The 70,519-nt window shown below is 33.4% G+C and overlaps 6 protein-coding genes and 1 long non-coding RNA gene across 12 annotated transcripts in view; 1 reads left to right on the forward strand and 6 right to left on the reverse strand.

Moving 5' to 3' along the window:
- The window catches only part of LOC148176826 (uncharacterized), a 1,348-nt gene extending 132 nt beyond the window's left edge, over nt 1-1,216 (reverse strand). Inside the window, exons 1-4 of one of the 2 annotated variants that reach the window (XR_015769839.1) lie at nt 967-1,192; nt 741-894; nt 368-669; nt 142-321 (exon numbers count right to left, since the gene is read on the reverse strand). This is a non-coding gene — a long non-coding RNA (uncharacterized LOC148176826). Of the gene's footprint in view, nt 1-8; nt 322-367; nt 670-740 lie in introns of those variants that run through there. The other variant, XR_015769840.1, reaches the window with a different exon arrangement.
- Nucleotides 1,217-10,295: 9,079 nt separating this feature from the next.
- On the reverse strand, nt 10,296-11,938 carry LOC148176827 (telomerase reverse transcriptase-like). The gene is made up of 2 exons (XM_088033198.1): nt 11,074-11,938; nt 10,296-11,008 (listed from the first exon to the last, which is right to left on the reverse strand). The coding sequence occupies exons 1-2, from the start codon at nt 11,936-11,938 to the stop codon at nt 10,296-10,298; spliced, it is 1,578 nt and encodes a 525-aa protein (XP_087889324.1).
- Nucleotides 11,939-36,547: 24,609 nt separating this feature from the next.
- LOC148176828 (telomerase reverse transcriptase-like) lies at nt 36,548-46,566 on the reverse strand. 2 transcript variants are annotated; one of them, XM_088033057.1, is made up of 3 exons: nt 46,420-46,566; nt 38,927-39,031; nt 36,548-38,878 (listed from the first exon to the last, which is right to left on the reverse strand). In XM_088033057.1, exon 3 carries the CDS (start codon nt 38,869-38,871, stop codon nt 37,051-37,053), a length of 1,821 nt encoding a protein of 606 aa, XP_087889183.1. In that variant the 5' UTR covers nt 38,872-38,878; nt 38,927-39,031; nt 46,420-46,566; the 3' UTR covers nt 36,548-37,050. The 2 variants fall into 2 exon arrangements, with proteins under 2 accessions (XP_087889183.1, XP_087889182.1); XM_088033056.1 differs by having other exon boundaries at nt 46,409-46,566.
- A 2,364-nt stretch (nt 46,567-48,930) lies between these two features.
- LOC148176829 (uncharacterized) lies at nt 48,931-50,713 on the forward strand. The gene is made up of 3 exons (XM_088033063.1): nt 48,931-49,115; nt 49,165-49,307; nt 49,353-50,713. The coding sequence occupies exons 1-3, from the start codon at nt 49,035-49,037 to the stop codon at nt 50,665-50,667; spliced, it is 1,539 nt and encodes a 512-aa protein (XP_087889189.1). The 5' UTR covers nt 48,931-49,034; the 3' UTR covers nt 50,668-50,713.
- Nucleotides 50,714-53,509: 2,796 nt separating this feature from the next.
- LOC148176830 (uncharacterized) lies at nt 53,510-56,625 on the reverse strand. 2 transcript variants are annotated; one of them, XM_088033106.1, is made up of 4 exons: nt 56,429-56,625; nt 56,225-56,384; nt 56,001-56,176; nt 53,510-55,956 (listed from the first exon to the last, which is right to left on the reverse strand). In XM_088033106.1, exons 1-4 carry the CDS (start codon nt 56,562-56,564, stop codon nt 55,934-55,936), a joined length of 495 nt encoding a protein of 164 aa, XP_087889232.1. In that variant the 5' UTR covers nt 56,565-56,625; the 3' UTR covers nt 53,510-55,933. The 2 variants fall into 2 exon arrangements, with proteins under 2 accessions (XP_087889232.1, XP_087889231.1); XM_088033105.1 differs by having other exon boundaries at nt 53,510-56,176.
- Nucleotides 56,626-61,144: 4,519 nt separating this feature from the next.
- Nucleotides 61,145-62,401, reverse strand: LOC148176831 (alpha-tocopherol transfer protein-like). 2 transcript variants are annotated; one of them, XM_088033097.1, is made up of 6 exons: nt 62,204-62,401; nt 62,000-62,159; nt 61,699-61,951; nt 61,543-61,653; nt 61,396-61,498; nt 61,145-61,352 (listed from the first exon to the last, which is right to left on the reverse strand). In XM_088033097.1, exons 1-6 carry the CDS (start codon nt 62,337-62,339, stop codon nt 61,207-61,209), a joined length of 909 nt encoding a protein of 302 aa, XP_087889223.1. In that variant the 5' UTR covers nt 62,340-62,401; the 3' UTR covers nt 61,145-61,206. The 2 variants fall into 2 exon arrangements, with proteins under 2 accessions (XP_087889223.1, XP_087889224.1); XM_088033098.1 differs by having other exon boundaries at nt 62,000-62,116; nt 62,204-62,338.
- A 4,989-nt stretch (nt 62,402-67,390) lies between these two features.
- LOC148176832 (retinaldehyde-binding protein 1-like) lies at nt 67,391-69,017 on the reverse strand. 2 transcript variants are annotated; one of them, XM_088033118.1, is made up of 4 exons: nt 68,051-69,017; nt 67,895-68,005; nt 67,748-67,850; nt 67,391-67,704 (listed from the first exon to the last, which is right to left on the reverse strand). In XM_088033118.1, exons 1-4 carry the CDS (start codon nt 68,123-68,125, stop codon nt 67,559-67,561), a joined length of 435 nt encoding a protein of 144 aa, XP_087889244.1. In that variant the 5' UTR covers nt 68,126-69,017; the 3' UTR covers nt 67,391-67,558. The 2 variants fall into 2 exon arrangements, with proteins under 2 accessions (XP_087889244.1, XP_087889243.1); XM_088033117.1 differs by having other exon boundaries at nt 67,895-69,017.
- Nucleotides 69,018-70,519: the final 1,502 nt, after the last annotated feature.

Here is a 70,519-nt window from a genome sequence, read left to right on the forward strand (position 1 = left end):
GTCATTACCTTCCTTGTTAAATTTGACAGCGGTAGGTGTTGCGATGTTTGTCGAGCGCTTCATTATTACCATCTTATATAAAAAAGGAAATTTTGTTTGATGTTGAAACTTAATGTTTATAACCTTGTGAATAAAGTAGCATAAATGTCATTAATTTTTATTTGTAGCGTTGTAACGTTTCTAAAATGAGAACAAGGTCATTTATTAAGATTTTTATGAATTAGGGGATAAACGCGAGACACCGCTGGTATGGGAGGCGATTTAGGAGTCCCATAAATGCCTGGGTACTTTTCCACCGTTGACACGACATCAGTGTTCAACCTAAAATGAATAATAGTCTAGTAAGTCTCCACAGTTCAAAACTTACTATTATCGCGTTTATCTTCTTTATCTTTTCTTCGGCTCCAATCCTAGGGGAAGTTGGATCAAGCCTTTGCCCCAAAAATTTCGTGTGTTCGCCAGGAAGGGGTTGGTGAGGCGCAGACCACCCCTGAGCGTTTCAGACTGTCCCTCCGGAAGGTGTTGGCACCCTTCCGGTGAATTTCAGAGCCCACGTTCCTTCTTGTATCGTCGCACCGAACCCAGGGCGACTCGTTGTGGTTTAAAGCCCCTTTATGTGGTCCAGTCCAGGAATTCGTCATGACTGGTTCCCTACCTTTCTCTAAATCCCTACAACAACCGTTTTAGTTTTCAAGATCAACCCCCTCGCGACTACTATGTTAAATAACAGTACCACTTACCAACTTACGTTTATTGCGGATGTCCGCCAACAATAACAAACAAACATAACCTGTCAATCACGACCCTTTGACAAGTGCGACATTGAGAACGCCCGCGGTACTCGCGCAGAGGTCGGAATCTTCTTATCATCCCCGAAAACGCAGGTAGTGCCACCTACGATTCCTCGTGGCCTTTCAACTCGCTTTTCCGTTTTGGGCTTCGAAGGAAGCAGACGTATTATCTTACCTTTTACCGTCTAAGCACTTCCTAGTACTATTTGAAGTCCCGTATTTGCGGTTAAGAACCCCAGAACCGCATTAAGTATCGTCCACCCTCAGAGAGGGTCGCACGGACGCCTACAACTCTCGCACGCACGCCTACGACTCTCGCACAAACGACTACCCGAATCTCGCCGGTACGCCCGTAACACCCTTGCCCGTCGCCTTGAGTCCCCGATCGACCTCGTGGAGTAACCGAGACTTTCTCGCCCGATAATAACCATCCCGAGCGGCCACATCCAGCCCGGACCAGACGACAGGGGGCACCTGGAGCGTTCCCGACGGCGATAAGTACCTTTTTTTGCGATATTATTGTTTAATTGCGTCACCGCCTGAGTCGTACTATCGACGTCACCGACAGCGTGTTATCTAGACTCCATCGAGAGTCTCGCTGGCCTGTAACCTGATTTTATTAACTTCCTCTTGAGTTCAATTCAATTAATCATCATTATTTTTAATATTTAACCCTTTTTTTTTATAGTCTTTCTGTAAACCAATCACAGCTGTGACACGGTAACGAACCTGTCATTTAAACTTAAGTAACCAACATCACCTAAAATTTCACCAATTGTTAAGTTCATATTTTTTATTAAAACCAAATTTTTTAAAAACCATTTATTTTACTTCTGAGTAGCATTGAGCGACTTGGCTACTTTAAAATCAACTAAGTTCTTGGCGCCCATTCTCTCTGGCCCACGACACCAGCTCACCAAAGGCTATAAGAGCACCGGTGCGGTGTCACCTACCGGCCTATTTTTGAAAGGTGTGACAGCGTTAAGGATCAAATTGAGTCCGACTCATTACTACATATTAATGTGTAAAAGCAAGTTCTAATATTGTGTGATTAATTGATTTCCACTTAAAGTACGAAGAATCTGACGCTTTCAAAAACTCTAAGATCATTTTAAAAGTCCTTTTTCGCACCTTCACTCTCTTCGAATTTTTTAACCTTTTGAGTAATCAATGGGAGTTTTAACACTACAGCCAATGTCTTACTTTAATTTTTCAATTGTACCAAGTTTCAATTTCGTAGAGAAATAAACACAAATTTTAGGAAATGTTGTTTCTTGAATGTGCTAAAAATTTTAATATCTAATTTAGCTTGTAATTTCAATAGTTTACACGCTACAAGCATAAATTTTGGGCAGTTTTCAAATTTTTAGTTAATTTTTTACAGAAGCAAATCACAGCTTCACAAAGGTAAAGGCACAATTTTTAGAATTTTTTTTTCAAAGCCCACAGAAATTTCAAATTTTTTCTTGTTTACTCAGTAATTCGGGTAGCTTAACCGCCACAGCAATTAAATTTGGAGAAATTACTACTTTAGATTTACCTTTTAACTGCACCAAATTAAACGTGCTAAAAATTCAGCCAGTAATTTAACTAATTTTCACGCTACATGTGTTAAATTTGACCAGTTTACAACATTTTAGTTCATTCTTTACAGAACAAAATTACAGCTTCATAGAGAAAAAAAAACAAAATTTTTAAAAGTTTTTTTCTTTAGGACCAAAAAAAAAACTCTACAGCACTTTTAACTGCCTCAAATTCCAACTTTATAGTTCAAAAGGCATAAATTTTAGAATTTTTTATTTTCAAGATGTACCAAAATTTTCTAATTCAACCAGTAATTTCACCAAATTTCCGCCTACAAACATGAAATTTGGGCATGTTGCAATTTTTAAGTTGATTTTTTACTGAAATAAACCCTAGCACACATAGGAAAACGACATTTTTAGAAATATTATTTTTTCAGGACCAACAAAATTTTCAAAATTTTTCTTGTACTTTCCTCTGGTAGTATAAACGGTACAGCAATGGAATTCAGAAAAATTGCTATTATCGATTCACTTTTTATCTGTACCACATTCCAACTTCATAGCGCAAAATTAATAAATTTTAGGAATTTTCGTTTACAGAACGTACCAAAAATTTCGAGAATTTTCTAATTCAGCCTATAATTTCACTAATTTGCCCGCTATAGGACTTAAATATGATCAGTTTACAATTTTTGAGATTGCTTTTTCTGAACAAAATCACAGATTCATAAAGAAAAAAGCACAATTTAAAAAAAAAAATTTTTCAAAGAACATAAAAATTTCAAAATGTTTTTTGTACTTTCCGAATTCTGGTAGTTTAAACGCTGCAGCAATAATTTTTTTTCAAATAACTACGAGAAGTTTTAACATTATAGCAAAAAAGGCATAAATTGTAGCAAATTTTGATTTTAGAGTGCACCAGAACTTTTTGTTTTGTAATATTTTTGGGAATTTTAAGACTACCGCAATTAAACCAAGGGAAATTCATACCTTAGATTCACTTTTTAACTGCACAAAGTTTCAACTTCATAGCGCAAAAGGTTTACATTTTAGAAATTTTCATTTTCAAAACGAACTAAAAATTTCGAGAATTTTCTAATTCAGCCTGTAATTTCACTAATTTGCCCGCTACAGGCATGAAATTTGGGCAAGTTACAATTTTTGAGTTTATTTTTCACAGAACAAAATCACTGCTTCGTAGAGAGAAAGATACAATTTTTAGAAATTTTCTTGTTTCAGGGTCCACAAAAATTTTCTTGCACACTCCGTAATTCGGGTAGTTTAAACGCAATTGCACAGCAATAAAATTTGAACAAATAACCACTAAAAAATTCACTTTTTAACTGCACCAAGTTTCAAGTTCCTAACGCAAAACGCAAAAATATTAGATTTTTTTTCGGACGTACCAATTCGGCCTGCATTTCACTAATTTATACACTACTGGCATAAAACTTAAATTTCACTTTAATAACAGCTACTTATGGTATAAGTGACTCAATACAAATTTTATCCACGTAAAAATTACTTTATGTTTTTCAGTATTTTTTTACTTTATTGCATAAATGGAAAGCCACAAAGAGCATGAAGAAACTTTTTAAAAGTGTACTTTACAACATTTTATATTACGATTGTTCTCAATTTCTAATTTATAAAAACAAATAATTAAATATCATCTGTCATCAAGTGACAAAATAACAACTGATTTGTCGTATTTAAGCAAAAAAAACTTATATCGTCCAGTGTAATAAGCTAATAAGCGTTTACTTTTTGAACAAAAAACCTGCAAACAGTGCCCACTTTCTTAATGATCGTAGATAAATTTGTTTATTCACGTGTATCATATCTCTCTAATTACAGCAGTGTTACAGCAATTTGTTAATACTCAAGCCACCATTGACAGTTACTCCTCTCACCCCCTCATCGGCGTTACGGCTATATTGTTGATTATGATTAGGCAGAGGTAATATTCTTATAAATTGTCATTGCCGTCTAGACTTCAACTGTTAAAAAAAAATTCACTCACTTTTACTGATCGTAAGATTTTTACGGAGTTTATTAAAACATTTAGAACTTCATCAGAATTTCAGATCTTTGAAAATTATTATAGTATGACATATCTCTGTTTGGAAATAACAAGCAGTGTTGACGTTTCAGTGATTTTCTTGTCGGAGGTTAATTTTGGTATCAGTGCTAAGGAAATCTCTCTTTCAAACTTTGCAGGCACTGCTTCAAGGAGACTCCTCTTTCACGCCAAGTCATATGAATTTTGCACTTGACATCGCGTCTTTCTGTGCAAATTCGTACTGGTCGATTGGAAGGCAGGGCTTAGATAGTCCACCGCTTTCTGGTCAGATGGGACAGCGCAAAAATCGACGAATATGCTCTTCTTCTATTTCTATTACCAAAACAGACTGTGAAATTTAATTAAACATTTTTTCGGATTCTGCAGGAGTGCCCAGTTAGCCTCCTTCAAAATGATCGCGAGTTTTCGGTAATAAGTTTTATTGTACAATAGTAAGTATTTTACTTATAGATATACATACATATATTATAAAATATAACTGCTAAAGAATAAATTCTAGCAAATTTGCCAAAACTAAAAATTTGTAAATTTACCAACGTGCGTTGACATTTTTCGAGCACAAAATAAAAGAAATGCTTGTTGGCAAAATTATTTTCATAAAATCAAATACAGAAATCACAGTTTTTATTTCAAAACTGCCTACTCTTTCAATCGGCAATGTGTAGTTTTGCGCACAAATGGCTACTTTAGAACTAACTACGTAGCTGGTTCAATTGCTGTGTGTGACATTTGGCTTAATACAGAAACCATTGAATATATCCGTTTCAGAATCTAGAAAGCCCTTTTGTAAGTGTAATTTTGTTATATTGAATACCCACCGCAACCCCTAAGTCATAATTTATTGTCATAGATCTTGAAAACGTCAGTTGAAGAATTTTCTGTGCATTCATTACAAAGATAAAATAATTCTTTTTATTTTCTGCATTCCAGTTGTACCAATTTGTTGTTGACAGCAGTGACCACAGTTCGTTCGACTACAAAAACCACTAAAAGAAATGAATAAAAAAAGCCGAAATCTTACGACATCGTCCACCATCTGTCCTGACGATATAATGAGAATGAAACACAGTGTTGCTGGTAAAACAAGGAAGTAGATTCTTGGGTACTCTTTCACCAAGGAGTCTGGATACTTTTGAGAAAGTTAAGAAGTTAGATACAGATGTACTTACAGTGTAGCAAAAAATTAAGATACAGATGCCCAAAATAGCACCGGTGATGCTGTATAGAACTATCAGCGGATTCAGTGTACGTACGACGTTCGTTGCGATACTAAAAAGATAATAAAAAGAAAAAGAAACAGAAGAAAACACATACGAATGTAGATAGATGTGTCTCTGAATGGCAGCTCTCAATTTTCGGTTAACTGCTTCTTGATACTCTATATGATAAAACAACGTTTTGTCGTGTTGAAAGCCATCATCAATCCCTCTTAAAAAATCAAACAGTAAATAAAAGTCAAAGCGGAAACGTCCTATGACGTAACAAGTCATGTAAAACACAGCCGGCGTCATTAAAAAAATCGGAATAAAACTCAATCTAACAATCAAAGATAAAACTTTCTTCTCTTTTGGACAAAACTGCTCAATGCTAGCCAATGGAAAGAAAATATCGCTGTCACCGTCTATTGGCTGCATGAATGTAAATGCACCGCATAGGGCCAAAACTGTGTTCACCATAGCAAAAATGTTGAAATAGAGGGCTTGCAAACGAATTCTTCTTCTGGTGGCAACACTGGCCATGGTCATACTCCAGTATTCTAATTTGCTAATTAGGTCTTGATACATCGTTACCATCAGTGGTATTGTCGAAACAGCACAAAAAATCTAGGAAAATATGTAGTGAAAATCAAACCCGATTCGTACTTACAAAAAACAAAACGCCATAAAATGGAAAATATTTGATAAAGTACCGAAAATCAAACCTTTGCAAAAAGAGGACAGTTTGAAAAAGTAACAATAGTGCGGTGGTGATGGAGATGATTTTAATTAAGGATTTTACGAAAACGTTTTGGAAAGAATCGAGGTAGAGGACGCGAAGAATCCAGAGAGGATCATCTGGAAACAACTTATAGAAATCATTTTTATCAAAAAAGAGTTGTCATTACCTTCCTTGTTAAATTTGACAGCGGTAGGTGTTGCGATGTTTGTCGAGCGCTTCATTATTACCTTCTGATATAAAAAAGGAAATTTTGTTTGATGTTGAAACTTAATGTTTATAGACTTGTGAATAAAGTAGCATAAATGTCATTAATTTTTATTTGTAACGTTAAGGATCAAATTGAGTCGGACTCATTACTACATATTAATGTGTGAAAGCAAGAAACAGTTCTAATTTTCTGTGATTAATTGATTTCCACTTAAAGTACGAAGAATCTGATGCTTTCAAAACCTCTAAACATCATTCTAAAAGTCTTTTTTCGCACCTTACTTGTCTTACTTTCATTTTTCAACTGTACCAAGTTTCAACTTCATAGAGCAATAAACACAAATTTTAGAAAATGTTATTTCTTGAATGTGCTAAAAATTTCAAAATCTAATTTAGCCTGTAATTTCAATAGTTTACACGCTACAAGCATGAATTTTGGGCAGTTTTCAAATTTTTAGTTATTTTTTAACAGAAGCAAATCACAGCTTCACAAAAGTAAAGGCATAATTTATAGAATTTTTTTTTCAAAGCCCACAAAAAATTCAATTTTTTTTATTTTTTACTCCGTAATTCGGGTAACTTAAACGGTACAGCAATGAAATTTGGAGAAATTACTACCTTAGATTAAATTATTACCTTTTAATTGCACCAAATTAAGCGTGCTGAAAATTCAGCCAGTAATTTCACTAATTTACACGCTTCATATGTTAAATTTGAGCACTTTATAACTTTTTAGTTCATTCTTCACAGAACAAAATTACAGCTTCATAGAGAAAAAAGCAAAATTTTTTATTCTTTAGGACCCAAAAAACTCTACAGCACTTTTAACTACCCCAAATTCCAACCTCATAGCCCAAAAGGCACACATTTTAGAAATTTGCAATTTCTGAGTTATTTTTTTACTGAAATAAATCCTAGCACACATAGGAAAAGAACATTTTTAGAAATATTATTTTTTCAGGACCAACAAAATTTTCAAAATTTTTCTTTTACTCTCCGTAATTCTGGTAGTGTAAACGCTACAGCAATGAAATTCAGAAAAATTGCTATTATGAATTTACTTTTTATCTGTACCACATTCCAACTTCATAGCGCAAAATTAATAAATTTTAGAAATTTTCCAGAATTTTCTAATTCAGCCTATAATTTCACTAATTTGCCCGCTATAGGAATTAAATATGGGCAGTTTACAATTTTTGAGATCGTTTTTCACTGAACGAAATCACAGATTCGTAGAGAAAAAAGCACAATTTTTAAAAATTTTCTTTTTTCATAGAACATAAAAATTTTAAAATGTTTCTTGTACTTTCCGAATTCTGGTAGTTTTAGTAGTATGCCAGGCATAATATTTGAACTTTTATTTTTAAAATATAATTGGGGTCTTCCCCGACAAACTTACCTATCCCGAGGCTATAAATAAACCTTACCACTTTTGCATCCACAGAACTCCGTGTAAAGAGAACAACGTCGTTTGGTTGAAAGTACAAATTGATACTTCTAACATCAAATAAGTCAGTGATGTTATTGAGAAGACCCCAAGAAGTGGTCTTAATATTTCAACTTAACATATCTTGAGTCTTCAATATTAGAAATTTGATAGGTCGCTTCTTGTAGTTCGAAATTCCAAAATTTCTATTAAATTGTGTAACGCTGACTGTTTTAAAGGCAAAGCAATGTAATTTCCTTCCAAGGCACTCAAAAAGCGTTTAAAATTACATGACTTTAGCACAAAAAGTGAGAATTTTCCAATTTTTTATTTCACCATCCAACTTAAAATGCAAAATTTTCGCGCAGTTCAGTGTGCAAAATTACAGAATTATATGCAGCGCACAAAGTAAAAAAAATAATAATTTTTTGGTAGTCAGTTTCTATTAAATTTAATGGTGATTTAGATCACAAGGCCAGAAAAAGTCTGAGTAAAAATTTCAATAGTGACAGCGCCGTTTAGCAGACTATGACATGACAGTGCGATACCAATCGTTAAACAAAAACATAATAGTTTCTTTTTTGGAGGCTTAGGCCGCCAAATGCCGTTGTCTGGCATATTTACATGTCGCCAAAAACGTTAAAAAAAGACGGCGACCTAAAAATGTCTAAATTACAAGATTTTTGAACAAAAAGTGAGGATTTTTTAATAGCAAGAACTCTAAATCCAAAATTTTGAATTGTAAGATGAAAGATCTATTGTGTCAAATAATGAAATTTGTAATTGGCCCTATTTAAGCATTTTTGGGATTTAAATAAGATTGTGATGTTATGATTCTCCTTTGGACTTTTTGAACTTTGGAAGTTAAATAATCGAAAAACTGCACTCAGATATTAATTCTGAAAACTGATGTCTCTACTTCTAATTGGCAAACTGGAACATTTTCGAAATTAAGAACTGCAGAATATGCGTTTCAGAAAAAAATCTGTATTTTGAAAAATAAGAACTTGAAAATCAAAGCATTATAGCATTTTTACTTATATTTGAAGCAAAATGACAATTTCAGCTATAGGTAAACGGTTTTGAAAGCCATATTTGCCATATTTGCAAAGTAGAGGTCGAACGAAATGTGCATGAAACTCACCAAAAAAAAATACCTATACTTGAAAATAAATGACGATTTCTGGCTATCGATAGACGGTTTTGAAGGCTATACAGGTCTCCCAGAACTCGTGACCCAGAGAAAAAAGGCTTATGAATTCAAAACCAAAATTTCGAAACAAAATTTTTTTAGTTCAAAAATATTCGAGTTAAGATGAAAAAACGGTAGCTAATCCGGAAGCTACTATCGTCCATTGGTCAGACTCTCGTTGCCTAGGAAATTGGGATAGCCTTTTACTACACATCTGGAATAAGCTTTCGGGATTGGTTGTTAATTTTTTATCCTCTCTTGAATACTATTAAACTTAAGCAATTTTTGTTTTAAAATTTAGCATTTGTATTGCTGTCGGCACCCTCCCTTGCTCTGTGGATCACGAGTTCTGGGACACCCTGTATTTCCAAGGTAGAGGTCTAAATACATAAAATGGTAAATTTTTATCAAGATCCAACGGTTAATTATAGAAAAATTGGCAGAAATGTGGAAGCAATGCACAAAACTCGTCAAAAAATCACTTATATTTGAAACTAAATGACGATTTCTGGTACAGACAGACGGTTTTGGAGGATATGAAATAGTAAATTTTTATCAAATTCCAACGTTTAATTCAAAAAAATTGACACAAATGTGCATGAAGTCCTCAGAATTCGTCGCAAAATCACTCGTATTTGAAGCTTAATGAGGATTTCTGCAATAGACAGATGTTTCTACAAAATTCTCTAATATCCCCTATGATTATTACGGATTTTCTGAATTTTTTTATAAACTTTAGCGTTCTTCTACATATTTTTTTTATCTTTTTTGAATTCACCTTTCTAGATTCTTCTAAGATTGATTAAGAATTGTTTTACTTTCTCTCCGGTTGAAAACCATCTATCTAAACTACCAAAACCAAAAGAAAATTAAGAGGCAATACGAAAAAATCTACAAAGTTTAAAAAACACAACAGAGGCTTTAAAACAACAGAGGCTTTAAATAGAACGTAAAAAATCCAAAGAAATTAAAATGTTTAGAGAAATCGTACTGTTTCGTTTTCTAGATATCTCAACGAAACTTTCAAATTCGATTATCTCCAAGAGAAATAAAAAAGCACAACAGGTAGAAAAAACGTGTAATAAAACTATAATAAACAATGAACATTAAAACGCATAAAAACACAAAAAAATTATATTCCAGCTTTCCTGCTAATCTTAACCTTCCGGAAACTTGCAGGTAAGTGTTGGAAATACGTCACATCAATATCAAAATGTGTAAAATCCATTCTCAGGTAGTTCTCACTTTCGATCTTAAAAATTAAGCCCTTATAAATACATTTCCGTAGTCTCAAAACTACCAGAAACGCCTTTAAAGCGATGATTTTCAGCAGTCTGAAGGATATTTTCTTCTTCCAAAGCGACCCTTTGTTTAAAAGCATCACTTTGCGTGCTTTAAAAGCACATTGTTTTATGTATTTCATCACAACGACGTAAACGTAGTCAAAGTCTTCTTCGGTACGGCGAAGCGCTATGATCGTCGCGTCGCACTTGTATGCCACGTAAACCATAGCATCAAAGAAGTTTTCAAGGACAGTCCTCTGTGAGTTGAAGATTGTGTTCAATTGCATTTTACTCAAACAAGTGCTGATGAGACTAAATGTGAGAGACTTGGTGAAAAACTCTCTCGCCTTGCTTTGAGGGATCGGCCGCCGCACGTTCCACAGTTTGAATTTGTGTCTGATTTCGAAGCCGTCTTTGAAGTTGTACAAGTTTCTGACTTCTTTAGTTTTGAAGTTGAAGATTTTACCACAATATGGGACCTCATGGTGATGGTACAAAGTAGATACTGTTTTCTTGGTGTTGATTGTATGGACTTTTTGAAGGTTGTTTTCAAATTCTCGGACTTTGGACGGTCAATTGAACAGAAGAAGTAGTCATCAACAGTTCGATGGAAGAAGGAGTCGTCGCCCCAATTCCCTAAGTACTGTGTGTCATAGTATGTCATGTAGAGTTCGCACAACGCAGCCGAGAGGACGTCGCCTTGAAGGAGTCCGCGGTTACACTGATATAATTTTCTCTGGAAAAAAACAATCTGGTTTTGAACGTAGTTCACAAGGAACTTTTTTTCGCGATTACTCAGGAACCGCGTCGAAGTCCTCTCAATTAGTTTAACGAGACCGTTAATTTCCACGTTTCCAAAAGCGTCCTCCACGTCCATTTTAACACCGTGGATTTCCTTGCCGGCCGCTCTTTCCAAGAAAGAAACCCATTGTTCATACAGAGATGAAGAATTATTCTTCATGTCTCGAGCTGCTGCGTAAATTTTCTTCACTAAATATTTCAGAAAGCGGCGGTTGTCTCTGTGAAGACTACTGGCGATTGGACGGAATTTCAACTCACTGAGGGGACCTTTTGGAACTGCATTCATATATCCTCTAGCTTCGTCCCCCCTGGATTCTTCAGCCTCAACCAGCGCACCGGACTTCTTCAGGTATGTTAAAGCTCTAGCTTGAAAGGAACACCAGTCGCTTAACCAAACAAATTTTAGTTCGTGGCCGTTGCAAGTTTTGAGAGGCTTGTAGTAAAAACTGATCAGAGGTTTGACCACAGCGTCGAGAACCCAAATGTTGGCCTCCCCAAGCAGCATTTCACAATGTGAATTACTGATATTACGGAGCCAAGGCACTGCATTACACGAATATCCTTTGGTCAAAAGTGATGTGTAAACACATTCGCCGACAGACTGGGTTAGAATCAGTTTTACAACCTTGTAGAAACGTTTGCGGTAATGACCATTTCCAAAGTACTCATCCGGAATTACTTTATCTAACATTTTTAAAATTTTAATCGACCTATTCCGCTTGTAAGACTTAATCAATCGTGCGTTTTTGAGCATCTGGTATCGATTTTACAGAGAGGTGGAAGTAAACTTGATCCATTTTCTGACTACAAAGGGAGTATTTAAAAAAGAAATTTGATTTTTGGAGTACTCACATGTTAGTTTGAATATGTTACATTAAAATTGGCAGTCTCCGACCAGTTGGTGGTAAACCCTTCCTTCTACCCTTTACCCAAGGTGCCAATACGAAGCTGTGATCTCTATAATGAGAATCGAAGTTAAGGCTAAGAACATTTTTGGAGTTCGCTTGTTTACTTCGCAAATTGCGACAAGTAAAGATGTAATTACATTTTTCTCTCAAATACCTTGGCAAAAACTGACTCTACCAACGACTTTCAGAGTTCGTTGGAAAGGTTATTAAATTACTTTTTTAGTGACGTTTAATGGCACATTCACACCAAAGCAACATAGAAGAACTTTTGGTAAATGAAGTAGCAACTCACCGAAATTTTTAGAAACATTTTTAAACACTTCAAAAAACACAAAACTTGCGTTGTGCTGCTTTAGTGTGGACGCTCCTTTACAAAATCATGATTTTATCTCCAAAACGTGACACATACTGAAGAGTTAATGATTCAAATATTTAAAAAAATAGATTTTTTTATTCGTTTGACGAATAACAACACTAGTCAAGAAAATTTGAACAAAACTTGTACTGCGGAAAGTCATTTCTTAAGTAGGATTGTCTTCTGATTCTAAATCCGAAGCCCGTTTTGCTCCATCAGGTCAGGACTCAGAGATATTTGTAAAATATTTTTTTTTATTACCCTACGTTCACTTTTATTATTTTCAAACACCTTGCAAAGTCATAAAAATTCAATAATATATCAATGGAATGGTAAATAAAGACGCTTCGCAACGAACTCTTAGAGCAGTCAGAGAGAGTTAGTTTCTGCCAAATTATTTGAGAAAAACTTATGCTAATTTCGAAAAACGAACGGATTTTAAAACTGTTTGACCCTTTTTGCATAAATTGATTCTTTGATTTTTTTCTTGTAATACGTCTTATAAAGGTTAAGCTTTCGATGTAATAATTCTTTGAGTTATAATAAAAATTGCATATGAAATTCACTAAAAATAGTTTTTATTGCAACGTGAGACCAGTTTTTTAAAAATATTATGGAAAATACTGACGATGAGTTTTATAGTTCGTTGGAAAGCTTATTAAATTAGCATTCCAAAACCGTGTTGAGCAATTCCATACCTCTGCAAGGTTTCAAAAAAAAGGGCAGAAAATAAATATTTCTACAGTAGAAGCTTAAAAATAATTGTTCAAGAATCTCTCTAAATCCGGACTTTAGTTTAGGAAACAGGAAGCGATTCCACTTTAAAAATGACTTTCCACTTCTCCAGCACAATTTTTTTCACTGTTGACTGCTGTAATTTGTAGTAAATTTTTGTAATTTGGCACTTGATAAATGTCTCAAATGCAGTAAAGTCTGCAAATTTCATTGTTGTAATGTCAAAATTGCCAGAGTTTGCTCTAACAGAAAATACCTACACTACAGGTGTCCCAAAATGACCGCAGAACAATGACAAAAACTGATAAAATGTGTACAAGTTAACCATAAACACGTAAAAGAAAACATGGATATTTTTAAATGAAACTTGTAAGCGATAATTTTAAAACACCCCTTGAAAATTTTTAGTTGGTGGTAAGATGTTTCAATTTTCCAAAATTTTAAATATTTTTATTGTTTTTTTTTCATCATTTTTCAAAAATTTTGTTTGAATATTTCGGTATTTTTACAATTTCCGGAAAAATTCTATACAAAAGTCGTCAGTAAAATGTCGTACTTGACTCGGAGCTTCAAAATCCGCGGCACAAAATGACTTGTATTTCAATTAACTCCTCTATGGTAATGTCTCGTTTTGCTGATTTATAAGTAAATGACCATTGTTTCAACTGTTGCGCAAAGAAATTAGCTATATTGGTGCCCGTTTTATCATTTTGTGGTTCTTGTGTAAGCAGTGTTTGCTTACTTTTTTCTTAGTTGGTAAGTTGATTTGCTCAACACCTGTGGACAGTTTTTCAAGTTTATGAAATCGGATTTTTATTACTTTGGTACCCGACAGTTATTTGCGACATCCTCAATTTATTACAATTTAAAGCGATTTGTCTCTAATCTAATGAAAATTATGTACTCCTATTTAGTTAACCCTTTGACTGTTGTAAACGTATATGTACGTTTTGCCATTTTTCTCAGAAAATGCAAATGATAAGAATTTAAAATTTTAGGGGCAAAAGTAAGCAGATAAGACGAATTGAATAGATTCTCATTTACGTGACACTAACGGAAATGGCAGTTAACGTGCTTATTTTAAATAGAACATCCTATATTTTATTGCATTTTTAATTTATTTATGCAAATTAAAAATCGCTTTCTACATACCGTGCTATACCTAAATTGTATCATATCTGAAATATCCCCGATTTTTCAATAAAAATAAATTAACTTTGCATTTATAAAACAAAAATATTTCCACAAACATTTTTGAGATTTTTTTATTACTTTTAGACCACCAAATTTCTTTATAAAAGATCCACATAAAATTAAATTGTCACCACTCCAAAGCATGCTTAAAAAAATTGGAAACAAAAGAGTAAAAACACTTCTTTTTTCCATATTATTAGTAAGAAATAGGTGTCCTATACATACAGTTAATGCAAAATTTTATTGTACGTTTGTATTGTGCTTATTTTTCAATTAACGTAGCGATTTTGAAATAGACTATAAGTTACTTATTTCGGAAAGAAAATTTCGCTTCTGTTGTGCAATTTTTTTTACAAAAATCAAGATATCTCTGAAATGGTTCAATTAAAATATAGCACATTATACATAAAGTGAGCCTTAATTTTAATGTAGAATCTGAAAATGCAATAATATATGGGGTGTTCCATTTTAAATAAACCAGTTGACTAGTACTTCCAGCATAACCGAAAGTATCACGAATATATGAATATTGTCATTCGCGTATTTTGGTTCCCAAAATTACAAACAAAATCTCATTTTTTGTAGTTTATGAGAAAAATGACAAAACATATACAGGGTGTCCCAGAACTCATGACCCAAAGAACAAGGGGAGGTGCCGACAGCAATACAGATGGTAAATTTTAAAACAAAAAATGATTAAGTTTAATAGTATTCGAGAAAAGATTAAAAATTAAAAATCAATCCCGGCAGCTTTTCCTAGAGGTGGAATAAAAAGCTCTCCCAATTTCCTAGGCAACGAGAGTCTGACCAATGAACGATAGCACAGCTCAACAAAAAAAATTATTTTTTTTTGCCCTGAATATCTCTGCGAATTTCTGTTTTCAAAACCATAGTTTTCGAATATATTCTTGAAAGTACTGAATTGGCTCTGGTTTTTATGAGTTTGGCGTATTTTATATTTTTAATAATTTTGACTTTGAGTCGGCTCTTCAGAACACGAATTATAATAATGTGTTTATTATTATATTAAAATTCGCTTTTGTGCACGCCACGTGACCAACAAAAGTTGAATTGCTTCAAGATTTTCAGTAAATAGGGGCATAAAAAATTAAAAAATAAAAGACGCGCTTATAAAATGCCTTTTTTTAAAGTTTAACATAGTTTTATGATTTTTTTTCTTTTTCAACTTCTATGTACATTAATTAACCATTCAAACGAAACAATTTGTAATAATTTCCAAAAAAAAAGATATTTGAGAATATACTTGCTATTTCTTTCTCAATTTTACAGATTTTTAGTAAAATATAAAAATCAAGATTGAAAAAAAATCAGAGCCAATTTTCTAAAACCATTCATAGTTTCATAGTATTCGAAACCACTTATACATCAAGGGCAACAAAATCACTGTTGACTGTAGTTTGTGTCCATAGTTATATATTACATTGGTCTTAAACTTTGATACAAAGTATAAACCACTCGTTAGAGCTCTTCTGATCCTATTGTCGGTGGATCACTCCGTTCCCTGTTTTATTTGACCCTCTTCAGAGGTTGGCGTGTTTCTTCGCTGCGACTGTTACTGCCCTTCATTCATCCCTGTTTTTTATCTTCTCCCTCCAGTTAACGATGTTCATTTTCTGAATGTCATCTAACACTTGGTCTTCCCATCTGGCCTTTGGTCTCTCCCTTGGTCTTTTACTTGGTGGTCTCCAATGTAATAATTTCTTTATTGGTTCCTCGGGTTCCCTTCTATGTATGTGGCCAAACCATTTCAGTCTTTGTGCTCTGATGTGCTTTACTATGTCTTCCCCATCCATTTGTTCTGTAATTTCATAATTCATGAAAGCTCGGTATTCTCCATCTTGTGTTTTCTTTGTCCCCAGTAATCTTCTCAGAATTTGGCGTTCTAGTATTCTCAGTTTCTCTCCGTCTTTCTGAGTAAGGCATAATGTTTCCGCTGCATAGGTTATTACCGGTCTTATAAGTGTTTTGTATACCTTTATTTTGGTGTGTTTACTGCGATTCTTATCCTTTATCAGGTGCTGGTATTTCCAGAAGAGTTTTGTTCTTTCGTTTACTTCCAGACTTCTCTCGTTTTTTCCGCTGACTGTGACTCCTAGGTATTTGCATGTGTTAACTTTTTTGAAACTGTTTCTTCCCATCTTCATTTCTGTTGTGTTGTATTTGTCTTGTCGTGAACTGAACATGTATTTTGTTTTGTCTATGTTAATTCTTAGTCCTCTTGTTTCTGCTTCTTTTGTTATTTTCATTAGTGATAGTTCACTTTTAATAACCCTCTTCTAATTGTAACCATTTTATTATCCTCTGTGCGAAACAGGCAGGTAAAAATTTTAGAAGAAATCCCTTGATTTACAACTTCCAAGTACTTCCGGTCAAGAAACCGCAAATGAGGGTACGCTTATAAATCAGCCTAGTCGTAAATTATCTGCATAGTTCAGAGCTTCGATTGAAAATTTTTTAGTTTATCTCTCTCATAACTAGACCAATTTTAATGATATCGATTTAAACTTAGCGGGAAAGTGTTTTTGAAAGTGTTCTTTACTAATTCTAGTTAAACTAACTTAAACTAGTTTAAAAATTCACAAAAATCGGACATAAACTTCTATTCGTAAAACTACCCCTAAATTATGGAATTTTCAAGTCATTTAACTTTTAAATTAAATGTTTTTTCCAATGTTTGATACTTAGTTTTAGAAGAAAATGTGAATACAAGCAGGTGAGAATAGGAACGAAATTTATACATTAAAAACTAAGCGAAATATTTAGACGATACTTTACATGGGATTCTCCATAAGAAAAATGTCTTGGCACTCGCCTTAAACCGTAGTGCTTGTCATGGGTTTCAACAGAGCCAACTATAGCTTACGAGCCTACGCCTAGGAATCGTGACGTCACATCAGTGGCCGTACCGCGCTTCAAAAAATGCATTGGTTTAAAGGGAAAGACGCCGTCCGTTCTTCATAAAAAGGCCTCTAAAAACTTCCCACTTGTAAAACTTTTGTAAAATTTTATAAATTATGTTGTGATTTATAATGACAACAGCAAATTTTAAGAAAACAAGCATTTATTCAATCATACATACAATATATAAACCATATTTAAATGAGAAACCAATACACCAGAGCAGATTTTAACAAATCTTTCATCAAAACGTTTAATACACACAACACTGCTCTTGTTAGGTACAAAGTTTTTTCTATTTATACACTGTATCCACTTATCTTTCAGAAGTTTATTCTTTGGAAATTGAAAAATCGACACTTTTTCATTTTTATTGTAATTACTTCTACAATTAGGTACACAGCAACTATTTGGCATTTTGATTAAAAAGGTATTACACCTATTATATGTATGTAGACAACAGAATAAGTAAATCAGTTAATTTACAACTTTGGTCATACACCTTGTTTGCCCTTTCGAAATGAAGCAAGTACTAAAAACATTTTCATGAACATGGGAGTATTTATAAAACCCAGAGAAAATGATGGAAAGGGGTATTTTGTCATATTCTGGGAAAAACATTGAAGGAAGAAATTCCGAGATCCTTCTCAACCCAAAAGTCAGAAAAAGAGGTAAGTAAATCTTTAATATTATTCCGAGAAGATTTAATGTAAACATGAATGCTGAATACGTTTCCAGAAATAGAGAAAAATCTGGTCACATTTTTTTCCATTTTTTGTAGAACTAGGAAATAAAATTATTAGATAGGCATAAAAAAGCTTTGGGTCGATGGTCGATGTCCTTTTTAAGAAAAATACAATGGTTTTTGTATTTCATGATTGAAAGGGTGCAAAGTACCTAACAATACCTAAATATGGGGCTGTTTGTTCCCCCTTGACCTGCCCTAAATCCGGCACTGCTATATAAATGTCAACTTTCAGCATTTATTACACAAAAAAATTATTTGTAAGGTTTCTAGGAAAATCAAGCTTTTAAAACTATTAACCGTGTCCGCCCCAGTAAAAAGTCACAAAAAAAGAAGTAATTCCGTAATATTTTGAGAAGAACATTTAATGATCAGATTCTAAGAACATCCCAAAAATTGTCATTCCAAGCAAAACGCAATTTACAATGTCTAAGTTTGTTAAAATGAAGAAAAAAGACATCTCATTCCCATATTTCCATAAGCCGCAATGGTGACCGTTCGGCCACTGTGCTGACGTCACATCGGGTCTCCAGCCGCTAGGCGTAGGCTCGTAAGCTATAGTTGGCTCTGGTTTCAAGCATTTATTGCCTAGCGGACCCCACCAACTCGGAAAACTAAGAAATAGCATGCTGCTACATGCTTTGAAAACCTTTCTACATTTTTGTTATAATTCATTGATAAGTGACTACGGCTAGACCCGAAACAGATCGAAATATAACGAACCAACGCAAAGAACTCCACCCATTTAGTGCAAAATTTCTACCGGCCACCACACCCCTGCGCCCCTTAGAAACTAACTCGTCGGGCATGAGGCCTCTTAATAGTGAAAAGACTCGGCACAGCCTGAAAGACCGTTTTGTGTAATCAAATTGTCAATTAGGCAACTAACCTATTTGATTTTGTCACCAAAAGTCACCGTCGACGACGTTGCCGGTTGTAAAGTGCTGGGAAAGTACAGTGTTGGTGGTTTAAAATAATTATTTATGTATTAAGGGCATAATGTCGATGTATATGTTCGAGAGCAACTAGATTACAAGGTCGAGGGCCTTCGAGTTATGCCCGCGGTACATACAACGTTTTATGTCTTACCAATAAATTTTGATTTTTTAAAAATGAATAATTTCTCTACAAATACAAATTTCTGTTCTTGAATCTGCATAAAGACTTTATAAGAAATACTTCAAATGTCGTTTTGTGTTGGTTTAAAGATTTAATCATTTTAATTACTAATGGCTTTATATCCAATTTCTGATTTCTACACTGTTTATTTGCGATAATTAAAACCACAAATTATTATTACAGTTAATTTATAATTTATTAATCATTAGTCAATTCGTTAATTACTAGGAACTATATTATTAGCATTATTTTTATTATTGTTATTAAATTAATCTAGTGTCATATCAATGAAATTAATCTTAGAACGCTTTGCAAAACAATTGAAAGCGTATCAAGATGGCAGGTAAAATTCCATCTAAAATTGTTGAAAACGCTGCAAAAGCCACTGAAAGTTTATTGCCAACAAAATCTAAAGATTTATACGATAAAGAATACGAAAAATTCACAACATGGATGCTACGCAATAGTGTTGATGTAATTAATGAAACTGTGCTGCTGGTATTTTTTTGCCGAAATGGTATATACGTGTTTTCTTAACATTGTCCCTTGTCACAACCACCACCAGGTAGTGACGAACCGGTGGGCAATTTTGCCGAGGCCGGTTATAAATAACAAGATATAAGAGTCAGCTAATGCGGTGGTTTAGTCCCTTTGTGTAGTGAGTACCCCAATTAAGTCATAAAATCACTATTTGGTTGCGGGAACTATAAATATAATGTTTCCGAAGATGTTATTTGAATGCTAATTTGACGTTTACAGTTCATGAGGCCATAAAGTATTTTACTTTATACATATATTATATTGTTAACCCAGTTGACATACACCTAGTAAATTTTATGGTCACATTATGAGAGGACCGGGCAGTCTAATCCTTGCTATATCGTTTAAAGAATTTCAAAACACCATTTCTTCAGTTCCAAATGATAGAACGAAATTCAGATGCCTGCTCTGGAAGAAGGAATTAATTTAAGCAATATGGGCAGGCAAGTCATTCTTAGCCATTTAGGGTCAAAAAATCACAGTAAAGTAGTAAATAATGTCCATACATTGGATAATTTAGATAAATTTTGCATCCAAAAAGCTCAAAATGTAACTTCGAGTAATTCTGCTGAGGAAGGAAAACAACAGCAACAAACTTTTTTTTTGAAGATTCAAACCTTAAATTATTCAAATTTCTATGGACCGCCCCAATGTCAACCTAAAGCTATATAGGCTCATAAAAGAACATTTAGGTCAAGATAGTAATTCTCTTATTGACGTTGGGACCTCTGGGTTACATACCTATACAGTGCATGGTGCACTTCAAGCCGGACATAAAGCAAGTACATGGAACGTTAATGGGTTTTGACCGGAATATATTGGCTCTTCAAAGACTCTCCGGCTAGACGAAGCGATTTTCTAGGTAAATATTGGGAGCATTTACTAAGTGATGTATATCTATATGTAAAACAATTTTTAGGTCTAACAAATGCGTCTCAGTTTCCTCTAAAGTTTTGTCAAACTCATTGGGTGGAAGGCTCAAAGGCAGCAAGAAGGGCACTCCAATTATATGATTACATAAAAATTTGTTGTGATCATCCGTCTGTGCGTCTACCGCACAACACATCAGTGAAAAACGTATTTAATGAAACGAAAGATTTATTAATGCCATCAAAAATTGCATTTTTCAATATGATTGCCTCGTATCTGGAACCTTTTTTGACAAAATTTCAAAGCAATGATCCACTGTTGCCATTTCTTTACACTGACTTAAATTTACTTTTAGTTACATTATTAGACAAATTTATAAAAAAGTCCCACATTCTAGATGATCTTAAAAAAAAATCCAAAATAGACCTTAAAGATAAGTCACTCTTTCTATCTGTTCAGAATATAGACGTAGGTTTTGAGGTAGAAAAACTTCTAAAAAAGTATAAAATTGGGGAAAAGGAAACATTAATTTTCCGTAAAGATTGTCAATTTTTTTTGTTGGCCTCTGTATCAAAAATTGAGGATAAAACCGGATTAAAATGTGAAATGCTTAAGGCAACCTCCTGTTTAAATCCAAATGTAATTGCGATTAATAAAGAAGGAGGTAATCTTAAAAATATGAAAACAATTTTGAGAAATCTTTATGATAAAAATATCATAAGCTCAGAGTCGGCTGAAAGAGTTAAACGACAATATTTAAATTTTATAAGTTCTACGGATTATATGGACTATACAAATAATGAACGGTTAGATTATTATTTTAATAAAAAACTAAAAAATAAAGAAGAATTTTGCGATGTGTATTCAGTCATTCAAATGATATTGATTTTTTTCATGGCAATGCTGATGTGGAGGGTGGGTTCTCTATTAATAAAAACTTGTTCGTTGAGAATCTAGAAGAAAAGTCGCTTGTAGCACAAAGGCTCATTTATGATCAACTTATGAAATCGGGTGCTGTAACAAATTGTGTAATAACCTAATAACTAACTCAATGTTAACGTACTGTCGAAATTCCAGCTGGAAGTTGTAGCAACTTCTTGTTCAGAACCGTGCAAACACAAAAGTAACCGGCAGCTTTACGCCGGAGAGCATTTAGGTCGAAGTAAGGATTCTTTTAAATTTCCAAAACCAGGCAGATAAAAGATATTGGGCGCCACTGCGGTTTAACACTATCAGCAACCCCCGCAGAAGGTCACTGAAATAAGGCTGTGAATTAAATGAAAATTACTAAAACAAAAATTGTCTATTAATGAACTTTACATGGTTGGTTAAATTCTGACTAATTCAAATTTAAATGTGTTGTGAAATTGCTAAGTCAAGACATCTGTGAAGCAGGTCCTGATCGAACAATTTATTTAATAATTATATGAAGATTCAGATCTGTATCTTTTACAAAAGGATTAAACATACAAAAGACGCGAGCTCAACGCTACGGCATGTGTCGCTCACTCACATGTCGGTAAGGGCATTAAAATTGCCTACCAACTCGCCCTTCTAAGTCGGTAGGAATACAGGTACAGGTAACTTAATCTCAAGAGGCGTCGGTGCAACTTAACTTAATACGGTGAAATGACTTGAGGTTCTCGAACGCAAAACTAAAGGGTACCATTTATCTTTGGTGTTGCTTGGATCTCTGGCAATGGGCCGAGGACGACGGCATCCGCAATAAGGATCGGAACACCTGAACAGTTATATAGATGATAGTCCTATGTCCTCGTGGCTTTCAGGATGGAATTTCAAGCGAGATAACGACTGCGATTGGGACTCTCCCAATAAATGACTGGTATTGGGACTCTCCCAAAGAAGTTTCTAACGGGAATTTAAAGTTAACACGGGTATTGCGAAAAATTCCATAATTACCTCTAATCTAGAGAAACTTCCATTCGATATGGTATGATTATACCGACATCCACTGGTGGATCGACGGTAGAAATTAAGATAATAAAATGGCCCACACTAGATGCGAAGCGATAACTCTCCGCACCTCGTGGTACGATATCGAAAGTCACAATGATGTCTTTCTCTTCACGGAAATCTCTCGCGGTACTCGATATTATCGGCGGTAAAATAAATCGCTTAAACCCGTAGTGAAAACGTGTAATATTTTGAATTCACCGGAAGTCACAATCGGTTATGCGCACTCAAGACGCTTGTCGCCAACACTGATCGAAGAAAGTACCAAGATACGCTAACCTATGACCTGACAGGTGACAAGCCGGTACCTTGTTTACATTTGAGGTTAGTTCTTTAAAGTGCCACTGGACCGATATTAAGCGATGGTAAATAAATGCGCAAAGGGGAGATAATTAAATTATGAAATTTTAGATAGAGATAGAAAAGAAGAAGAAGTTCGAACCATTGTACTCGAATGGGACCGAAACATAAACGTTGTGATGAGATAAGAGAAGATAGGAAAGTTGAAACGGGATTACCGAACCCAACGTGAAATTCGGGTGGAAAGTTATAGCACTTCCACTAGCTGAAATTCTGAGGCGGTAACACGTGGTTGATCCGCTGCCTCAAGGCGGCCACAATAGAAAAACAATTCCTAACACGGATACAAAACTATTTAGATAAACGGAATGAACGGTAGTTAAGAACTTACATAAACGGTACGTTAAATCTATTATTCTAGATTGTGATGTTCTTAACTCTACTCTGGCTACGATGTTAACGCCGTGATGTTATAAACCCAAGCATCTGAAGAAGTCCCTAAAGTATTTAATTATTGATTATGCCCTTCTTCACCGGCAAATTTTTGAAACGCTACAAAGTATAAACAAGCTCTGCAAGAAAAAAGGGAACGCTTACGTTTAGATAATCAACATGTCTCACAAAAAAGAAGGTGCAGACTGAAATAAAAGAATTACAAGAAAAACGCCAGAAAATTGATGGTCAACTTTCTGAAATTGATTTGCAAATTCAAAATCTAAAGAGAAATTTGTAGAATTTATTTTTCTTTGAATTTATGTAATATATTTTTGTTTTGTTTTCTTTTAAGATTAATTTCGAAGAATGTTATGTTAATTAAAAAAATTATTAACTGTTTTTTGTAATTAGATTTCTACAACAATATCAGGTTTTATTTTTTCCTAGCTTTGAAAACTCTCTTTTGTACATGCAATCGTTGTCATATGTTGACTTTCGTTTGACTTTTCACCTTTAAACTTTTTTTTCATTTATGAAATTGGGTTATGGAATTTTCATCGGAGGGAATTTGATATACAATTTTTAGTGGGAACCCTGTGTCAGATTTATTAGATTTGATTCTTAAGCAGTTACATATATCTTGTAATATATGTTATGTACTCGTAAGTAATATACTCGACATTATACGAGGAAGCTAACTGGGCACTCCTGCATAATCCGAAAAAATCTTTAATTAAATTTCACAGACTCTGTTTTTTTGCTAGAAGTCATTTTCGGCACCATTCACTAAATTTTGAGCGGCACACGGAAAAAGAGATTTTTGCGCTGTCCCATCTGAGCAGAAAGCGGTTCGGACTATCTAAGCCCTGTCTTCCAATCGAACAGTACAAATTTGCACAGAAAGACGCGACGTCAAGTGCAAAATTCATATGACTTGGCGTGAAAGAGGAGTCTCCTTCAAGCAGTGCCTGCAAAGTTTGAAGGAGATTTCCATAGACTTCGTCCAGTGACGTGTTTCCACAGCACTGATACCGAAATTAACTTCTAACAAGAAAATCACTGAAACGTCAACACTGCTTGTTATTTCCAAACAGAGATATGTCATAATATCATAATTTTCAAAGATCTGAAATTCTGATGAAGTTCTAAATGTTTTAATAAACTCCGTAAAAATCTCACGATCAGCAAAAGTGAGTGATTTTTTTTTAACAGTTGATGTCTAGACGGCAATGACAATTCATAGAGTGAAGTCTTTAAAGTTTTTGAAAGCGTCAGATTCTTCGTGGAAATCAATTTATCGCACAATATTAGAACTGTTTCTTGCTTTCACACATTAATATGTAATAATGAGTCGGACCCAATTTGATCCTTAACGTTACAAATGAAAAATTAATGACATTTATGCTACTTTATTCACGAGTCTATAACATTAAGTTTCAACATCAAACAAAATTTTCTTTTTTATATTTCGAAGGTAATGAAAGTAATCATCTTTACCTTTCTTCAAAATGAAGCGCTCCACAAACATCGCAACACCAACCACTGTCAAATTTAACAAGGAAGGTAATGACGATTCTTCTTTGATAAAAAAAGATTTTTATGAGTTATTTCCAGATGATCCCCTCTGGATTCTTCGCCTCATCTACCTCGATTCTTTCCAAAACGTTTTCGTAAAATTCTTAACTAAAATCATTTCCATCACCACCGCACTATTGTTACTTTTTCAAACTGTCCTCTTTTTGCAAAGGTTTGATTTTCGGTACTTTATCAAGTGTTTTCCATTTTATGGCGTTTTGTTTTTTGTAAGTACGAATCGGGTTTTAATTTTTACTATATATTTTCCTAGATTTTTTGTGCTATTTCGACAGCACCACTGATGGTAACAGTGTACCAAGACTTTATTAGCAAATTAGAATACTGGAGTACAAACATGGCCAGTGTCGCTACCAGAAGAAGAATTCGTTTGGAAGCTCTCTATTTCAACACTTTTGCTGTGGTGAACACAGTTTTGGCCCTATGTGGTGCATTTACATTCATGCAGCCAATAGACGGTGACAGCGATATTTTCTTTCCATTGGCTAGCATTGAGCAGTTTTGTCCAAAAGGGGAGAAAGTTTTATCTTTGATTTTTAGATTGAGTTTTATTCCGATTTCTTTATTGACGCCGGCTGTGTTTTACATGACTTGTTACGTCATAGGGCGTTTCCGCTTTGACTTTTATTTACTGTTTGATTTTTTAAGAGGGATTGATGATGGCTTTCAACACGAAAACACGTTGTTTTATCAGAGAGAGTATCAAGAAGCAGTTGACCGAAAATTGAGAGTTGTCATTCAGAGACACATCTATCTACATTCGTATGTGTTTTCTTCTGTTTGTTTTTTTTTCTTCATTGTATTATCCTTTTTAGTACTGCTACAAACATCATACGTAAACTGAATCCGCTGATAGTTCTGTACAGTATCATCTCTGTCATTTTGGGCATCTGTATCTTAATTTTTTGCTACACTGTAAGTACATCTATATCTAACTTCTTAACTTTCTCAAAAGTATCCAGACTCCTTGGTGAAAGAGTACCCAAGAATCTACTTTTTTGTACTACCAGCAACACTGTGTTTCATTCACATTATGTTGTCAGGACAGATGGTGGAGGATGTCGTAAGATTTCGCCCTTTTTCATTCATTACTTTTAATGGTTTTTGTAGTCGAACGAGTTGTGTTCACTGCTGTCAACAACAAATTGGTACAACTGGAATGCAGGAAATAAAAAGAATTATTTTATCTTTGTAATGAATGCACAGAAAACTCTTCAAGTGACGTTTTCAAGATCTATGACAATCAATTATGATTTAGGGGTTGCGGTGGGTATTTAAAATAACAAAATTACACTTACGAAAGGGTTTTTATAGATTCTGAAACGGATATATTCGATGGTTTCTGTATTAAGCCGAATGTCACACACCAACAATTGAACCAGCTACGTAGTTAGTTCTAAAATAGCCATTTGTGTATTAAGAGCACAAAACTACACATTACCGATTGAAAGAGTAGTTTCTTTGTAGCACGGCAGTTTTGAAGTAAAAACTGTGATTTTTGCATTTGATTTTATGAAAATAATTTCGCATTTCTTTTACTTTGTGCTCGAAAAATGTCGACCGTACGTTGGTGAATTTACAAATTCTTTAGTTTTGGCAAATTTGTTAGATTTTATTCTTCAGCAGTTATATCTTATACAGGGTGTCTATAAATGTTTGTCCATCAAGTTGGTCATGACTTAACTGTCAGAATGATTTTAATTAAATTTTGCCGCTTCAAAAATTATTACTCGTGCTACATTTTGAGCGGCTGTCACATTGACAATTGTTCATTTTTTCCTAAGACCCGTTGGGTTCACATTTAACATGTAAAATAAAATAGTGAAAACTGAACTACGTAATAATTAAACATTTATTTAAAAACATCACCTTCTGATTTCATAAAAACATTTGGAAATGTCTTCCATTTTGCTGCAAACATGCTCGAACCCTTTTCTTTTTATTTTCAAAAATGTTTTGAAGCATCTGTTGATCAATCGTATCACATTGGATTCGAATTTCTTGCATCAATTCATCCAGAGTTTCCATCCTGCGCTGAAAAACTCTGTCTTTCAAATATCCAAATATAGAGAAATCCAGTGGAGTAAGATCTGGTGAACGTGATGGCCATGGAATATCTGTTCCTCTGCTTATTATTCGGTTATCAAAATATTGTTGCAAATGATTAAGGCTTGCTCCTGCAGTATGAGCTGTAGCTCCGTCTTGTTGAAAATAACCAGCATCATGTAACTGCGGAATAAACACATCTAAAATTTCTTCTTGATATCTCGTTGCATTGATAGTGTTATGAAAAAAAAAAATAAAATTAATCGTCTGCGAGAAACTGCTACCCAGACGCCCACTTTAATTGGGTTTAACGGTGTTTCCACAAATTCATGAGGATTTTCAGCCCTCCAAATTCTAAAATTTTGTGAATTCACATATCCCGATAAATGGAACCAGGCTTCATCACTAAAGAAAGTTAAATCCAACAAATCGTACATTATTTAAATGGTTTAAAAACCACTGACAATACTGCACACGGGCTTCATAATCTGGAGGACGCAACTCTTGTACACTAGTGATTTTATTGGGATGTAATTTCAGTCTTTTCTTAACAATTTTGTGACAAGTTGAGCATGGCATGTGCATTTGTAGAGCTAATTTTCGCATGGATGTTCGTGGTTGTTCTTCCATTGTTTGTCGAACAGTTTCCACGTCCTCAGCACTAACACTTGGTCGTCCCGATGATTTGCCCTTGTGCACACTTCCGGTTCCAGAAAAACGATTCACTACATTGCCAATGTGTCTTCGCAAAACAGAATCTTCCACTTGAAGATCAGGAAACTTATTCCGAAACTCTTGTTCACAGGCGAGAATTGAATAAATCCACTCCCCGTCTTGAAAAGTTCCATTGCGATAATAAGACTTTATTATGAACTTATCGTTCTCAATAGTCCAAACCATCTAAAAAATTTTTTTTAAGGTTAGGATTTTCAAGTAATTATGCCGATGAATATTTACCTTCGCTATCGCTAACGATTTTTTCGTCTTGACAGCCATCATCAATCTCTCTCAAAAAATCAAACAGTAAAAAGAAGTAGAAGCGGAAATGCACCACTATGTAGCAAGTAATGTAAAACAAAGCCGGCGCCATTAAAGAAATCGGAATAAAACTCAATATAAAAATCAAAGATAAAACTTTCTCCCCTTTTGGACAAAACTGCTCAATGATAGCCAACGGAAAGAAAATATCGCTGTCACTGTCTATTGGTTACATGAATGTAAATGCACCACATAGGGAAAAAAACTGTGTTCACCACAGCAAAAATGTTGAAATGGAGGGCTTCCAAACGAATTCTTCTTCTGGTAGCGACACTGGACACCAGTATTCTAATTTGATAATTGGGTCTTGGTACACTGTTAGCATCAGTGGTATTGTCGAAATGGCACAAAAAATCTAGGAAACTATGTAGTGAAAATCAAACCCGATTCGTACTTACAAAAAACAAAACGTCATAAAATGGGAAATACTTGATAAAGTACCGAAAATCAAACCTTTGCAAAAAGAGGACAGTTTGAAAAAGTAACAATAGTGCGGTGGTGATGGAGATGATTTTAATTAAGGATTTTACGAAAACGTTTTGGAAAGAATCGAGGTAGATGAGGCGAAGAATCCAGAGGGGGTCATCTGGAAATAACTCATAAAAATCTTTTTTTATCAAAGAAGAATCGTCATTACCTTCCTTGCTAAATTTGACAGCGGTTGGTATTACGATGTTTGTGGAGCGCTTCATTTTGAAGAAAGGTAAAGATGATTACTTTCATTACCTTCGAGATAAAAACAAGAAAATATTGTTTGATGTTGAAACTTAATGTTTATAGACTCGTGAATAAAGTAGCATAAATGTCATTAATTTTTCATTTGTAACGTTAAGGATCAAATTGAGTCCGACTCATTACTACATATTAATGTGTGAAAGCAAGTTCTAATATTGTGTGATTAATTGATTTCCCCTTAAAGCACGAAGATCTGACGCTTTCAAAAACTCTAGAGATCATTTTAAGTCTGTTTTCGCACCTTCAATCTATCCGAATTTTTTAATCTTTTGAGTAATCAATGGGAGTTTTAACACTACAGCCAATGTTTTACTTTCATTTTTTAACTGTACCAAGTTTCAACTTCGTAGAGCAATAAACACAAATTTTAGAAAATGTTATTTCTTCAATATGCTAAAATTTTCAAAATCACATCTAGCCTGTATTTCAATAATACAAACATGAATTTCGGGCAGTTTTCAAATTTTTAGTTAATTTTTTACAGAAGCAAATCACAGCTTCACAAAAGAAAAAGGCACAATTTTTAGAATTTTTTTTCAAAGCCCACAAAAATTTCAAATTTTTCCTTGTTTACTCCGTAATTCGGGTAGCTTAAACGCCACACCAATAAAATTTGGAGAAATTACTACTTTAGATTTACCTTTTAACTGCACCAAATTAAACGTGCTAAAAATTCAGCCAGTAATTTCACTAATTTACACGTTAAATGTGTTAAATTTGACCAGTTTACAACATTTCAGTTCATTCTTCACAAAACAAAATTACAGCTTCATAGAGAAAAAACGCTAAATTTTTAGGTTTTTTTCTTTAAAACTCTACAGCACTTTTAACTGCCCCAAATTCCAACTTTATAGTCAAAAAGGCATAAATTTTAGAAATTTTCATTTTCAAGACGTACCAAAAATTTCGAAAATTTTTTAATTCAGCCAGTAATTTCACTAAATTTTCGGCTACAAACATGAAATTTGGGCATGTTGCAATTTTTGAGTTAATTTTTTACTGAAATAAACGCTAGCACACATAAGAAAATGACATTTTTAGAAATATTCTTTTTCCAGGACCAACAAAATTTTCAAAATTTTTTTGTACTTTCCTCTGGTAGTGTTAACAGCACAACAATGGAATTCAGAAAAATTGCTATTATCGATTCATTTTTTATCTGCACCACATTCCAACTTCATCGCGCAAAATTAATAAATTGCGAGAATTTTCTAATTCAGCCTATAATTTCACTAATTTGCCCGCTATAGGAATTAAATATGGGCAGTTTACAATTTTTGAGATCGTTTTTCACTGAACGAAATCACAGATTCATAGAGAAAAAAAGCACAATTTAAAAAAAAAAATCTTTTTTCATAGAACATAAAAATTTCAAAATGTTTCTTGTAGTTTCCGACTTCTGGTAGTTTAAATTCTACAGCAATAAATTTTTTCCATATAACTATCGTATATTCATTTTTTTCCTACGAGAAGTTTAAGTATTATAGGAAAAAAGGCATAACTTGTAGAAAATTTTGATTTTAAAACGTACCAAAACTTTTTATGTTTTGTTATATTTTTGGGAATTTTAAGACTACCGCAATTAAAACAAGGGAAATTCCTACCTTGGATTCACTTTTTAACTGCACAAAGTTTAAATTTCATAGCGCAAAAGGTATACATTTTAGAAATTTTCATTTTCAAAACGTACTAAAAATTTCGAGAATTTTCTAATTCAGCCTGTAATTTCACAAATTTACACCACCGACATAGAATTTAGGCAAGTTACAATTTTTTAGTTAATTTTTCACAGAACCATGTCATAGCTTCGTAGAGAAAAAGACACAATTTTTAGAAATTTTCTTTTCCAAAACCCACAAAAATCTCAAAATTTTCATTATAATCTCAATAAATCTAGTAGTTTAAATGCTAAAACAATAAAATTTGGAAAAAATACTATCTTAGATTCACTCTTTAGCTCCATCAAATTCCAACTTCATAGCGCAAAAGACATAAATTTAAGAAATTTTCTTTTTCAGGACCCACAAATATTTCTAAATTTACACAGCACAGACATAGAATTTTGGCAAATTAGAACTTTACAGTTTGTTTTTTACAAAATTAAATCACAGCTTCATAGAAATAAAGACAACATTTTTAGAAACTTTTATTATTCAGGAGCCACAAAAAAATTTTTCCTTCTATACTCCCTAATTCTGGAAGTTTAAACACTACAACCATGAAATGTCAAGAACTTACTATCTTAGATTCACTTTTTAACTGAACCAATTTTCAAGTTCATACCGTAAAAGACATTAATTTTAGAAATTTTCATTCGTACCAAAAACTTCGAAACTTTTTTAATTCAGTCTGTAATTTCACTAATTTACACGCTACAAGCATGAAATTTGGGCAAATTGGAATTTTTGAGTTATTTTTTTACTAAACCAAATCCTAGTCACAGAGGAAAAGGCACAAAAAAGGCACAGGGGCAACAAAAATTTCAAAATTTTTCTTATACACTCCGAAATTCGGGTAGTGTAAACGCTACAGCAATGAAATTGACATGTTCCAGACATTAAATTCATTTTTCACAGAACCAAATCACAGCTTCATAGAGAAAAACGCACAAATTTTAGAATTTTTTTTTCAGGATCCATCAAAATTTCAAAATTTTTCTTGCACATTCCGTAATTCTAGTAGTTTAACCTCTAAAACTATGAAATTTGGAGAAAGCACGACTTTAGATTCACTTTTTAACTGCACCAAGTTTCAACCTTATATCCTAAAAAGCATGAATTTTAGAAATTTTTATTTTTGGGACGTACGTAAAATTTCGAAATTCACATGCTACAGGCATATTTGAACGTTTTAAAATAAAATTGAGGTCTTTCCCGACAAACTTACGTATCCCAAGGCTATAAATAAGCCTCAGTCAAGTGTTTGCGTCACTTTGCTGTAATCCTTCATTCACTCAATTTAAATATTCAAACTAACAACAGATTGAAGTTCCAAAATAGTTGGGAAAAGTTGTGGGTGTGTTTCTATCCAAAATTAAGATATATTTGCAGTTTATTGGTCCAGTTTTCTAAAAAAAAATCAAATAATTCAGGAATGGAACCTCGACCTTTTGGAACTAGAGCTAGATCTTCGTTAAAAAAAAATAATTTGAATTGAATAAAATTGGACTTGTTTTGGCGCGATGCTAAATGATTTCATGGGTCAGTATTATAAATCATAAAAATTATGCAGCATCTGTTAAAAATGTTTTGTCGACTCCTCCATCTTTTCTTCAGTTACTTTTAATTCAAGCCAAAAATTCCCAAGTCTAAAAAAAATTGTAACTGGGACAATTTCAATTTCAAAATAATTAATCTTCCAAGACTTTCTGTTACTGTACTAAATTTCAAAATTTTAGACTCAGTTTTTTTTTTATTTTGGTTTTCATTGAAATAAAAAAATTTACCGAGGTCTTAAATAATTCCGTAAACATGAAGATTTAAGTTTAAAATAATCAAATTGTCAATCAAAATAATCAAATGTTTAGCCCTGAAAATATTTTTTTAATTTAATTTTTATTGACACTAAAAATTCCCAGAGGTAGACATTTCTAACCCGGTTTCTGACAAATATTAACCGAACATAAAAATGTTGCAAAATTTATCAAACGCGGTTTTTTTTAAAAAAGTCTTATCTTTCAGGAACTTCAATTTTCCTCGCTACTGATAAAAGAAACATGTCAAAATCGGAAAAATATATTTACAAACATTCAAAAGAAGTTTGAATGATGAAGCTTTCTTGCAGCCTTTAAACTTTTTTGTGCTGCAAAAGCTAATTCTTCGGCGGTCGCAGAATTTGTAAAATGTTGAATTAAAGGTATCACAATTTCGTTTGGAAAACAGAGAAAAAAAACGATTAAAACACAACTGTGGAAAATTATATTAAATACTCAAAAATCCTCAGTACAAAATGACAATTTATCTTCAAAATTTCTTCTCGTATTGGCCAACATTTTCGTTGTCACTTGCCTACATATTTGCAGAATTCCTTCTTTCAGTTCTTCCTTGTTAGGATATCTTCTTCCTCCACGATACAAGTTTTAATTTATGAATCCTCAGAAAGAAATCGCATGGATTCAGATCCGGCGATCGTACTGGCCAGTTCACTTTTCCAAGCTTGCTTAGTAATTTGCTTTAGAAGTGTTAAGTTTCTTTGTGAAGTGTGGCTAGGTGCGTTACGTCGAAGCTGATGGCCGAAAAACATCTTCTGCTAACAGTTCATGATTTGGATCTCCTGTCAATGGGCCATTTATGAAGAACCTTTATTGGAAACTCGATGACCCAGGAGCCTTATTCATACGATGACGGCCTTTCGATCTCTACATACCGATGAAGATTCTTCAGGGTCTAAAGTCGTTTCCAAAAAGACCCGAATTGTCGTTAATTTTTCACAAAATTCCATTCGCATAATCTCTTGAGTGTAACCACTGGTGCTTCTTTAGTTTGTGGCTCTTAAATTTATGTTCTTCAATAATTCGGTACGCAGTTGGTGATGGAATTCCAGTTTCGTTTTGATTTTGGTTTACGCAAATGTTCTAGCGTAGTCAAAACAACAATTGTCTTAGCATTCTGTTCCTCAATTAATATACCTGCTGTGGAAATACCAAGCAAAAGCGTCTCTGATTTTCTAAACTGATTGGCCACTAAAGCAACCAAAACCACTTCTTGAAGCTCCCTGTTCTTCAAAATCTGTAAATATCTACTTTTAAGTTTTATTTTTATATAAAAATCTACAAGGAAACTCCTAACTACCAACACAATGCTACTTCACTCATCCTTATCTAGTCAGGTCGAGTTCAGCTCAATTGGGCAGTCACGGAATTCTCGCAACAAAAGAGATTGCCACCTGCCTAATCGGCCTCAAACAATTATATTAGAAAAACTTACCGGGGGAGTTCCACCCTTTGCCCCATCACTGTATAGTGGCTCGGACTTCTGGCACTGACCCCTTTTCTTGTGGCTTCTGGACATCTTCATCTTTCTTCAACACACTTATTTGGCACCTTCGTTTCGCTTCCACTGGCTAATTCCAAGTTTTCTTTTCTTTTAGGCTCCGTCGCGACTCTGTGATGATGGTGGCAGAACCAGAATCAGTCCGTTAACTGTGCTGGTAACCAACTTGAGAGACAAAACAAAGGAGAGGAACACCGGCACCGATAAGGTTGAAGGACGAAAGAAGCGTCAGAAAGGAGAACAGCTTTGGGTACGACGAAGCTTAGACAGACAACCAACTCAACACACGGAAGATCTCTTTGTCGAAATTGGCAACAGTGACCAACATCCGCATGGTTGTTTTCTTCCTGATTGACGATTTATTAGTCTGGAGGACACTTTTCTCTTATTGTCTGAAGGAGGAAAAATTGTCAATGGAGGCGTACGAAAAGCACTCGCAGAGTAGTACCGACAAGATGGGGAAAAACTTCTTCGGATTTCCACGTGTCTTCTCCAGTAGAAGTAACTTTAGTTATTCCGTCTTGCTCATTTATTTCGACCACGACTAAATACAGGTGTCCTAGAACTCGTGACCCTGAGAAAAGAGGCTTAAGAAGGCAACAATTCTAAACCAAAATTTCGAAACAAAAGTTCAAAAAATATTCGAGTTAAGACGAAAAAACGGTCGCCAATCCTAAAGCGGTAACTAAGGACAGATACTATCATTCATTGGTCAGATGAACATTACATTCTCGTTGCCTAGGATATTTTACTCCATCTCTAGAATAAGCATCAGGGATTGGTTGTTAATTCCCTATCCTTTCTCCAATACTATTAAACTTCAATTTTAGTTTTGAAATTTACCATCTGTATTGCTGTCGGCAGCCTTCCTTTCTCTATGGGTCATGAGTTCTGGGACACCTGTATAGATTTTGAAGAAGAGTACCATTTCTTACCACAGGACTCCGTGTAAAAAGAACAACTTTGTTTGGTTGAAAGTACAAATTGATACTTCTAACATCAAACATGTTTGAAATGTGATACGTCGCTCCTTGTAGTCCGAAATTCCGAAATTTCTAATAAAATCTGTAACTCTGATAGTTTCAAAGGTAAAGCAATGAAATTTCTTTTCAAGACATTCAAAAAACATTCGAAATTACATGATTTTAGTATAAAAGTAAAAATTTTCGAATTTTTTATTTCACAAACGAACTTAAAATGCAAAATTTTCGTACAGTTCAGTGCTCAAAATTACAGCGCACAACAAATAATAATTTTTTGGTAGTCTATTTCTGTTAAATTTAACGGTAATTTAAATCACAAGGCCAAAAAATGTTTGTTTGGAAGTCTGAGTGAAAGTTTCAATAGTGACAGCGCCGTTTAGCAGACTATGACATGACAGTGCGATACCAACCGTTAAACAAAAAAATATATACATTAGACTCCCGATTATCCGACCTAATGTGGACCGACATTAGATCGTATAATCGAAAAAGTCGGATAATAAGAAGTTTTTTCAAGAGTTATCAGGTGTAAATAATGGTATAGTCGATAAGTATTTTTTTTTTCCTATAAAATAAAGTGATAACAAACTTATTGTTTATGAAAAAATGATGTAATAGTTAATTGTTTTTCATTATTGGTTAATCTGTTGTGTTCAACATGCTCATTTGAATCTGAAGACGACACGTAAATAAATGTCTTCTTTATTGTTAAATGCACATTTTTACTTGTTTTCTGGCATATTTACATGTCGCCAAAAACCTTAAAAAAAGACGGCAGCCTAAAAATGTCTAAATTACAAGATTTTTGAACAAAAATTTAGGATTTTTTTAATAGCAAGAACTCAAAATCCAAAATTTTGAATTGTAAGTTGAGAGATCTATTGATTGTGTCAAATTTTTGTTCTTTTAAAATAAATTATTCATTTTTGGATTCGTTACTTCTTTGTTTCTTGTGGATAAATTAGATTTTTTTTACATTCATCGGCATTATTTAAGCATTTTTGGAATTTAAATAAGATTGTGCTGTTATGATTATGTCCTTTAGACTTTTTGGACTTTGGAATTGAAATAACCGAAAAACTGCACTCAGATATTAATTCTGAAAACTGATGTCTCTACTTTTAATTGGCAAATTGAAATTTTTTCGAAATCCGTAAATATCCGTTTCAGAAAAAAAACTGTATTTTGAAAAATAAGAACCTGAAAATTAAAGCATTGTAGCATTTGTCTAAAAATCACCTAAATTTGAATATCGACAGACGGTTCTGGAAGCTGTATTTAAAGTAGAGGTCAAAATACATTAAATAGTGAGTTTTTAGCAAGATCAAACGGTTAATTATAGAGAAATTGAGAGAAATACGTTTAAAATCCCCAAAATTTATCGAAAAATTACTAATATTTGAAGCTAAATGACAATTTCAGCTATAGGCAGACGGTTTTGAAGGCCATATTTGCAAATAGAGGTCGAACTACATTAAATAGTAAGTTTTTATCAAGATCCAACGAATAATAATAGAGAAATCGGCAGAAATGTGCATGAAACCCCCAAAAATTCGTCGTAAAATTACCTATATTTGAAGATAAATGACGATTTCTGGCTACCGATGGACGGTTTTGAAGGTTATATTCGCAAGGTAAGAGGTCTAAATACATGAAATAGTGAATTTTCATCAAGATCCAACGGTTAATCATAGAAAAATTGGCAGAAATGTGGAAGAAATGCACAAAAATCGTAGAAAAATCATTTATATTTGAAAAATAGAGGTCGAAATACATTAAATAGTAAGTTTTTACCAAATTCCAACCATTAATTCTGGAAAAATTGACACAAATGTGCATGAAATCCACAGAATTTCTCACAAAATCACTCGCATTTGAAGCTTAATGCGGATTTCTGCAGAAGACAGACGTTTCTACAAAATTTTCTAATATTCCCTAATGATTATTATGGATTTTCTGGATTTTTGTATAAACTTTAGCGTTCTTTTAAATATTTTTTTTATTTTTTGAATATCCTTAGAATCTGAGATTGATTAAGAATTATTTTACTTTCTCTCCGGTTGAAAATCATCTAAATTATGGTCAATCAAAAGAAAATTTAAAGGCAATACGAAAAGAATCTACAAAGTTCAAAGAACACAACACAGGCTATAAATAGAATGTAAAAAATCCAAAGAAATTGAAATGTTAAGAGAAATCCCAACGAAATTTTAATTTTCTATTATTTCCAAGGGAAATAAAAAAGCATAACAGGTAGAAAAAACGTGTAATAAAACTATAATAAACAATGAACTTTAAAACGCATAAAAACACAAAAACAAAATTATATTCCAACTTTCCTGCTAATCTTAACCTTCCGGAAACTTGCAGGTAATTGTTGGAAATACGTCACATCAATATCAAAATGTGTAAAATCCATTCTAAGATAGTTCTCATTTTTGATCTTCAAAATTAAGCCTTTATAAATATAATTCCGTAGTCTCAAAACTACCAGAAACGCCTTTAAAGCGATGATTTTCAGCAGTCTGAAGGATATTTTCTTCTTCCAAAGCGACCCTTTGTTTAAAAGCATCACTTTGCGTGCTTTAAAAGCACATTGTTTTATGTATTTCATCACAAAATCGTAAACGTAGTCAAAGTCTTCTTCGGTACGGCGAAGCGCTGTGATCGTCGCGTCGCACTTGTATGCCACGTAAACCATAGCATCAAAGAAGTTTTCAAGGACAGTCCTCTGTGAGTTGAAGACTGTGTTCAATTGCATTTTACTCAAACAAGTGCTGATGAGACTAAATGTGAGAGACTTGGTGAAAAACTCTCTCGCATTGCTTTGAGGAATCGGCCGCCGCACGTTCCACAGTTTGAATTTGTGTCTGATTTCGAAGCCGTCTTTGAAGTTGTACAAGTTTCTGACTTCTTTGGTTTTGAAGTTGAAGATTTTGCCACAATATGGGACCTCATGGTGATGGTACAAAGTAGATACTGTTTTCTTGGTGTTGATTGTATGGACTTTTTGAAGGTGGTTCTCAAAATCTCGGACTTTGGACGAGTCAATTGAACAGAAGAAGTAGTCATCAACAATTCGATGGAAGAAGGAGTCGTCGCCCCAATTCCCCAAGTACTGTGTGTCATAGTATGTCATGTAGAGTTCGCACAACGCAGCCGAGAGGACGTCGCCTTGAATGAGTCCGCGGTTACACTGATATAATTTTCTCTGGAAAAAAACAATTTGGTTTTGAACGTAGTTCACAAGGAACTTTTTTTCGCGATTACTCAGGAACCGCGTCGAAGTCCTCTCAATTAGTTTAACCAGACCGTTAATTTCCACGTTTCCAAAAGCGTCCTCCACGTCCATTTTAACACCGTGGATTTCCTTGCCGGCCGCTCTTTCCAAGAAAGAAACCCATTGTTCATACAGAGATGAAGAATTATTCTTCATGTCTCGAGCTGCTGCGTAAATTTTCTTCACTAAATATTTTAGAAAGCGGCTGTTGTCTGTGTGAAGACTACTGGCGATTGGACGGAATTTCAACTCACTGAGAGGACCTTTTGGAATTGCATTCATATATCCTCTAGCTTCGTCCCCCCTGGATTCTTCAGCCTCAACCAGCGCACCGGACTTCTTCAGGTATGCTAAAGCTCTAGCTTGAAAGGAACACCAGTCGCTTAACCAAACAAATTGTAGTTCGTGGCCGTTGCAAGTTTTGAGAGGCTTGTAGTAAAAACTGATCAAAGGTTTGACCACAGCGTCGAGAACCCAAATGTTGGCCTCCCCAAGCAGCATTTCACAATGTGAATTACTGATATTACGGAGCCAAGGCACTGCATTACACGAATATCCTTTGGTCAAAAGTGATGTGTAAACACATTCGCCGACAGACTGGGTTAGAATCAGTTTTACAACCTTGTAGAAACGTTTGCGGTGATGTCCATTTCCAAAGTACTCATCCGGAATTACTTTGTCTAACATTTTTAAAATTTTAATCGACTTATTTCGCTTGTAAGACTTAATCAATCGTGCGTTTTTGAGCATCTGGTTAAAAATGCGGCTCAAGTGGGTTAAGTCATATTTGGAGCAGTCCAAATTTTTAACTTTTAGCAATTTTCTTCTCGATTTTACAGAGAGGTGGAAGTAAACTTGATCCATTTTCTGACTACAAAGGGAGTATTTAAAAAAGAAATTTGATTTTTGGAGTACTTACATGTTAGTTTGAATATGTTACATTAAAATTGGCAGTCTCCGACCAGTTGGTGGTAAACCCTTCCTTCTACCCTTTACCCATGGTGCCAATACGAAGCTGTGATCTCTATAATGAGAATCGAAGTTAAGGCTAAGAACATTTTTGGAGTTCGCTTGTTTACTTCGCAAATTGTAACAAGTAAAGATGTAATTACATTTTTCTCTCAAATATCTTAAACTGACTCTACCAACGACTTTCAGAGTTCGTTGGAAAGGTTATTAAATTACTTTTTTAATGACGTTTAAAGGCACATTCACACCAAAGCAACATAGAAGAACTTTTGGTAAATGAAGTAGCAACTCACCGAAATTTTTAGAAACATTTATAAACACTTCAAAAAACTCAAAACTTGCGTTGTGCTGCTTTGGTGTGGACGCTCCTTTACAAAATCATGATTTTATCTCCAAAACGTGACACATACTGAAGAGTTAATGATTCAAATATTTAAAAAAAAAAAGATTTTTTTATTCGTTTGACGAATAACAACACTAGTCAAAAAAATTTGAACAAAATTTGTACTGCGGAAAGTCATTTCTTAAGTAGAATTCTATTCTAATTCCGAAGCCCCAGGTCAGGACTCAGAGATATTTGTAAAATAAGTTTTTTTTTATTACCCCACGTTCACTTCTATTATTTGTAAACACCTTGCAAGGTCATAAAAATTCAATAATATGTCAATGGAATGGTCACCGAGAGAGTTAGTTTCTGCCACGATATTTGAGAAAACTTATGCTAATTTCGAAAAACGAACGGTTTTTAAAATTGTTTGAACCTTTTTCTTCGATTTTTTTTGTAATACGTCATTATAAAGGTAAAGCTCTCGATGAAATAATTCTTTGAGTTATAATCAAAATTGCATATGAAATTCACTAAAAACAGTTTTTATTGAGACGTGAGACCAGTTTTTTTAAAATATTATGGAAAACACTGACGATGCGTCATCTAGTTCGTTAGAAAGCTTATTAAATTAGCTTTCCAAAACAGTGTCGAGCAATCCCATAACACTGCAAGTTTTCAAAAAAAAGTGCAGAAAATAAATATTAGTAGAATTTAGTAGAAGCTTAAAAAATAATTATTTAAGAATCTCTCTAAATCCGTACCTAATGGAGCAAAAAGGATAGGAAACAGGAAGCGATTCCACTTTAAAAATGACTTTCGACTTTTCCAGTAGAATTTTTTCCATAAGTTGTTGACTGCTGTAATAAATTTTTGTAATTTGGCAGTTGATAAATGTCTCAAATGCAGTAAAGTCTGCAAATTTCATTGTTGTAATGTCAAAATTGCCAGAGTTTGCTCTAACAGAAAATACCTACACTACAGGTGTCCCTAACTGAGTGCAGAACAATGACAAAAACTGATAAAATGTGTACAAGTTAACCATAAACACGTAAAAGAAAACATGGATGTTTTTAAATGAAACTTGTAAGCGGTAATTTTAAAACACCCCTTGAAAATTTTTAGTTGGTGGTAAGATGTTTCAATTTTCAAAAATTTTAAATATTTTTATTGTTTTTTTTCATCATTTTTCAAACATTTTGTTTGAATATTTCGGTATTTTTACAATTTCCGGAAAAATTCTATACAAAAGTCGTCAGTAAAATGTCGTACTTGACTCGGAGCTTCAAAATCCGCGGCACAAAATGACTTGTATTTCAATTAACTCCTCTCTGGTAATGTCTACTTTTGCTGAATTCTAAGTAAATGACCATTGTTCAGAACCGTTGCGCAAAGAAATTAGTTATCTTTGTGCCCGTTTTATCATTTTGTGGTTCTTATGTAAGTAGCGTTTGCCTACTTTTTTCTTATCTTGGTAAGTTCATTTGCTCAAAACCTGTGGACAGTTTTTTAAGTTTATGAAGTCGGATTTTTATTACTTTGGTACACGACAGTTATATGCGAAATCCTCAATTTATTAAAATTCAAAGCGATTTGTCTCTAATCTAATAAAAATTATGCAGTCCTATTTGGTTAACCCTAACGTATATGTACGTTTTGGCATTTTTCATAGAAAATGCAAATGATAAGAATTTGAAATTTTGGGGACAAAAGTAAGCGGATAAGACGAATTGAATAAATAGATTCACACTGTGACACTTCCGGAAGTAGCAGTTAACTTGCTTATTTTAAATAGAACATCCTATATTTTATTGCATTTTTGATTTCTATATGACAATTAAAGATCACTTTCTACAAGGTGTTTATAAATGTTTCTAGCATCAAGGGTGGCTTTGGAATTCCTGTCGTGCACTACTTTGTCGCTTTGTTTTCCTAGTGAATATAACTATCTTGAAAATTGTTTATAATGTTACTTTCGTCAACGACGTCTCAGTTAAAGTTTTGTGTACAAGTTTTTGATTTTCAGGTTTTAAACCACAACTAGAACAGATTTCTTCTGAAAACTTACTTTGTTCCATGATTGAGGTTAACTACAAATGTCAGTTGAAAAATCTAAACCCACATTTATAATGGGCGGCAAATTTCTTTGACAGTTCATAGCCACCTTTGATGCTAGAAACATTTATAAACACTTGTATATACCGTGCTATACCTAAATTGTATCATATCTGAAATATCTCGATTTTTCAATAAAAATAAATTAAATTTGCATTATAAAACAAAAATATTTCCACAAACATTTTTGAGAATTTTTTATGACTATTAGATCACCAAATATGTTTATAAAAGATCCACATAAAATTGAATTGTCGCCGTTCCAAAGTATGCTTAAAAAAATTGGAAACAAAACAGTAAAAACACTTCTTTTTTCGTATTTTTGGTAGGAAATAATTGTCCAATACATAAAGTAAATGCAAAATTTTATTGTACGTTTGTATTGTGACTATTTTCCAATTAGCGATTTTGAAATAGATTATAGGATTCTTATTTCGGAAAGAAAATTTCATCATTTGTAATTTATGAGAAAAATGACAAAACGTATACAGGCTGTCCGGAAAGTGGCGCACCACCTTGAAAGGGGGTAATTGGGTGGTCCCCCAGAGTACCAAAAAAATGTTAAAAAAAATTCCAAACTTTCTGTTTTCGCAAAAGTACCAAAAAAATAGGAAAATGGGAACATTGCTGAACTGTTCCCCAATAATTTAAATTTCTAGTATTCAAAGCCTTAGTAACATTGCTGATGTATTGTTGGCATTAGTCAGGTCGGCTCATAAACGAGTAATGTAACTATGGTTTCAAGTGAACGATGCCACACTGATCGAGATTGTTGATTCAAAAATCTTGTTAACAGTTTTCAGGCATTTCTTACAAGATTTTTCCGATTTTCTTTGCACCATGCCTTTGCGCAAAATGCCCTTTAGGTAACAAATTCATTTGAACCTAAAATTATTGCACAGAAATCCTTAATTTTGGCATTAAACTTTTAATTTTCAATCCATCATATGTTAAAAAATTGAAGACATGGATTTATTTTAACATTTTTCCGGTGATCTATGGCATTGTCCGATGAAACAGTATTACCGTGGTGCGCAACTTTCCGGACACCTGTATGTTCTGTGTCTTCATTAGGAAGAAAACAAAATTTTACTTTACGCAAAAACATTCCTTTTACATCAAAGTGCACAGTGCGGTGAGGGGCACATCGTTATTTTCTGATTAATTGCGGATATGATGTGTAATTGCAATGTTTAAAGGAATCAAAAAGAAGATTTTATCAACGGTAAGAATAGGCACGAGTTTGGTCAACATTAGTGTACAGTTCCAAAATTTGGCCTGATTGACACCTTGAAAGCACTTTCCATCTGATATTCCTCTCACTAATGCCTGCTTGGCTGGTCTTTCATCGCTCATTCTTGTCCCAGCCGTGTGATTCTTTGTGCTCTGACTATGTTGATTATAGAAGCTTGATCATACAAATTCATTAGTTCTCCATTTGATCTTCCTCGCCAGATACCTTCTACTTCTATTCCACCATATGCTCTTTTCGTTTGAAAATTTCTACAGCTTCTTTGTCTTTTTGATGCCTCGCACTCATAGGTGACCATTGGTCTTGTTATGGTTTGATATATTTTCTTTTTTGCATTCTTTGACATCATGTTTGATCTTAATTACGTGTGCTTGGCTTGCCATACATCTGTTGCCGTTATTGACTCTAAATTGGATTTCGTTTTTTTCCTTCACCAGTGTTTGTTAGTTCCATTCCCAGATAATTGAATTTTAGTACTACTCTAAATACAGGCGTAGGTACTCTGCACTTTCTGTTTTGACTTTGACTTTCCCTTCCCCATTTCTTCGTGGTCATGGTCTTCTCACTATCATCCATTTTGTTTTATTATCGATAATTATTATCAGCCCTTTACCTTTCGCCGCCTTTTCGAGTTTCCCAAAAGCATTCTTTAAATTTTGTTCTGTTATTTTTTCTGTGCCGGTTAGTGTCATTCTGACAAGTCTTTTTCACACCTTTTTTCACACCTGCTTGAAATCATTAAAACTAGCAAACCGGGGCAAGTCAAGAATATACGGGGTGAACCCGAATAAAGTGCAAAGATTTTAACCTCAATACAAGAGAACGCAGTTTGACACAATGGGCAAATTTCGCGCTATACGCAACGTCAACGTTTTCGAGAAAAAATGATTAAAGTTTTCTGCAGAAATTGCTGTCCGACACTGATTTAAGTGTATTTTTGAGGTAGGTTGAGAATCCATTATCAATGCCACGGAATGGGTTGAGTGTTGGGAAGAAAAACGCTAATAAACAAGTGGCAAAAAATGTTTTTATCGGAGTTCCAGTTAGTTCAACATAAATCGTGATCGAGAAATGAAGGTTTTACAGTGTCAAATTGTTCAAAATTGGATTATTTTAAGATAGATTTTTTATTCTTTTGTGGTTATGATTAACCTATAGCTATAATAGTAGATTTTTTTATACGGCAGAAAAGTGGTACTTTTTGTCGAGCAATCAAATTGCAGTAGCAAGGCGAAGCGTATGCAAAATTTCGAGACAGCAAAGCCACTTTTCGGCCAAATAACAAATACTACTTTTTCTCCAAACGTTAAATTCAGTTCCACGACCGACAATGAGTGAACGCAAATTGAACTATAAACATGGAATACTATGCATGTAGCCATGATGATGATATTTACTGTGAAAAATATTGGTTTCAAAGAGTTTCAAAGTTAAGATCGGGCAAGTGCCATAGAAAATGTCAGTCTCAAATAGTAACCGTCAGAAAAATTACCTTTTCTGCCTAGGCAGCAAAAGTGTTTCCAAGTCAACGAACGCTTTTCATTACTTATAACAAAACTAACTACTTTACTGTCTAAAAACGACTAAAGAATAGTGACTTTTTGTGACGTTTGGAGAAAAAAAGTGTTTTGCTTACTAGTGAAACTGAGTTTATAGGCGTGATGATATTGTGGATGGTCCAATGAAGGCCATTTGGTAATTTTTCGTAACAACTTTAGGTAACTTTTTTATTATTTCGTTTCTAATTAAAGTTTCAGTTTGATCCACAAAGCGAGTCGGGAAAAGTGACCTTACCACCAATCGAGATAAAGATTAGCCTTTTTGAAGGCCCAATTTATTTCAAACAAATTAATTTTTCGCAAAGGTACTTTTAAAATTGTTGTTTTTAAACGTTTAAACGTTTAACGTTTTTTGTTCGAACGGATTTTGCAGTCTTTGGGAAACAGCGTTTAAATTCAGTTACATTAGCGTCGAATAACGGGTAATCCGGGGGGTTGTGCCCCATTCGAATTTCGATTTTATTTGCAGAATTATGATTTAGAGCGATGTCTAATATTGTGGTTAAAATTTTTGCACTTTATTCGGATTCACCCTGTATAATGTCTAATCTGTAAATTGTAATTTGAATCTCTAATTTATCATCTCCAATTTGTTAATTTCTAATGTATTATTTGTTATCTATAATATTCAATTTGAAATTTGTTTCTGTACTCTGTTATTCTGATAGTTATAATTCGTAATGTGGAATTTGTAATAAATAATCTGCATTCTGCATTCTCTAATCTGTAATTTGTTAGCTGTAACTTGAAGTTGCAAACTGTAAATTTGTAATCTGTAAATTGTTATTTGCAATCTGTAATATGTAATTCATAATTCACAATTCGTAATGCATCAATTTGAATAAATTTGGCCGCTAGCTCTAACGCAGTACTCTATGGACCAAAATTGTCACTTTGTGGTCCTAAAAAGTTCGCTGCAGTGAGATCATTAACTGGGCCTTAATATGTAATCTGTAACTTATAATTTACAATCTATAATGTAAATCTGTTATTTGTAATAAGGGTCCGGCAATACCCCTAAAATCGTCTTTAATTTTAAAATTACAATTCTGAAAATTTGCATACGCTAATAGTTGACAAAGCTCTAGAAGCTGACGCAAAAATTTGTTTTTATCACGGTTTAAGAAGTATAATTTTTAGCGATTTTTGAGTTTTTGCGGAAATATTCGCCAATTCAATTTTTTTTCAACATAACTGTGATACAAATATCTGAGTTTTTATTTTAAAAATAAAAAATTAAAAGTTGATATCACAAACCCTCACGACGCCTAAACCATCAGTGATAAAAAACAAATTTTTGCGTTAGCTTCTAGAGCTTTGTCAACTGTGAGCGCATGCAAATTTTCAAAATTTTATCTTTCAAATTAAAGACGATTTTGGGGGTGGACACAAGTGTTGCTGGACCCTGTATAATATGTAACTTGTAATTTATAATTTGTTATCTGTAATTTACAATTTCAATCTATAATTTTTAATTTGTAATCACCCAAGACTTCGAGCTCAATATCTTTGTTATTTGTGAACGCATTTTAATAAAATTAAAAATCAAGATAACTGAAGAAATTGATTTGGCATTGCAGATGACACTATTTTCTTGAAAATGTTAATTTTATTTGTCTTAATTAAAATTTAAATCATTTAAAATTAATCTTATTTTATAAAGCGGCTATAATAACAGACGGTTGCTAAAAATAAACCGTTTAGCAGGTCCAGTTTCCAAGAAAAAGACCAAAATCTAAAAAACCGTTTTCAAAAGTAATAAAATTATCTCTCTAAAAAAGAGAAAATAAATTTTTAACAAATGTCCAAAATGAGTATTTTATAAAATACGAGACACCTAGGTACGCCACTGTTAGTTTGACGTTATCAAAACCTTTCCTAGGATGACTTTGATCCAAAGTCCCGCAGTCCTTTGCAAAATTCGTTACAAATAAGGCCTAATAAATCTTATTAGAGCTCTTAAAAGTTGAAGTAACTCGACAAAACCGTCTTCATCACCCCTTTAGTTATAGCCTTGGTGGTTATATCACCTAACACCCTGTATATTACAATCCCATTATAACAAATTTCGAAAACGGTCGAGGTTTTAATAAATAAACAACCCAAAGAAAGAAAAACAGAAATGCGCTAGAATTACAAAAACATAACCTCATTTCTTATCAAATGAATCTCTGTTCCTACCTTAAACTAACCTGTTGAGTTTAATGAAGATGCCCACTTTAAACTAGACTGATTTACATAAACATAAAAGGGTAAAACAAGTAAATCTTTGAGTTTTCGTTTAGCAATTCTAACCACAAGCTTTGACTTTGCATTGTAGACGCGGGAATTGAGACACTTGTGTGAAGTTAGCGGCTAAGTGTAAAGTCACTTATGAAAGACAACATGTTCCTCTAACCACTTCCAAAAACTGTTTTTTCAGTTAACACTTTGAATTTTTTAAGTAACCAAGCCGGTTAGTAATAAATTTCGGAGTCTTGCGACATATTTATGTATTAAATTGTGCCAGAAACTAATGTTTGTATGTTCAATTACCCCAATTTATCGGGTGTTCCGCGGATCTTAACTACTAGGAAATAAACTTGGAAATTTGAATTTTATTTTTTTCCGGCTCTCCTAAACGCCTAATTAAATTAAATTAAATTAATAGTGGATTGTGCTTCAAGAGGTTCCTAATTCGAAAGCCGTTTTTAGGATCAAATGTAATTGCGGGATTATTAAAAAAATCGAATCAAAAAAGTAAAATTTCAAATTTCCCACTTGAAATTTCGAAGTTGGTACTGAAAATTTGCAGAGCTGTCAGAACATTATTGTCTAAACTAATTTTACTTTTTAAATGTACTTGTACGTAGATAATAGCAAAGGTAAACACGAATACCAAAACTGTTAAAAAATTGGGTCATTTTGGAGGCTATGGAGTGCCTGTTAAGTATGCAATCTCCCACTTTGGAGGATCAACAAACCGTGCCGGTCTATTTAAATACCATTGAAAGCGTTGTTAAGATGCAGTGATTAATTACCTATTTTTTGTATTGTAGTTAGGTTGCAACTTCTTAAAATATATTTCCTTAATGATAATTTTGATCAGTGATTGGTAAATGTTTAATTTCAGCCAGAATACAAGCTGGTATCTCTGTTAATTTTTGGCATATTAAGTTAAATTTTTATAAAATCGTAAAGTTCTTTTTTAGGGATATATGCAACTTGCAACTTTGCAAAATTCATGATGATACTAAATACAGCAGATATGGCAAGTTCAATCTATTAGGATTTTTTAAATAAAGCTATTTTCTTCTAATTTACTTCGCGTTAGGAATATCTCTAAAAGTTAGGTATTATTCTAAGAGAAGTTGCTTAGAATCGAATTTTAAATTCATTTATATCAAATGAGGAGTTTTTAAACGAAAAATTTCCAATTTTTATTTTATCACATATATAAGTTCTTTTATGCAGTAGTACATAAAATTGTACAAAATAATAATATTTAATTATCAATAATAAACGATCGAATTTTAAGATTTTAATATTTAAAAAAAATCGAAATAAGAATTTTAAGTCGAACTTTTGTAAGGAATGGATTCTGAGCAACTTTTCTCAAAAATCGAAGATGTCAAATTCCAAGGAAAGGTTCACTTTATTCAAAAACTCATGGACAATCTTTCATTTACAAATTCATTCTTCTAAAATTAAGGAAGATAAAAGCTTATTCATTTTAAGTACAGTATGACCCAAAAAATTTGTGATCAGCCCTTCTCTGAAAAACAAAAGACATGGAAAACGTAGGTCTTAGTTGAAACAAGCTGCATCTGTCAACCTGATTATTGGTATTGAAGAGATTTGAGTTTTTGGTGGCCGTCTGCGCTCTTGTGAAAACCGTAAACATGTTGAGGCCGAAGTTTGAGGTTATGTTACTAAAAACAGTGTAAATACAGCATGGATAAAAAACACCAGTAGTGCAACGTGCAATTGCTTCTCTAAACAAATAAATAACAGATAAGCGAACAGAAAACAAGTGTATTTAATAAAAAAAATGTTAAAAGTGGTTGCACGCGCACATGAGTTTTCACAGTCTCAAAAACACAACTTAATGTTTTTAGGGTGATTCATTGTGTCCACCCATTTTTTCATTCACATTTTGGCACCATTTCTAAAATAGGACGCGATAGCAAAAGCCTTTTCCAACGGTGAACACCTTTTCAATTTTGACAGTAATGACACTAATGACAGCCAAATGACAACTTAAATTTATTATGCGAAGTTCACTACGCCATAACGTTTTCAATTTTTTTTGTTTTCCACAGAAGGGTTGATCAAAAATTTATTGAATCATACTGTACAAAGCACTGTATTATTTTCTCGTCTAATCTGCAGATATTTCAATTTTATTTTAACTTTTATTGTCAAGCAACAAACGCCTGTAACTTTTTTGCAATTTTTAAAATATCAAATTTAGAAAGTCGTCATTCGTTGGCGTTTTTGGACCACTAGTTACGCCAAAAGTGTCCTAAAATAATCAATTACTACTCATTGGCAGTATAGATAATACATATTAACAGATTTCAACGTAACCATAGTAAAAACATAGTAAAAAATAATTAAATACTGCACAGTTTGTTGATCCTTCATAGTGGAAGGTTGCATACTTTACAGGCGGTAGTGCCCGCACTCTATCCAGTGACTTGTTGACAGTTGAACACAAGACCCTAGATAAAGAACCAAAACAACCAAACAGGTTGGCACCCCTGCCTGTCAGATTTTTCCAAACTTTAAAAAGTGCACTCATTAAACCTGCGAATTGTGCCCTAAAATGTCTGATCTTGACCCAAACGACTACCAGTTTGATGAGTACGAATTGGAGTACTTCCTGGACTTGGAAGGGCCCCCTATTGTAAAATTTCTATAGAAACATAACCTCAATTCCTTTCTGATTTTTGTAGATTCACAAGAAACACCGTTTAATCGCAGCCGTGGTGCAGAATCAAGTCGGAGTTCTTCAGGACTTGCTAGATTCGCCCGAATGGTACAATGTAACGGACAAGTCGGGTTATAATCTCTTACAAATCGCAATTCTACGAGACAAGTATACAATTTGAACGAATTTTCACGTATTGTAGGACAATTTTAGGGTCGAAGTCTTCGATTATTTGATGTCACTTCCTGATTTTCCGTTGGAGTATGAAATCTGCGGGGACACAGCGCTGGTGATCTCTCTTGAAGGTTTTGTTAGTAATGACATTTGGATGCAGGAGCACTTTTCATATGAGCTTGTTAAAAAGGGGGCTTCCATTGATAAAGTCTGCTATAGCGGGAACACGCCTCTACACTGTGCCCTTGATAGATCCCACTGGAGAACAGCAAAACTGTTAATAGAAAAAGGCGTCAATTTTCACATTTGTAACGACCAAGGTGATACCACCATAGAAATGGCACTTTATGGAAACCATGACCTCTTCCTAATGCTACTAATGATGGGGGCCGAACCTTCAATGTCACACTTTGAACACCTCGTTTTCACCCAGACCTCTGAAATCGTGCGAGAGACTCTCTTTTGGCACCTTTTTGATGAGTGTTTACGCCCGGAAGTCCGCCTAGATGTCATACTGAAACTCGCAGAAATCCATCCTCGACTCTTTTACGATTTAGTCGAACTGTCCGTGAAGCCCCAAGTTGAGGAGTTCAGCGCCCACGAACTCTTCGCGAGCTTGTGTAAAATGTCTACAAACGAACTCCAAGTTGTGTTGGAAAAATTCGGGGCTCTTCTAAAAGACATCTTCTGGGATCTAAACTTATGTGAAGGAGTTTGGCACGATATGGTGATACCTCTCATTAATTTAGATTTGATCCGGGACAGTTTCGTCGGGTCAAGTTTCATCGTCTTCATCAGCAATCTCGTTAGTATTAAAGTCTGTAATTACTTATGTATGATGGAACTGTCGGAGTCTGCCCTCACCAAACAGTACTGTTTCTTGTTGAGTTGTAACATGAGGATCACCGACAACGAATTGGTGGTAATCTACAAACATTACGGGTACTGCGAACTCTTTAAAATCCTGTTACAAATGGATATAGAACAGTCGGGTTGGACGTCACGATTCAAGACTTTTATGCCGGTTTTGATTTGTGATATCAATGCAGATTTGGGGGTGTTTCTCGAAAACCCTAAAAAATACTCAGAGGACAGTGTGGACGAATTAGTGAGTTACTTTGCGCACGTCAAGCTCAGGAAACTTTATAGGGAAAGAGCCGAGCGAAATTTGGTCCAACCAAGAGACTTGCGTGAAATTCCTTTGTTGTTAGAGCTGGCAAGAGACGTTTTCCGGAAGCATTTTTTTAAAGCGTTTAATATGAAGAGTTCGAGGCAGTTTTATACGTATTTGGATCGGCTTCCCATCAGCGAGTTCCATAAAAAGGTCATCTCGTATGAAGTTAAATTGTATTAGATTTATATTGTATTTTTTTAAATGAAGAGTTATTTTTGCGAAGAAATCATTATTAATGGCCTCTAAGAATCCCAATTATTAAATAATCTTGGAAAAAATTCTGAGATATCAGAATTATGGCAACTAGAGTTGTATCATCTGGTTTTTAGATAACACATAAGTTTTTGAATTTTTAGATGTCTTTATAGGTTTGCAATCTTCAAATTTGGCCGTTTTAACAAACACTTTATGACAAAAAACGTCACCGAATTTCGCAGTTATCGACTGAGAAATACCGAAACTATGGCACTCTTTACGTCGTAGTCGAGTTTCTTTCACCCATGAAGTTTCAAAATTTGTAGAATTTGTATTTGCTTGGCTATAGTCTTCAAATTCAAAAGTCTTAAAGATCATTTACAAAAGGTTGACTGTGCCAAATTTGAAAACTATCGACTGACAGATACCGGAATTATGACACCTGCAGTGGCACCATCGGACTTTTAGACAACTCTCAAATTTTAAAGTTTGTATAGAAAGTCTCTAGAGATCTACAATTTTCAAATTTGGCAGGTTTAACAAATAGGCCTAGACGAATAACGTCCCCGAATTTAACAGTTATCGACTAAGAAATACCGGAACTATGGCACTTTTTACGTCACAACCGAGTTTCTTTCACTCATGAAGTTTCCAAATTTGTAGAATTTGTGTTTTTTTGTCTAGTCTTCAAATTTAAAAGTCTTAAAGAACGGCTATAAAAGAACAAACTTACCAAATTTCAAAATTATCGACTGAGAAATATCGAAATTATGGCACCAAGATTGGCACCATTCGGCTTTTGGACAACTCTCAAATTTCAAATTTTTTTATAAGAAGTCTGTACGGGTCTACAAATTCCAAATTTGGCAGATTTAACAAACAGACTTAGTCGAATAACATCACCCAATTTAACAGTTATCGATTGAGAAATACCGGAACTATGGCACTATTTATGTCAGAGTCGAGTTTCTTTCATTCATGAAGTTTCAAAATTTGTAGAATTTGTGTTTGCTTGGCTGTATTCTTCAAATTCAAAAGTCATAAAGATCAGTTATAAAAGATCAACTGTGCCAAATTTTAAAATTATCGACTGAGAGATATCGGAATTATGGCACCTGCAGTGGCACCATCGGACTTTTAGACAACTCTCAAATTTCAAAATTTGTATAAAAAGTCTCTAGAGATATACAATTTTCAAATTTGGCAGGTTTAACAAATAGACCTAGGCGAATAACGTCTCCGAATTTAACAGTTATAGACTAAGAAATACCGAAACTATGGCACTCTTTATGTCAGAGTCGAGTTTCTTTCACTTATAAAGTTTCAAAATTTGTAGAATTTGTGTTTGTTTAGCTATAGTTTTTAAATTTAAAAGTTTGAAAGAACTGTTATAAAAGATCAATTTTGCCAAATTTCAAAATTATCGACTGAGAAATACCGAAACTATAGCACCTAGTGCCACGATCGGACTTTTAGACAACCTCCAAATTTCAAAGTTTGTAAAAAAGAAGTCGTTATAGGTCTACACTTTTCAAATTTGCCAGGTTTAACAAACATCCTTAAAAAATTAACGTCACCGAATTTAACAGTTATAGACTGAGAAATACCGAAACTATGGCACTCTTTATGTTAGAGTCGAGTTTCTTTTATTCATGAAGTTTCAAAATTTGTAGAATGTGTGTTTGCTTAGTTATGCTTTTCAAACTTAAAAGTCTTAAAGAACAGTAATAAAAGATCAGTTTTGCCAAATTTCAAAATTATCGACTGAGAAATACCAGAACTATAGCACCTACTGCCGCGATCGGACTTTTAGACAACCTCTAAATTGCAAAGTTTGTATGTATAAGAAGCCTTTATAGGTCAACACATTTTAAATTTGGCAGGTTTAACAAACAGTCTTAGGAGAATAACGTTACCGAATTTAACAGTTATCGACTGAAAAATACTGGAACTATAGTACTCTTTACATCATAGTCTAGTTTCTTTCACTCATAAAGTTTCTAAACTTGTAGAATTTGTGTTTTTTTGTCTAGAGTCTTCAAATTTAAAAGTCTTAAAGAACGGCTATAAAAGAAAAACCTTACCAAATTTCAAAATTATCGACTGAGAAATATCGGAATTATGGCACCATTGGGTTTTTGCAAAGATGTTTTAGTATATACTAAAACATCTTTGGGTTTTTGGGCAACTCTCAAATTTCAAAGTTTGTATAAGAAGTTTTTAAGGTCTACAATTGTCAAATTTGGCAGGTTTAACAAGTAGGCTTAGGCGAATAACGTCACTGAATTTAACAGTTATCGACTAAGAAATACCGAAACTATGGCATTCTTTACATCACAACCGAGCTTCTTTCAGTCATGAATTTTCTAATTTTGTAGAATTTGTGTTTGCTTGACTAGAGTCTTTAAAAATCTTAAAGATTGGTTATAAAACATCAACCTTGCCAAATTTTAAAATTATCGACTGAGAAATACTTAGAAAAATTATATTTGCTTAAGAAGTGTTTATAGGTCTGGCAGCGAGTGTTTGTCTCAGTTATCTACTGAGAGATGCCGAGTTTCTTTATAGTATATTAAGTATTAAGAACATTAAGGACACTTTACCGATCGAAGACAATTGTTTCGAGGAGCGAAGCGTTCGTGATGCGTATAATATTTTTTGCACGATAGACAAATTTCGATTATTTTTATAAAACTAAAAATCATACAAATAATTGCGAGAGTGACTATCAAAGTGGAATGAATTCAAATTTCGCGCCAAATGGAGTAAAGGGCGCGGCGCGAACTTTGAAACCACTGAACTTTATAATTAAAGAAAAACATGTTTGTTTACGTTTAATAATGCAAATTAGAACAAGGTAAACTAATTGCACACTCAATCAACTTCAAGTTTCTTGAAATTCCCGTAAACACTGAAGGCGTCAATTTCCAGTTTTTGGGGTCGAAGACTCTCATTCACTGTTGTTGTGGCCATACGTGACAGCACTGCTGAATGTTGTTCAAACAACTGGTGGAGCGTTTCTATAAAGAGTTTACTATGCTTAGGTTTTACAGTTGCGGAGTAAAGTCATCATTTGCCATACAATCATCCTAAATTTTTGGTTTGGGTAACGAAGCGGTCAATTTATGTAAAAAATGATCATTCAAAATGATAAAATAAGGGTTTAACTATCCGTCATTTTTCTTTTAAAGAATTGTTAGAGCAGTGTTAAAAATTATCTGGATTTGAAAACGAGAAGTAAGATACCATAGCATGAATGAATACAGACTGGACATACTAGCGCTCCAAGAAATAAGATAGGAAAAATAAATCAAAATAGAAGAGAGTGCACAAAATTTATAGAAAAATCTCCTACATTTCAAGCGAGATAACAACTTTTGCTATTGACAGACGGTTTTCAAAGCTGAATTCGCAAAGTAGAGGTCGAAATACATCAAATAATGAGTTTTTAGCAAGATCCAACGGTTAATAATGGAGAAATACGCTTAAAATTCATAAAACTCGTTAAAAAATCATTTTTATTTAAAGCTAAATGAGAATTTCTGCTAAAGATGGACAGTTTTAGAGGCTGTATTCGCTCAGTAGAAATCGAAATACATTGAATACCAAGTTTTTCGCAAAATATAACGGTTAATTATAAAGAAATCGGCAGAAATATGCTCAAAATGCACTAAACTCGTCGAAAAATCATTGATATTTGAAGTTAAATGACGATTTCTGCTTAAGATAGACGGTTTTGGAGACTACATTCGCAAAGTATAGGTCGAAATACATTAAATAGTGAGTTTTTAGCAAGATCCAACTGTAAATAATGGAGAAATCGACAGAAATACGCTTAAAATCTACAAAACTCATCGAAATATCACTTATATTTGAAGTTAAATGACTATTTCTTCTAAAAATAGACGGTTTTGGAGACAGTATTCGCAAAGTAGAAATCGAAATACATTGATTACTCAGTTTTTCGCAATATCCAACGGTTAATTATTTTAGAAATTGGCAGGAATATGCTTAAAATCCACAAAACTCGTCGAACAAGATAATTGAAAATTTCTGCTAAAACTAGACGGTTTTGGAGGCTGTATTTGCAAAGTAGAGATCGAGGTACATTTAATAGTAAGTTTTTAGCAAAATCCAACGGTTAATTATGGAGAAATCAGCAGAAATATTCTTAAAATCCACAAAACTCGTCAAAAAGTCACTAATATTTGAACCAAATGACGACTTCTGTTATAGACAGCCAGTTTTGGAGGTTGAGTTAGTAAAGTAGAGGTGGAAATACATCAAATAGTGAGTTTCTAGCAAGATCTAACTGTTAATTCTGGAAAAATCGACAGAAATTTTTATGTAATCCACAAGACTCGTCGAAAAATCACACGTTTGAAGCTAAATTATGATTCCTGTTATAGACAGATGGTTTTAAAGGCTGTAGTCGCAAAGTAGAGGTGGAAGAACAGCAAATAGAAAGTTTTTAGCAAGATCTAACGGTTAATTATGGAGAAATTGACAGAAATTTGCATGTAATTCACAAAAATCGTCGAAAAATCACTTATACACAATTGAATTTTAATGTCAATTTCTATTTCCCAGCAACAGAAGCAAATGAAGAAGATAACACAGGATTTTATGACAAGTTAGAAGAAACATGCAAAACAATACCAGGCATAGACATACTAATGTTGGTTCGAGACTTCAACGCCAAGTTTGGGAAGGAAGAATATAATCAAAACTTGGTAGGAAAAGAAACCAAACGCAGCACAACCAACCACAACGGAACAAGATTCAAACACAAGAACGAAAAAAAAAAAACAAAAAATGAAGAAAAGAATAAAATATGAACCAATAAAATCAAAATTTTCTCAGAGCATTGAACAAAACTTAAAGCACGAAGAAGAAACCAGCGTAGAGGAAGAATGAGCGACAGTAAAAACCATTATCATCAAAACAACTAGAAATTGCAAGACGGGTTTGACGAAGATTGCGGACAGAAAAGCATAGAAAAGAAACGAGCAACAGTAACTGGAAAAAACAAGAAAAAGAATTAATCGAGTTTAGCAAATCTGACGAAAACGAAGTAATAGAAAATGAAGAAGATAACACACCGCCAATTAGAAAGGAAGAAGAGGAACCATAGACTTACGAAGAATTCAGGGTTGTTACAAGTCAAATGAAAGTAAATACATATAACGATAGTCCCATTCCTCCGAACTCTGCCGGCAACAGCTCAGTTGGTAAAAATTCTCTGAGGGTGTTAACATTGTCGACTACGTGGATCTTAAACAAACGAGTAGTGATAGTTCTTCCGGTGCTGTACCTACTCGCTCGAAGAGTTTGGGCATTCATGACATCCGCTCGTAGTCGCGCGTCTTGCATTGTTACCAACCGTTTGATCAGTGGCAAAGGTTCAAAACAGTCGCGCAAACTTTCGTCCTTCAATTTAAAGTACCAAACTCTGTACATCTCTTTCGTGGGCTTCGAAGAAACCACCACGTACCTAAATGACCGTCAGAAACATTCCTCAATTTTTTCTCCATTTTCTTACGCAATTTTACACAAATACGCATTGTATTCCAAGTTTGGGTGACAACTGCCGTAGAAATCTTCAAATTTCTTTCGCAGAGTAAAGTAATTGTCAATCTTCTGTTTAGCTATTTCCACGCTGAACTTGTTTAGAATCAAGAAGTTGCGAAGACAATTAGTGTCTGAAACTGAGTTACTGCCTGAGGTAGCGATATTTAACACTCACCCAACAGATCGGGAAGATGAGTTTGGGTCTTTAGCCACTCGTGCAACGAAACGACGTCTTCATCCAACGATTTCAGGGTCTCATTGTGTTTGTTAGCGACGTTTTCCCAAAAGTCTGCACATTTCAAGAGGTCCATCGTTAATGTTTGTCTATATATTTTATGTTAAATTGTAGTTGCCCTTGTATTTACAAGCTTAATGGACTAGATTACTGAGAATGATCGAAATAGCTCAAGGTTTCAAAGTAAACAAGTGTTGTGGAAATTTTGTGCGAATATAAAATTCAAATATGTTTGTAAAACAGTCTATATTACTCTTCATTAGTCTATAGCAGCCTAAACTAATCAAAACACTCTTGACCAGTCTAAATCAGTCCAAGCAGGTCTAAACCAGTTTAAAGGAGTCTAAAGTAGTCTAAGGCGGTCTAAAATAGCTAAAGCTAAACCAAGCTAGAGTAGTCTAGAGCGGTCTAGAGTAGGCCAAAACAGTGAAGAGCAGTTTAGAGGAGTCAAAAGCTCGTCAAGAGCAATCAAGAATAGTCAAAAACAGTCTAGAACAGTCAGGTGCATTATGAAACGGCAGTTTAGAATAGAACAGTCAAGATATGTGTAGAACAGTCAAGAGCATCCTTGAACTGTCAAGAGAGAGTGTAGAAAAGTTCCTTCACATTGCTCTAAATTGCCTTATACTGTTTTAAATTGCTTTAGTCTACCCTAAACTGCATGAGTGTGCTCAAGACTGGTCTTAACTGGTCTAGACTGCTCTAGAGAGACCTACAAAATCCCGAGAATTCTAGATGATCTCAGGAGAGTCTTGGAGCAATTTTGGATTTATTTTTTATTTGTTGTTGTAGATTCTTTTGGAATTATATTTTTTTATTGCAATGCAGCATTGAAAAGAGTTTTTGCCTTTTTGTCGCGCTGACATTCTCTTATCGTTTAGAAGTTACAATTCAATCAACATAAACTTTTAAAACTTTTTTTATTTTTGTCGAATTTGATTTTTAAAAATGTGGTACAGATGGCTCTCTCGTGGGGAAAATACAATTCTATCCGAAAAGACACCGGCCCAATCTCGCCTAAAAGCATAAAAAATGGTGTACTATGTGTAAAAAGTTGGAAATTTAGTACGAACTCTCAGGGACATCCTTCTCTGTTAAGTTATGCCACTGTTAGTGTTACGCAAAGACTAAATTTGAAGCAATAACAAAAAAATACGATTACGGATCTGCATCGCCTGTACAAAAAAATGCATTTTTTGTTCGTATTTCATGTTTTTCTTGCGAAAATTTTTAAATTTTCAGTCAAAATCTTAGAAGAACTATAAAATCAACTTTTTCTGTCAAATTATGTCACTTTTATTACATCACGGCAGTAAAATTTCGAAGAAGAGGCCATAAATCAGTTTCGGAACTATAGCGTTTGGTTTGCTTTTTTTTTTCTCTTTTTGCAACGAAAATTTTAAAATTTTTGTTTTAAATTTTGTAATAACAACAAAATCGCTGTACAATGTCATGTCATGGACTGTCAGTGCCCCACAGCGCCAAAATTATGAATCAGAGGCGAAAATTTAATGTCGCAACTGTAGCGTCTGTATAAAAAATGCATTTTTGTTGTTTTCTTGCGAAAATGTTGGAGTTTTCGCTTAAAATTCTAGAAGAACCACAAAGACACTCTTTTTTCTCAGATTATGTCTGTTTTGTTACCTCCCAGCACTAAAATTTCGAATTAGAGGCGACAGTTCCGTTTTGGAACTGTAGCGTTTGGTTAATTTTTTTGTGAATTTTTCCACTTTTTGTAATGAAAAACTTTACACTTAATTAAAACTATTTCCAAACTAAAACGAGGTATTTAAATTATTTTGTCGGAATCTTTCTTTGGTTTTTTTTTAGGTTTTACAAGTTTTTCTTTCCTTTGAAGTCTCAACTTTTATTCTACAAATTCTTCATATGTCTGAGGATCTTCTAGCATTTTGTTTTTATATTCTACAAATTCTTGTTTTTGACTCGTTGCAATCGTTCTATGAAATATGTTAAGGGCTGTAACTCTGGTAACTGTGTAATAACTGTTGTAAAAGACACAAATTTTGTAATTTTTTATTTTTTTTTTGGATTCTTGAGATTCTCGTTGGATACTTTGGATTCTTTGAATTCATTTAATTCTCTAGATTCCTTGGATTCTCTTTAAAATCTTTGGATTCTGCGCATTCTTTTGAATCATTGAATTCTTTGGATTCTCTGGAATCTCTTTTTATTCTCTTTGGATTCCTTCAATTCTTCGGACTCTTTCTTTGGTGTCTTTAGATTTTTTAAATTTTCTTTGAATTTTTTGTATTTCCTTCGGATACTTTGCATTCTTTTTAGATTCTTTGGATTCTCTTCGGATTCGCTTTGGAATCTTTAGATTCTCTTTGATACTTTGAATTCTTTGAATTCGTTGGAAAATCTTTGGATTTTTTGAATTCGTTACAGTCCTTTTAGTTTCTTTTTGTTGGTTTCATTAGAGTCTGGATTCTCTAGATTCTCTTTGGTTTTATTTGTTTCTTTGAATTCTCTTTAGAATCTTTGCATTATCTTTTTGGATTCTTTTAGTTCTCTTTAGATTCGTTGGATCCTCTGGGTTTTCATTGGCTTCATCAGATTTTTTTAATTCTGATTTTCTGGATTCTATGCATTCTTTCGATTCTTAGAATTCTTTGGATTCTCTTTTGTTTCTTTAAATTCTTTGGTTTCTCTGGAATCTCTAGAATCTATTTTTATTCCTTTTGGATTCTTTGATTCTTCTGAATTCTCTGGATTCTCCTTGAATTCTTTGGTTTCGTCACATTTTTTTATTTCTTTTTGGATTTCCTTGGATTCTTTGAATTCTTTGGATTCTCTGGAATCTCTAGATTTTATTTTTATTCTCTTTGGATTCTTTGAATTGTCTGGATTCTTCATACTCGAAGTCTTTCTTTGGTCTCTTAGGATTCTTTAAATTCTTTGGATTTTCTTTTTATTATTTGGATTGTTTATTGATTCTTTAGATTTTCTTTGGATTGTTATTAATTTTTTTGGATTATTTGTATTCTCTTTGGATTCTTTGGATTTTTTCTAGTGTTGGTTTCTTTGCATTCTGATATTAGGAGTCTTTCGATTCTCTTTGGATTTTTTGTATTCTTTGAATTCGTTGTAAGATTCTCTGGATTCTTTTAATTGTCATTTGATTTTCTTTGTATTCTTTGGATTCTCTATAGATTCTTCGTACTGTTTGGATTTATTCGATTCTTTTTTTATTCTGGGGATGTACAAAAAACTTTAAAAAAATATATTAAGGGTTGTAAGTGTTGTCATTTAAATTAAATTTTGAAAAGTTACTCATTTTATTAGCTATGCAAAATTGTAAAATTATATGTAGAGCGAAAGAAACAAATTTTGGAAATTTTTATTTTGGGATGAGCCAAAAATTAATAAAACAATATATTAAGGTCTATAAATCTGGTAATTTTTACGTCGCGCAATAAAATTTTCAGAAATTGCTCATTTAGACTTACTTATTAACTGCGCTAAATGTCAAAATAAAAAACCAATAAAAACAAATTTTGGAAATTTTTAATTTAAGGATGAGCCAAAAACTAATAAAAAATACGTTAAGGGCTGTAATTTTTGTAATTTGAACGTCGCAGCAATACAATTTGGAGAAATGGCTCATTTAGACTTGCTTATTAATTGTGGCAAATTTCAAAATTATAGAGCAAAAAATTCCAATTTTGGAATTTTTAATTTGGTGGATGAAAAAAAAAACTAAACTAAAACTAAACTAAAAAATACGTTAAGGGCTGTATCCTGGTAATTTTAACGTCGCAATAATAAAATTTGGGGAAATTGTTAATTTCTACTTGATTATTAAATTGCGCTAAATTTCAAAATTATATGCCAAGATAGACAAATTTTGGATTATTTTTTTATTTGAGGATGAGCTAAAAACTAATAAAACTACGTCAAGGGCTGTAATTCTAGTAATTTGGACGTCGCGGCAATGTTTATTAACCAATTTTTAAAATTATAAAGCAAAAGAGACGAATTTTGTAATTTCGTATTGGAGGATGAGTCAAAAACTGGGCTGTAATTTTAGTAATTTTAACGTCGCACTAATAAAATTTGGGGAAATTACTCACTTAGACTTGCTTATTAACTGCGCCAAATTTCAAAATTATACCAAAAGAGACGAATTTTGTAATTTTGTATTTGAGGATGGGTCAAAAACTGGGCTGTAATTTTGGTAATTTTAACGTCGCACTAATACAACTTGGGGAAATTACTCATTTAGACTTGCTTATTAACTGCGCCAAATTTCAAAATTATAGAGCAAGAGACAAATTTTGGAATTTTTCAATTTGAGAATGGGAAAAATACTAATAAAAACATGTTAAGGGCTGTGATTCCGGTAATTTTATCGTCGTAGCAATAATTTGGGAAAATTGCTCATATAGACTTGCTTATTAACAGCCAAGTTGCAAAAAGAGAAAAATTTTTGAATTTTTTATTTTATTTTTTGTTTTGGCTTCTACCTCTTTCTTGTTTTTTTTACTTTCTGTTTTTTCTTGTTTTTCTTAGTTTTCTTGATGTTTCCCATTCTTCTTTCTGTCTTCCACATTCTTCAAGTTTAATTTTGGAAATATTTTGACGAGAATAAATTTTGAACGCATTTAAATCTGTTTGTTAATAAAATTAGTAACGTGTTTGTCTACGCTTTATTGATGTAAATTAGAACAAGGTAAACTAATTGTACTTAATGACACTTAATCAACGTCAAGTTTTTTGAAATTTCCATAAACACCAAAGACGTCATCTTCCACTTTTTCCGGTCGAAGACTTTCCTTGATGGTCATTGTAGCTATACGTGACAACTCTTTTGAGTGTCGTTCAAACAGCTCTTGGAAAGTTTCTAGAAAGAATTTTTACCACCCTCGCCAAACAACAAGTCTTACCTTCGAGAGCATCCAACGATGGTCCCTCCCCTCCGAAGTCATCAGGCAACAACTCTATCGGTAACAGTTCTTTCAGGGTGTCAAAATCGTCGATAACGTGGATCTTGAACAAAGAATTAGTGATAAGTCTTTTGGCTTTCTACGTACTCGCTCGAAGAGTTTGGGCTTGAGGAACTTCTTAAAGATTGCTAATAAGATGCTTCCGTACGATGGTAGATTGATGAGATAAACAGCCTTGAGAGGGCTTGAGAAAGCTTTCTGGAAAACACGTTTTTGCAAGTGGTAAAACTGTTCTTTTCTTACTTCATATAAATTTACGACTGTGGAAACTAAAAAGGGTGTCATTTTCGAAATGGAATTCATAGTAAAATTTTTCATATCGGCAACGATAATATCGCCATTGAGGACGTCCGCTCGGAGGCGCACGTCGTGCATTGTAATGACTCGTTTGAACAGTGCTAAAGGCTCAAAAGAATCGCGCAGACTTGCGCTTTTAAATTTGAAGAATCCGATTCTGTACATGTCTTTCGTGGGCTTTTCAGCAAGCACCAGATACCTAAAAGACCACAATAAACTTTCTTTGATTTTTTCGCGTTGATCTTACGCAATTTTACAAAAAATCGCATTGAATTCCAAGTTTGGGTGACAACTCCCATAGATGTCGTCAAACTTCTTTCGCAGTGTGAAGTAGTTGTCAATCTTCCGCTTGGCTACTTCCACGCTAAACTTGTTTAGAATCACGAAATTGCGAAGGGAATTGGTGTCTGAAAGTGAGTTACTTCTTCTGATGACTGTTTTTAACACTCACCCAACAGGTCGGGGAGATGAGGTTGTGTCTTTAGCCATTGGCGCAAGGTAGCGACGTCTTCATCTAAAGATTTCAATGTCTTGTTGTGTTTCTTAGCGACTTCTTCCCAGAGGTCTGCGCAGTGGAGAAAGTTCATCGTTTGAAATTGAATGGTTTGAAATTGTTCATTGCTATTTTATGAATTGTTGTCGACCTTGTATTTCTGAGGTATTAATTAAGAAAAATACTACTTTTTTGCCGTGATCAAAATATCAAATTAATATTTATTTCTAGAGAACTTGTTCGACGTGTTTCAGTTCTTTATATTCATCTGATCTCCATTTAAATTATTTTGTCGCAATCCTTCTTTGAGTTCTTTTTTTTTGGTTTTACAAGTTTTTCTTTTCTTTGAAGTCTCAAGTTTTATTTTACAAACTAGGTGGCTCTCGGAATTTTGTAGATCTTTGCTTTTTTCGTAAACTTTTCCGTAACGTTGAATATTCATTTGGGATTGTTTATTTGTTAGATTATGAAACAAAAAAGGGAGTTTTCCAGTTAATTGTATTTTGTCATTTAACATTTAGCAAAAAAGTTTTAAAATAACTTTATATTTTGTGTTTTTTGATTTTTGAAACTGATACAAATAATTACGCTGGCAAAATATAGAATTTCCTGAAAATTTTAGAATAAAAAACAGACTAATTAAAGGTTTAAAAGAAAATAACCAACGGGCTTCGCTATTAAAAATTTAACAATACTAGCAGAAAATTCCTAAATCAGGCAGGCTGCGCCTTTCATGGTTTCTAAAATCTTTATTTTATTTTTTAAAATTTTGTGCTTTGAAGCAATTAATGAACACTTAAAAATAATAATGACCTCTATAAATTTCATCGTCATAACTTAAAAACTAACAAAGTTACGAATTTTATTAAAAACTGAAAATTAGGCAAGCCTTTCATGGTTTCTGAGCCCATTGCAAATTCTATTACAATGAAAGAAGAAAAAATATAAGACACACGGTGTAGTCTCTCATTTAGGCACCACGTCATATCAAGAAAAAAAGATATAACAGAATCTCGAGAATTTGTAAAAATTGGTGGGTTTCTATAATTAAATTCATTAATTCGCAAAGAATCCTCGATAATAAGAATTATTATTCACACAGAGTGTTTGAGATTTTCGCTGCCATATTTGAAACGGACATATAGAAAAATGGCCGAGTCAAAAAACTTTAGAACATTTTGAGATTTCAGCAATAATTATAATTATATAATAATTTATATTTTGGAAACGACCTGTTTGTTTAAGAGGAGGCGACCCGTTTGGCTCTTTGGAGATTCAATGCTAATTTCAAAAAATCATATCTTCGTTACTATGAAAGATATCGATATAAAACAGAAACGAATGGAATGTCCAAAATATTTTCTAGACATTATCCGGGGCAAAAATCCCAAAAAGATGTTTATTCACCTATAAATTAATTTGATGTTTCTTCTTAGCAACAAAAATTTCCAATACAGCCATAACTAAAAAAAAAAATAAGAATCGATTGCGGATAATGTCTAGATTTCCAAATTGTGAATTGATATGCAAAAACAGCGATCTAATTTATTTATAAATAAATGAGCTATGGCAATTTTAAAATTCTTGATTGAAATTTTGTCTGAATTCTGGTAATTTATGACCAGCTATTAGAAGTTAACCACAAGCTGTAAACTTAATCCATTGTTCATTTATGGCGATCACCCCTTGCAGGTATAGTAACCTCAGTTGACATATAGCTAGTAAACATTTTATGGCTTAAGTCGAACCACCTATAGAAATAAAACTGGGTGTTGTAAACTGCAGCCGACAAATTTCTAGGTAGAGAGTTGACCGATGGTTGAATAGGCCCGGACTCATTTCGTGCTCATTTATGGTCTCCAATCGCAAGGATTAGTACTGCCCGGCCCTCTCATAATGTGGCCATAAAATTTACTAGGTGTATGTCAACTGGGTTTACTTTACTTAGAACCATTCTTCAATACTTTTTAAATGTGCGAAATAAACCAAGGTACTTTTTTCCATTCAAACAATGTAGAGATGGATATGTTGAAAGAGAACATTCATTTGAATAAGTATAATTAATTTAAATATTACTTATGTAATTATGGACCGGTTTACACAATAATTTAATTAAACTAATATTTCAAATCTTTTGAAGATTTAATTTACCTTCAGAAAATTCCTATGTTATTGCCTTTACAAAATGTACATAAGCAAATTAAAAATTTTAAGATTCTAAAATTTTCAAGATTTTGAGTTTGAACAAAATACCATCTGTCATCCGATTTAAATTTCTATTCCATTTATTACTCAAAAATCATAAGGTGTCTTTAATTTTATCTCTTTGTGCGCTAAAATAACTAAAACATCCTAACTGTGTCAACATTTTTTTACTTAGAATACGCACACAAAATCCGTTTGGTTTTGTGGTAAACTTTTGAACAAATTACCTGAGTAGGATGATTGAGATTAATTTTACAGGGTCCACTTGTGTCCACCCCCAAAATCGTCTTTAATTTATGGATAAAATTTTGAAAAAATTGTTGACAAAGCTCTAGAAGCTGACGCAAAAATTTGTTTTTTATCACTGATAGTTTTGGCGTCGCGACGTCTTCAAATGCAATTTTTAGCTAATCGTGAGGGTTTGTGAAATCAACCCCTAATTTATTTATTTCTCAATATAAATGTGTTAAAAATATCTGAGTTGTCATTTTAGATTTAATGCAAATTGTATTCAAGATTTGAGGAAAATATGCTGTTTTATCAAGTTAGTTTCCAATTTCATTACGTCAAAATTGGAAACTACGTTTACACCCATCTGTCAACATCTTGTGTCACAAATGACATCTATTCGTTGGTTTGCTTTAGATTGTAACAAAAGTTTTACTTGGTGAAATTGTCGTTTTGTCGATGTTTATTAACGATTTCTGGTGTCTATAAAGTGCAATATGCCCGAGTTAATCAAAATTGACATTCATACGGGTGAATGAAGTCACTTGTGAAATTTTGGTGTAAACGTAGTTTGCCACTGCGCCGTCATCACTTTGAAAACTAACTTGATAAAGCAGCGTTTTTTTCGCAAATTTTAAACACAATTTGCATTAGATTTAAAATAGAAACTCAAAAATTTGTATCACATTTATGTTGAAAAAATTTGAATTCGCGAATATTTCCGCAAAAAACTCAAAAATTGCTAAAAATTTTACTTCTTAGGCGGCGCAACGCCAAACAAACCGTGATAAAATAACGTCATCATCTAGAGCTTTTTCGGAAATTTTCAAAAATTTATCTTTAAAATTAAAGATGATTTTGGGGTGGACCCTGTATACCCTGTAAATTGGATAAAAATTGGAGTTTTTAGGAGTGAAATTTGCTAATTAATTGCGTATGTGTTTAATTCAAGATATTTTTCGCCAAATTTTATATTCAAATTTCTTAGAAATATCTATATGTTGAAACACTCCAACTTTTTAACAAAAACAATATTTGATTTTTTAGGCAATTTGTATTGTTTATATTGCAGGTTTATATTGTATGTGCGCCACATTATGGTCAAATAGGTTTTTTTTCCATTTTTTTTCTATTTTCAATCAGGTACTGTTTTTGGTAGTGCCTACCATTTACTTCGTATGTACAGAATCAATTTTTGAACCAAAAGTTCAAATTAAATTGTAAACGTATCGTGTAAAATGGATCGTGTATCTGGATTTTCTTTGGCTTCATTACATTCTTTTTGGCTTTTTAGGTTATCTTTGGATTCTTTGATTTGTTTGGATTCCCATTAAATTCTTTGGATTCTTTTGATTCTTTTTGGATTTTGATAGAATTTTTTAGACTATTTGGATTCTTTTTGGATTTTCAGTGTTTGGATTCTTTGTTTTCTTAAGATTCTTTCAATTCTCTTTGAATTTTTGAATTCTTTGAATTCGTTGTTAGATCTCTGGATTTTTTATTGACACTGGATTTTCTTTTGGGTTCTCTTCGGATTCTTTAGATTCTTTGAATTTTTTGGATTTATTAGATTTTTTTATTCTGGAAATGTACCAAAAACTAAAACAAAATTTTATTAAGGGTTGCAACTGTAACCGTTTAAATGGAATTTTAAAAGGTTACTTATTCTGGTCTGCTTATTAGCTGTGCAAAAATTGCAAAATTATAGAGCGAAAGAGACAAATTTTGAAATTTTTCATTTTGAGGATGTACCAAAAACTTAAAAAAACATTTTAAGAACCGTAACTTCAATAATTTTAATGCCTCAGCAACATTAAGTACGCTAAAGGTCAAAATTAAAGACCAAAAAAAATATTTTTGGAAGTATAAATTGAGAATAAGCCAAAAACTAATGAAAAAATATGTTAATGGTTGTAATTCTGCTCATTTTAACGTCGCAGCAATAAAATTTCAAGAAATTGTTCATTTGGACTTGCTTATTAATTGTGGCAAATTTCAAAATTATAGAGCAAAAATACCAATTTTGGAATTTTTTAATTTGATGAATGAACCAAAAACTAACAAACAAATATTAGGGGCTGTAATCCGGGTAATTTTAGGGTCGCAATAAAATTTGTTAAAATTGTTAATTTCTACTTGCTTATTAATTGCGCCAAATTTCAAAATTATAGGTCAAAAGAAACAAATTTGGGATTTTTTTTATTTGAGAACGAGCCAAAAACTAATAAAAATATGTCAAGGGCTGTAATTCTGTTAATTTGAACGTCGCAGCAATAAAATTTGGAAAACGTCTTCATTTAGACTTGCTTAATAACTGCGCCAATTTTCAAAATTGTAAAGCAAAAGAGACGAATTTTATATTTTTCTATTTGAGGATGAGTCAAAAACTACCGAAAAAAATAATAAGAGCTATAATTTTGGTAATTTTAACGTCGCACCAATAAAATTTGTGGAAATTACTCATTTAGACTTGCTTATTAACGGCGCCAAATTTCAAAATTGTAGAGCAAAAGAGAAATTTTGGAATTTTTCAATTTGATGATGGGTAAAAACTAAAAAAATATGTTAAGTGCTCATTTGGACTTGCTTATTCACTGTGCTAAATTGCGAAAATTGACGCAAGAGACAATTTTTATAATTTTTTCTTTTCGGGTTTTGCCTCTTTCTTTACTTTTTTTACTTTCGGCTTTTTCTTTCTTCCATTTGTTTTCTCGGTGTCTCACATTCTTCTTTCTTCTACTTTCTTCAAGTTCAATTTTGGAAATATTTTGACGAGAATGAATTTTGAACGCATTCAAATCTGCGTGTTAATAAAACCAGTAACGTGTTTGTTTACGCTTTATTAATGTTAATTAGAACAAGGTAAACTAATTGTCACACTTAATCAACCTCAAGTTTTTTAAAATTTCCATAAACACCAGAAACGTCAACTTCCAGTTTTTCCGGTCGAAGACTTTCCTTGATGGTCATTGTAGCTATACGAGACAAGTCTTCCGAATGTCGTTCAAACAGCTCTTGGAAAGTTTCTAGGAAGAATTTTTACCACGCGCGCCAAACAACAAGTCTTACCTTCGAGAGCACCCAACGATGGTCCCTCTCCTCCGAAATCATCAGGCAATAACTCTATCGGTAATAGTTCTTTCAGAGTGTCAACATCGTCGATGACGTGGATCTTGAACATAGAATTAGTGTTGACTCTTTTGGCTTTGTACGTACTCGCTCGAAGAGTTTGGGCTTCAGGAACTTCTTGAAGATTGCTAATAAGATGCTTCCGTACGATGGTAGATTGATGAGATAAACAGCCTTGAGAGGGCTTGAGAAAGCTTTCTGGAAAACACGTTTTTGCAAGTGGTAAAACTGTTCTTTTCTTACTTCATATAAGGTTACAACTGTGGAAACTAAAAAGGGTGTCATTTTCGAAATGGAATTCATAGTAAAATTTTTCATATCGCAACGATAATATCGCCATTGAGGACGTCCGCTCGGAGGCGCACGTCGTGCATTGTTATGACTCGTTTGAACAGTGACAGAGGCTCAAAAAATTCGCGCAGACTTGCGCTTTTAAATTTGAAGAATCCGATTCTGTACATGTCTTTCGTGGGCTTTACAGCAAACACCAGATACCTACAAGACCACAGTAAACTTTCTTTGATTTTTTCGCGTTGATCTTACGCCATTTTACAAAAAATCGCGTTGAATTCCAAGTTTGGGTGACAACTTCCATAGACGTCGTCAAAATTCTTTTGCAGTGTGAAGTAGTTCAATCTTCTGCTTGGCTACTTCCAAACTAAACTTGTTTAGAGTGACGAAATTGCGAAGGGAATTGGTGTCTGAAACTGAGTTACTTTTTCTGATGACTGTTTTCAACACTCACCCAACAAATCAGGGAGATGAGGTTGTGTCTTTAACCATTGGCGCGAAGTAGCGACGTCTTCATCTAAAGATTTCAATGTCTTGTTGTGTTTCTTAGCGACTTCTTCCCAGAGGTCTGCGCAGTGGAGAAAGTTCATCGTTTGAGATTGAATGGTTTGAAATTGTCCACTGCTATTTTTTGAATTGTTGTTTCCGAGGTATCATTACAATAATTAAGAAAAATACTGATCTTTTACAGTTAAAATGATTAAAGGATCAAATGAAGAGTTATTTTTGGAGAACTTGTTCGACGTATTCCAGTTCTTCATATTTATCTGTTGTCCATTTAGATTATTTTGTTGGAATCCTTCTTTGGGTTCGTTTTTTAGGTTTTACAAGTATTTCTTTCCATTGGGTCTCAAGTTTTATTCTACAAATTCTTCACTTGTCTGAGGCTCTTCTAGCATTTTGTTTTTATATTCTTCAAATTCTCTTTTTTAATTCGTTGTAATCGTTCTATGAAATATGTTAAAGGCTGTAACTCTGGTAATTGTGTAATAACTGTTTGAGACAAATTTTGTAATTTTTTATTTTCTTTGGATTCTTTAGATTCTCTTTGTATAGTTTGGATTCTTTGAATTCATTTAATCTTCTAGATTCCTTGAGTTCTCTATAAATTCTTTGAATTCTGCGCATTCTTTTGAATCTTTGAATTCTTTAGATTCTCTGGAATTTCTTTTTATTCTCTTTGGATTCCTTGAATTCTTCAGACCCTTTCTTTGGTATCTTTAGATTGTTTAAATTCTCTTTAAGTTTTTGTATTTTCTTCGGATCCTTTGCATTCTTTTTAAATTCTTTGTATTCTCTTCGGATTCGCTTTGGATACTTTGGATTCGCTTTGGAATCTTTAGATTCTCTTTGGATACTTTGAATTCTTTGAATTCGTTGGAAAATCTTTGGATTTTTTGAATTCGTTACAGTCCCTTTGGTTTTATTGGTTTCTTTAAATTCTCTTTAAAATCTTTGCATTCTCTTTTTGGATTTTTTTTGGTTTTCTTTGGATTCGTTGGATCCTCTGAGTTATCTGGATTCTCCTTAAATTCTTTTGATTCTCTGGGTTTTCTTTGGCTTCATCAGATTTTTTAAATTCTGATTTTTTGGATTCTATGCATTCTTTCGATTCTTACAATTCTTTGGATTTCTTTTTGATTCTTTAAATTCTTTGGATTCTCTGGAATCTCTAGAATCTATTTTTATTTCTTTTGGATTCTTTGATTCTTCTGAATTCTCTAGATTCTCCTTAAATTCTTTGGCTTTGTTACATTTTTTAACTCTTTTTGGATTTCTTTGGATTCTCTGGAATCTCTAGGTTTTATTTTTATTCTCTTTGGATTCTTCATACTCGAAGTCTTTCTTTGGATTCTTTAAAGTCTTTAGATTCTCTTTTTATTATTTGGAATGTTTATTGATTCTTTAGATTTTCTTTGGATTCTTTGGATTTTTCGTATTTTTCATGTTTGGATTCTTTGCATTCTAATCTTAGGAGTCTTTCGATTTTTTGGATGCTTTGAATTCGTTGTTAGATTCTCTGGATTCTTTTAATTGTCACTGGATTTCCTATGTATTCTTTGGGTTCTCTATAGATTCTTCGGATTGTTTCGATTTATTCGATTCTTTTTTATTCTGGGGATATACAAAAAAACTTCAAAAAAATATATTAAGGGTTGTAACTGTTGTCATTTAAATTAAATTTGGAAAAGTTACTCATTTTATTAGGTGTGGAAAATTGCAAAATTATATGAAGAGCGAAAGAAACAAATTTTGGAAATTTTTATTTTGGGGATGTACCAAAAACTTATAGAAATATGTTAAGAGCCATAACTTTAATAATTTTAATGCCACAGCAATGAAATTTGGGGAAGTTACTGATTTCGGGCTGCCTATTAACTGTGACAAATTGCAAAATATATAGCAAAAGATCCCAATTTT

The sequence above is a fragment of the Gnatocerus cornutus genome, chromosome 3 (assembly GCF_029298725.1).
Source record: "Gnatocerus cornutus isolate USDA-ARS CGAHR chromosome 3, icGnaCorn1.1, whole genome shotgun sequence".
Classification (NCBI taxonomy): Eukaryota; Metazoa; Arthropoda; class Insecta; order Coleoptera; family Tenebrionidae; genus Gnatocerus; species Gnatocerus cornutus.

Excerpts from the sequence above, each read along its gene's own strand:
- LOC148176827 (XM_088033198.1), bottom strand. The coding sequence starts at position 11,938 with ATGTTAGATAAAGTAATTCCGGATGAGTACTTTGGAAATGGTCATTAC. Across the intron at positions 11,009-11,073 it reads ACAGTACTTAGGGAATTGGG|TCCGAGAATTTGAAAACAAC; the intron begins GCGACGACTCCT and ends GACCGTCCAAAG.
- LOC148176828 (XM_088033057.1), bottom strand. The coding sequence starts at position 38,871 with ATGGATCAAGTTTACTTCCACCTCTCTGTAAAATCGAGAAGAAAATTG.
- LOC148176829 (XM_088033063.1), top strand. The coding sequence starts at position 49,035 with ATGTCTGATCTTGACCCAAACGACTACCAGTTTGATGAGTACGAATTG. Across the intron at positions 49,116-49,164 it reads ACTTGGAAGGGCCCCCTATT|ATTCACAAGAAACACCGTTT; the intron begins GTAAAATTTCTA and ends TGATTTTTGTAG. Across the intron at positions 49,308-49,352 it reads ATCGCAATTCTACGAGACAA|GGTCGAAGTCTTCGATTATT; the intron begins GTATACAATTTG and ends GGACAATTTTAG.
- LOC148176830 (XM_088033105.1), bottom strand. The coding sequence starts at position 56,564 with ATGGACCTCTTGAAATGTGCAGACTTTTGGGAAAACGTCGCTAACAAA. Across the intron at positions 56,385-56,428 it reads TCATCTTCCCGATCTGTTGG|ACACTAATTGTCTTCGCAAC; the intron begins GTGAGTGTTAAA and ends ACTCAGTTTCAG. Across the intron at positions 56,177-56,224 it reads GCGTATTTGTGTAAAATTGC|GTACGTGGTGGTTTCTTCGA; the intron begins GTAAGAAAATGG and ends ACGGTCATTTAG.
- LOC148176831 (XM_088033097.1), bottom strand. The coding sequence starts at position 62,339 with ATGAACTTTCTCCACTGCGCAGACCTCTGGGAAGAAGTCGCTAAGAAA. Across the intron at positions 61,654-61,698 it reads CAGTCGTAAATTTATATGAA|AAAGCTTTCTCAAGCCCTCT; the intron begins GTAAGAAAAGAA and ends CGTGTTTTCCAG. Across the intron at positions 61,499-61,542 it reads AGCCCAAACTCTTCGAGCGA|ATCCACGTTATCGACGATTT; the intron begins GTACGTAGAAAG and ends TCTTTGTTCAAG.
- LOC148176832 (XM_088033117.1), bottom strand. The coding sequence starts at position 68,125 with ATGAAAAATTTTACTATGAATTCCATTTCGAAAATGACACCCTTTTTA. Across the intron at positions 67,851-67,894 it reads AGCCCAAACTCTTCGAGCGA|ATCCACGTCATCGACGATGT; the intron begins GTACGTACAAAG and ends TCTATGTTCAAG. Across the intron at positions 67,705-67,747 it reads ATCGTTGGGTGCTCTCGAAG|AAACTTTCCAAGAGCTGTTT; the intron begins GTAAGACTTGTT and ends AATTCTTCCTAG.